This window comes from Artemia sp. Qi Xiang Cuo, chromosome 9, assembly GCF_049724085.1.
Source record: "Artemia sp. Qi Xiang Cuo chromosome 9, ASM4972408v1, whole genome shotgun sequence".
NCBI lineage: Eukaryota > Metazoa > Arthropoda > Branchiopoda > Anostraca > Artemiidae > Artemia > Artemia sp. Qi Xiang Cuo.
Window position 1 is genome coordinate 19,396,331 of NC_142802.1, and position 72,089 is coordinate 19,468,419.

Genomic DNA, 72,089 nt, shown 5'->3' on the forward strand with positions numbered 1-72,089 from the left:
CACGCCTTTTGATTGAGGGCCAAACATTTTATTATGATCAAGTCACAGGCAAGGTGGAAATGTTGGCTGCTAAACTTAGTACTGTGCCCAATTCGGAGACTCAGCAAGTTAACCCCAAAGCCCCGGAAATTCAAAATTCTCAAACTGTTAATTCCGGAGACAGCACTGACCAAGACGCGGCTTGGCCTTAACAAAAGCACAAAATGGTTGCTCGTGGGAAAGCAAAGAGGAGATTAGAAACCATCATTAGTCCCGAAGATGCCCATAAAATCGGAAGTCGATGTGTCCGTAAAAACAGTACGCCTGAGAGTTGCAGTGAAACTGCATCAGCCGACAAGTCGAATGGTTTGAATTCAACCCTAAAAGAAGGGGCTGGTGACTCCTCTGAGAATATGAATGACAAGAACGAAGATTAGGACCGGTGTGGCCATATAACTTTGTCTGTTTATCGCGAACTTAGGATTGGATGCTGGAACATTCAAGGTTTTAAAGAGAAAAAACATCATTAGCATTATTGAGGGACCTGGATATATTTTGTGTGGTTGAGTCTTGGCATAACTGTGAGGATGATCTGCAATGCCCCCCTTTACATAATTATTCCTTTTATGCAGTGAATAGAAAAGTTTCTAAGAATAATCGGTATTACGGTGGTGTGGTTATGTATTTTAGCCTAACGTCATTTCCTTCTGAAGTGAGACTCGCGACTCAATCAGAGAATATAGTGTGGGGTATATTTAAGTGTGGGAGTACTTTTTTAATTGTAGATTCTGTATATCTAGCACCACAAAATAGTTCTTACTGGTCTGAAGACACGTGGACTATACTACATGAAGAAACGCAATTGATTCAACTGAATTTTCCGGGGGACCGTCTGGTTGTAGTAGGGGATTTTAATGCCTATACTTCGAATGTATTAGAGATAACTCCTGAATTTTTTTTCAGATGATAATGCGGACGTTCTTTCTGAGGTCTTTGAGAAGCCACGGAGCAGTGACGATCGGTCTAGAAGAATTATTATTTGGGGAAGAAATTTATTGGCATACTGCGAGGAGAATGGTTTAGCAATTTGTAATGGAAGATTTGGTAAGGACAGAGGTGAGTACAAATACTTTTCCGGGCCAAATCCCAGTGTTATAGATTACGCGTTGGTGGGTGTGGAGTTCGCTGCCTGTGTTGTTGATTTTGAGGTTCTCCACGTGCTGGGTTCGGATCATTTTCCTATAAAACTTTCTCTCCAACTTTCTAGGATGTTTAATTTTCCTTCTCTTCCTCATTCTAGCCGTATATCCCAAGCTCAAGCTATAAGGTGGTTACGACAAGATTTGACTGATGAAGAAACAAAAACACTGAAAGATAGGTTTTACTTGGAAGAGATTTTGGATAAGTTAAAGGGTTTATGTGAGCTCTCTTTGGACCCTGAGATAATTACTGGCTGCCTGTCAAAACTCCTCCATGAAGAGGCTGCTTGGGTCCTCGTTTTAAGATCTATTTATTCATTTATATTATTAATTGTTGTATGTTTTTACTATGATTGTTTATTTAATTTCTGTTCGTTTTGGGTTTCATTTATTCTTTAATAGTAGTTTCTGGTAGTTTTGAGTTTGAATTATAAAAGGTATTTGTATCTGCTGAGCTTAAGTTTAAAATGGCCAACACTTTTTTTTTGAAAAACTCACTTTTCGGAAAGTTTTTTTTAATTAATTTATGTTCGGTTTTGATTGAAAAAATTTCAAGTTTTTAAAAATTGTTTATTTCAAAATCAAACTTAAAAAAAAAATCAAATATTCATCAAAGTATCAAAACTGATATCAAAGTAACATTATCAAAGTGAAAAATTAGGTTTGTGTCAACCTCGGAGTTTTTATTATCTGATGTTTGAACTATTTTTAACAAAATCGCTATCTTAAAATTTTTATCGGATTGTTTTGGGGAAAAAGGGTGGGGGGGGGGACTAGATCAAGCATCGGTCTCTTTTGACTCTTTAAAATTGAACTACAACTTTTTATTTTCAATCAAATGAGCCCAATCTGAAGTTTATACGAGTATCCCTTCTATAAGAACCATATGTATCCCCAGAGTATAACATACAATGCCTGTCCCTGGGCCCTGGGGGGTTATGTTGACCCTGGATTTTTAATATCTGATGGTTGAGCTATTTTTAACGAAATGGTCACCAAAAATTTCTATCGGATGGGTTTATCCATCCAATACACTCAAAGGCGTGGAGGGCGGGAGGGGCTAGTTGCCCTCTGATCTTTCTTCACTCCGAGAAAATGAATATAACTTTTAATTTCTATTCAAATGAACCCTCTCTGAAGTTTATACGAGCAAACCTTCCATAACAACCATCTATGCCCCCAGAGCAATAATTACAACGCCTGCCCCGGCCCGGGGGGGGGGCTATGTCGACACATGAGTTTTTATTATCTGACCTTTGAACTATTGTTAACAAAATGGCTACCTCAAAATTTCTTATCAGATGTATTTGGGGAAAAAGGGCTTGGGGGGCCAGTTGCCCTCTGATCACTTTTGACTCTTAAAAAGGGCACTAGAACTCTCTATTCCAATCAAATGAGCCCCCTTTGAAGTTTATACGACGACCCCTTCTATATGAAGCACCTCTGGGAAAACAATAAATGGAGAGTGGGGGAAGGCTAGCTGCCGTCCAATCACTTTGACTCATAAAAAGTGAATTACAACTTTCAATTTCCAATCAAATGAGCCCTCTAGGAAATTTATACGAGTATCCCTTCCATAACAACCATATATGCCCCCAGGGCATAACTTACAACGCCTACCCCTGGGCCTTGGGGTGCTGTGTCGACACCGAAGTTTTTTGTTATCAGAACTTTGGACTATTTTCTTAGAAATGTTTATCTCAAAATTTGTATCTGATGTATTTAGAGTGTGGCGGGAGGGGGGCTGGTTGCCCTCTGATTTCTTTTGACTCTTAAAAAGTGAACAAGCACTTTCAATTTCCAATCAAATGAGCCCTCTCCAAAGTTTATACGAGTATCCCTTCCATAAAAACTATATATGCCCCTAGACCATTACTCATAACGCCCACCTCCGGGCCCTGACAGGTTCTGTCGACATAGGAATATTTCTGATCTGACCTTTGAACTTTTTTTAATGAAATGGCTATTATAAAAAAATTATCGGATGAGCTTGGGGAAAAAGGGACGTGGGGGGGGGGCTAGTTGCCCTAGAATATTTTTCTCTCTTAAAAATTGAACTAGAACTTTTAATTTCCATTCAAACGAGCCATCTCTGAATTTTTACGAGCATCCCTTCAACAAGAACCATATTTATCCCCAGGGCATATCTTACAACACCTGCCCTCAGGCCCTGTAGGTCTGTGTTGACCCCTGAGTTTTCATTATATGGTCTTTGAACTATTTAAAAAAAACTATCTCAAAGTTCTTATTCGATGGGTTTGAGGAAAAATGACATGGAAGGGATGGGGGCTAGGTGCCCTCCAATCTCTTTTGACTCTTAAAAAGTGACCTAGAACTTTCAATTTCCAATCAAATGATCCCTCTTTGAAGTTAATGCGAGCATCCCTTCCATAAGACCCATATTTTTCCCCAGGGCATAACTTACAACGCCTGCTCCCGGTCCCTGGCTGGTTTTGTCGACACGGGAATTTTTTTTATATGATCTTTGAACTATTTGTAACAAAATAGCTATCTTAAAATTTTTATTGGATGCATTTGGGAAAAAAGCTTTTTTGAGGGGGGGGGGGCGGGGAAGCTGGTTATCCTCCAATATATTTTTACGCTTAAAATGTGAACTAGAAGTTTGACGCTTAAAAAGTGAACTAGAATCAAATGAGCCCTTTCTGAAGCTTATACGAGCATTCCTTCCGTAAGAACCATATATGCCCCCCGGGCATAACTTATAACCCTTGCCCCTGAAGACTGTGGGGGAGTGTCCTGCTCAAACATATAATTTCCACAACTTTCAAATACGTTGAACAAAATGGCCATACAAAAATTTTGATTGGATGTGTTTGGGGAAATGGTGGGCGTGAATGCGATGTCAGTTGCCTTAGAATCACTTTCGACTATTAAAAAGGAAACTAGCTATTTAAATTTCCAATCGAATGAGCCTGTTCTGAAGTTTTTACGACAACGTTGTCTATACAAAACCTTACATGCCTCCAGGGCATAAATTACAACCCTTGCCCTGAGGGCTGTGGGGGAGCTGTCATCCTCAAAGACCTAATTTCCAGAACTTAAAACTACGTTTAATAAAATGGTTATCTCAAAATGTTCACTGGATGTGTTTGGGGAAAAGGTGGGTGTGAGAGATGATTCAAAAGGCACTAGCCCTTTGAATTTCCAATCGAATGAGCCGTTTTTGAAGTTTCCACGACAACACCCTCTATAAAAAACCTTATATACCCCCAGGGCATAACTTAAAACCCTTGCCATGAGGTTTGTGGGGGAGTGTCCTCCTCAAAAACATATTTTCTATCTGTAAATTAAGTGCGCTGAACAAAATGACTAGCTCTAAATTTTGGTTGGTTGTGTTTGGGGGAATGATGGGCGTGGGGGGGGGGCTAGTTGCCCTCTAATCACTTTTGACTATTAAAGATGGTTCTAGCCCTTTGAATTTCCAATCGAATTAGCCTTTTTCAAGTTTCTATGACAACCCCTTCCATAAAAACCTTATATGCCCCCAGGGCATAACTTAAAACCCTTGCCCTGAGGGTTTGGGGGGAGTTTCCTCCTCAAGAACTTGTTTTTTATCCGGAAATCAACTACGATGAACAAAATGGTTATCTCAAAATTTTGATTAGCTGTGTTTGGGGGAATGATGGACGTTGGGGGGAGGGGGCTAATTGCCCCCAATCACTTTCGACTACTAAAAAGGGCAATAGCCCTTTGAATTTCCAATCGAATGAGCCTGTTTTGAAGTTTCTACGACAACAACTGCTATAAAAACCTTATATACCCCAGGGAATAACTTAAAACCCTTGCCCTGAGGGTTATGGGGGAGTGTCCTCCTCAAAAACATATTTTGTTTCTGGAAATCGACTACGCTGAACAAAATGGTTATCTCAAAATTTTGATTGGATGTGTTTGGGGGAATGAAGGCCATGAGGGGGGATAGCTGCCCTCCAATCACTTTCGACTATAAAAATGGCACTAGAACTCTAGATTTCCGATCGAATGAGCCCCCTTTGAAGTTTCTACGACGATCCCTTCCATATGAAGTGCCTCTGGGAAAAAAATAATAAATAATAATAAAACATTGGAACCGAGGGGCTTTTACTATAGGCAACGCTATACCGTTACCTCTGATAGATTTTGCTCCACGTCGGTGATCCAGCCTTTTTCTTCTTTACTGACTTTTAGAATTACAGAAATCTCCAGGGTGGGCGTAGGGAGGGGGGCTGGGGGGCCGCGGCCCCCCCGAGACCTTCAAATTTACATTAGATATGGCTGAAAAAGCAGATAGTTTGGAAAAAGCAGTTGATAAAACTCCATCACACTATCGACTTCCCCCCCTAGACAATATGCTGCCTAATGCTGCCTACGGATGACCAGATGAGGAGCTGAAAAATAATACCCTCAATCCAACTCAAATTCCTGATAGGTTTTACCTGTGTTTTTACACACAATATCAAACAACGCCAATACATTACTTGCCTGGTAAATTTTACAATAATCATCCCCATTTTATACCCTCCCTTTGCCCAAACCTTATTAACAGACTCATAGTCGGCAGTGGTGCATTGACGGTCGTGAAGTGAATCATAAAGCTATTCGATGGGCGATAATTTTTCCTCATGAAGCCTCGGGGTTGTAATATATGCCCTTACACATTAATAAATCATACATTTCATCATCTGGAAAGCGCTGTTTAAAGAGCTGGAAGCTATTAAAATTGTTGCATTTCTGTACTTGAATCAATTGACTTAGGGATTTGGGGAAGAAAACTATAGGAGTCTAAAAAAATGGATTTTATTCAAGCATATATTACCATTATTTATTGTTTTCCACAGGAGATCTAAGACTAGCAGCTTCTCAAATGATTTGGGTATAATATTATATGAAAAATAAACATCTACCCATGCGCCATCTACAACTTTACCTTTCTACACTCTTTTTAGTTACTTAGATTCATAGTCTGTTAGATTTATAGACAGGTATTAGATATATAACAATAGATCTAATATTCTATTAGATCTATCAGATATAATAGTCAATTAGATTTATAAGTTCGTTAGCTCTGCAAATGTGCTAGCTTGTGCTAGCTTGTGTCTGATTAGTGGATTTTTGCTAGTTGATCATAGCTTCGACCTGTAAAAAAGAGTTTTAGTCGTGGAGATAAGATTAACATCAGTCGTGGAGTTAGTCTGAGCAATTGAACTGATTGGAGCTTTAAAAATAGGCATTTTCTGCCCCTTGTTAACTGACACTGTTGGCTTATAAGTTTCTATTTGCTTGTGAAACAGAGAAGGTTGCAATCGAAAATGGCTGAGAGATACACTAATTGGTTGAGTATTTTTAAAAGGATGTGGACAGCTCGAAAATGGTTACGTTAAAAGAAGAAAAAACGTTATTTTTGTTAACTTTTAATAAATTTGACAGCACAGGTCTAGTAGTAGCTAGGTTTGGTTGGTTCAATTTAGCCCACTAGCCTAGCCTATCTCTGAAGATATTTTCAGGAAACTAACAAAACAATCTGTCTGAAAACATTTGCTTGAAACTAATAATAGAATTTACTGTAAAATACCTGTTCGTGGTATTTAGCCACCAGTGTTATACCGTTAGGCCACAACGCCACTGGCGTGGAAATATACGGGTGTTACCACTTATAGGAGGGGAAAGCCCCGGCCCCAAAATATAATGTGATGCCACCTCTACCACACCGGTTCTGCAAATATCGGGTTTGGTACTTCCTGATTTAGTATACCCTGTCCCAGGGTATGATAACGTGATCGAGTGGTCAAATGGCCACTTTCTAAAGCCAAGTGTACTCGCCTTGGGTTACGGCTAGAAAATCTCTAACTCTCTCCTTGTAGGTGACAAACCTCCCTGTCAATATAATAATGACGGTACCTCGTAGCAAGATTCCTACCCTGCCTGGGCTACGGAAACTAGTACACAGTTTGTAGAAAATACCTTACTTGTATTCTTCCAAAAGGGTCACAATAATCCTTCAAAAATATATCTCCCCGAAAGGGTCTAAACGCAGACTAAATCAAAATAATATTTTTTACACAACTGTTCATAGAGGTGGACCTTCGCTTGGCCCAGCCAATCATCTCCATCCCCATTCAAACCCAATTCTACCTCTTAGCTTTATCTTTCAGTGACTCCAAATCAGGAAGTACAAAAATAGAACTTACTTCAAAGCTCACTTATTGCGACGCCTCTAGCTTAGCAACGAGAATTTAACCTGTCTTTTTAAATTATATTATAAGCAAATGTAATTAAGAAAACGAAAACAGGTCATTTATCTGAAAGGAAAAGAAACAGGGGTGAAACCCCAACACCTCCCACCGTAAAATAAATGACCGCCCACGCGCTACCTTGGTCCACCTTTACAAACAAAAACACATAACTTCAACTTTACAAAATCCATTTGCCTTCTCTCTTCCACCTGTGTCTGTGCTACTACTTCCACCGCTTGGCTCTGGATCGTTCGTCATCGACACCTCTCTACTGTAGGACCACCATGGTCTAAATCGGATAACATTAGCATTAGGTTTTGAATGTTGAAGTCCCCAAGATTCGTTGATAATGATTGTGCGCAGCACAATCAAAAACAAAAAAATTTTCTCGCTCTCACGAATTTACATTTGAGAGGAGAAGAGAATCACTTTCTGGTACATATGAAGATACCAGCCATCGTGAAAGGTTTGCTGCACTAGACTTTTAATTTCCATCTGTGGAAACAACCCCAGATCTCAATAAAAAGTAAGTTGCCCCTGGGTATAATTTCAAATAATCTATGGCCAAATCTGCGAAGGCCTGTGAAAACGATAAGGGCACTGGGAATGAAGTAACATTTTGAGCGCACCATGAATCACCTTTTTTCTGGGTTCCCTCTCCTGGGATAATTAAATGCAGAATATGCGTTGATGCTAATTGCAGATGAAACTTAGATACATCTCCCACTGAATACAATTTCCCGGCAGTAATTGTCGGTTCCCATGAATAGTAAAAATTATGAATAGGGTTACTGGACAAAGGTTTGGGTGAAGTATGAAGTGACTGGGAGAGAGTATCCCCCAAGGACTCCAGATCAGAAAGGCAAGATCTCGGTAAAGGGATCACAACTTGTCCGCCAGTTGTGCATTGAGGAAAGGGGCTATCTTTCGCGACTTCCCGCATGGGATCTTCCCCAAGGGATTCCTCCCCCTCATAAAGGATCGATATATCTTTTGAGTTGATAATACCAATCTCAGATTCCTTTCTAAATTTTCCAATCCGAATCGACATTCAATATCTCCCAACTTTCCCCCAACCCGTTGTAGGTCATTCATGTTTATTTTGTAACCATCTTATTTTTTTCCCATGGGTCTTTGACCTCTTTTTCCCCCTTATTATCTATGTTATCAAGGCACAGCCCATCCAACATTTTATTTTTCTCCCTATTATTTATGTTTTCAAGGCACAGCCCATCCAACATTTTACTTTTCTCCCTATTATTTACATATCTCTTAATTCCAATCGAGACATGCCGTCAGCGTTCCCGTTATCTGTCCCCGGTCTTGATTTTATTTCAAAGTCATATTCTTGTTGGCACAGGGTCCATCGTGCCAATCTTCGGTTATATGGCTTCATTATATTTAGCCATCTCAATGGGTTGTGATCTGTCACTATTGTAAATTTTCGTTCATATACATAATAGTCGAGTTTTTTCACTGGGTTTATTATCGCAAGACATTCTTTTTCAATCGTGCTATAATTTATTTCTGCTTTTGACAATTTTCTGGATATAAATATGATTGGATGTTCCCCATCCTCGAAATCTTGAGATAAAATTGCCCCTAATCCATAATCTGAACTGTCAGTTTGTAGCACAAACGGCAAAGAAGAATATGGATTTCCCAGTATCCTTTCGCTACAAAGAGCATCTTTCAGTGTATCAAATGCATTTTGTTCAAATTCTGACCATTTAACGGGGTCTACAGCCCTCTTTCTTGTTAACTCTGTCAAAGGTGTAGCAATCGTTGCAAAATTCGGTATGAATTTTTGGTAATATCCTGCCAACCCCAAAAAAGACCGAACTTTTTTCTTTGTATTTGGGACTGCTGCGCTTTTAATTTTTTCTGTTTATTCTCTTATTGAGGTTATGGTTCCGTTTCCTATTTTGTGTCCCAGGTATTCTGTCTCTGACTGTACCAATTTACATTTTTCTGCATTCAGAGTTAATTCTGCTCTCCTCAGCTTGGTCAGTACTTGTTCCATATGAGTTATATGTTCATTGAACGAGTTTGAAAATACTATAATGTCATCCAAGTAGGCTTTTGTATATCGTAATGATTTTAAGATACAATCTACTAGTCTTTGGAATGTTGCTGGTGCCACTTTTAGTCCAAAAGGCATATACCTAAACTGGTATAACCCAAAAGGCTTAATAAAAGCTGTTTTTGCTGAATCTTCTGGGTGCATCTTTACTTGCCAATATCCACTTCTCAAGTCAAAAATTGATATAAATTATGCGAATCCTACTGACTCTGGAATTTAATCCATTTTTGGTATTGGGTACGCGTCTGATACGGAAATACTATTCACTTTTCTGTAGTCTACGCAAAACCGAATGGAGCCATCCTTCTTCGGGACTAATACGACAGGCGCTACATATTCTGACTTTAGTAGCTCTATAAACCCGAAATCGAGCGTTCAGTCTATTTCTTTTTTCATTTCTTTCCTTTCAGATTCTGGTATTCGGTACGAGTATTGTTTTATTCGTTTTTTATTCTTTTCTGGCATTTTAATTACCACAATTTTTGTTTTTCCGATTAGGTCTGTTAATACGTGTGCAAATTCTGTGAATAAATTTTTTAATTGTACTTTTTGAGCTTGGCTCAGATGTGTATCTTACGAAACTCTTTCAATGGCATTTATATGTGTTTCCGCCGGGTCTATTGTACCCAAAGGGGCACTTTCCTCGCCATTTTCTGAGGTTGAAATCATGAGACAGCGCTTCTGAGGATCTTTGTGGTTTCCCCTCTCATTCTCCCTGTTAAGTGTCCTTAGTATATTCACGTGATAAACTTCTTTCTCTTTTCCTTGTTCCATCTATTTCTATTACATAATTTACATTATCAATTTTATTTTTCATCTTAAATGGTCATTTCCATCCTACATCCAATTTATTATTTCCGTCTGGTAGCAATATGAGGACTTCATCCCCTTCCGTGAATTCGCGCATTCAGGCGGATTTATCATACCATATTTTCGTTTTTTCTGCATATTCCCCCTGTGCTTGCTTAGCAATTTCATGGTATTTATGCAGTTTTTCTCGTAGTGATAGCAAGTGGGTTATCGCTGTTTCTTCGTTTTTCTCCTCATTTTCCCATGATTCCTTTAAAATGTCTAACACCCCCCCCTCGGGTTTGTCCCATATAGTAATTCAAATGGCGAGAACCCTGTAGCTTGGTGTGGAGTTTCTCTGTATGCAAAAAGGACATAAGGAAGCATTTTATCCCATTAGTTTACATCATCTCTTACAAAACGTCTCAACATACTAATTAGGGTACCCTTAAATCTTTCTGTCACTCCATTTGTCTGAGGATGGAATGGAGTAGTTAATACTTGTTTAATGCCGAGAATTTCGTATAATTTTCGGATGTATGTCGATAAAAAAAAATTCGTTCCATTATCTGTTAAAATTTCCTTCGGGATTCCGTGACGTGAGACATATTTCGCTAATTTTTCTGCTATTTTTGGTGATTTTACTGTTTGCATTGGGATAGCTTCTGAGTATCTCGTAGCCAGATCATTAATAACTAGAATGAATCTGTTTCCCGTGCTAGATTTCATAATTGAACCTACAATGTCCATTGAAATTCTCTCAAATGGTTTACCGAAAATTGGCATTTTTTCATTGGAACTTTTTCATTTGGTTTTTTGTATGCGACTAATTGACAATCCTTGTATCTTTTACAAAAGTTGATAATACCCCTTCTTAATAATTTCCACCAAAAACGCTGCAAGAATCTATCTCTTGTTCTTTGGGATCCCATGTGTCCCCCCGTTGGGCTTGAGTGAGCCAACTTTATTACCGCTTTTCTTAGTTCTTGTGGTACCAAAAGTTCTAATTTTCTAGGGTTTCCCCCAGTCTCCATTGTTTTGTAAAGTAGATTTCCATTACTGGAAAACTGTTTAGATTGCGGATTTTTTTGCAATCTCTATCATTTGTTTGTAATTCTGCCAATTTTTCGGAGGTTATCCCGAGTATTTCGGTAGTTAACCTTTGGTTTCCTCTGGTTCTCTTTCTATGGTTAATAATTCCTCTTTTTTATGGTTATATTCCTTTTTGTCTGACCTTTTTTGGCATTTAAGTTTTCTTAGTTTCGTGTTTTTTATAAACATCTCGTCATTAAATTTAAATTGTTGTTGTATATTCTGGTCATCATTTTAATTACTGGGTGGCACAGCCTCCCTATTCTTTTTTTCTTGGTTTCGTGTCACCGCATTTACTTTTTTAATCATGGAGGTTGCTTTTAGTGCAAGATAGTTTTCGATATTGCCGAAATCTCCCAATAATAAAACGTCTACTGCAAGAGTAGGTACAACCCCTACTTTTAATTTCTTTTTAACCGTATTTCCCTCTTTATTGGCGATCTCTATTATGACTTGAGCTATCGGACATTTATATTCTGCTCCATAGTAGCATAGTGATGCCACATTATTTTTATAGTTTATGTCGGATATCTTTATCAATTCTTCCCGTACATAGGTTTGGTCACTGCAGGAATCAATAGCTATTTCTACCGATTTACCCTTTAGTTCGTCACATACTTTGTTTGATCTGCAAATGCACAAATTTTCATATACTCCGGGCTTTTAACGCATGCGGTTCTCTTATACGTTTGAGACTTTTTTCCATTCTCTCGGGATCGATCGTTTCTCGGATTGTCCTGTCTTCCGTTTGCCCCATCGTCCCTTGTTCTGTAATTATTGTCGTATTTTTTTTCGCGCTTCGGCAATCTTAGGCATAATGTCCTCGTTTATTACAGTTATAACAGGTGACGTCATACTGTTCCTGTTTTTGGCCGTTTTTTCTACCATCTTTATTCGGGCAATTGGTGCTATAGTGGCCACCCAAGTTACAGTGGTAGCATGTTACTTCTCCTTGTGTTTGCCATATTTGGCTAGCATTCTTTTTATTTTCTGAGTAAGGGTATACTTTCCTACCATTTCCTCCTAACCTTGTTCTTTGTGGGAATGTTTCCCTCCAAATTTCGGTGTGCCTGTCTGCTAATTCGGACATTTTTTCAATTGTTTGCGGGTTTTTCTCTTTTAAGTATACTTTCATAATTGAATGGGTATTTTCTAAGAATTTTTCTATTGCTATTTTATTTATCACTTCCTTCAATTTTTCTTTTATTTCTTCCGGCTCTTCATACGTTCTATAATTTTCTAACTCTAGCCGTTTTAAACACATATCTTCCAATTTGTACCCGAATTCTTTATAAGTTTTGTTGTCTCGTTTTCTTTTGCTTCTAAATCTCCTTTGAAAGCGCTGGAGGGAGAGTTGAAACTTTTCAAAAATGGCTTGTTTTAGTCTTTCAAAATCTTTTGAGTAGTGGATTGGTAATGCTTTATATGCAATTTGTGCTTTGTAGTTAAGGAGGGGCTGTATTCTTGTCACCCAATTTTCTCTCGGCAATCCGCTTGATTCCGCCGTTTTTTCAAAATTGTATATATATAAATGTACATCTTCATTTTCTTTCATTGGTTGAAGGTTTATTGCCTGCATTACCTTATTGTAGACGATTTCTGACGCTCCTGGGAATTTCTCCCTGCAATCATTTCCATTATGTATTTTCTTTCCTCTCTGTTTGCCACCTCCTTTTTTTCTTTGGCTACTCTATCTTCCTCCTCCTTTCGTTCTCTATCTATTCTATTCTAATCTTCTCTTCTCTCTGCTCTCTAGCTATCCTCTCTTTCTCTCTTTCTTGTCTATCTTTCTTTCTTTCTTGTCTATCTTTCTCTCTATCTCTCTCCATGAAATTTAATAGTTGTTGTGTCATATCTATTTGAGTGCTTTTTCGCGAGCTCCTGCTGGAAATTGAGCTTCTACTACTGGTGCTACTTGGCCTACTATGAATATCTCTGTTTCGAATTCCTCTTTGTTGGTTTTCCAATTCTGTTTGTTCCATAATTATATTTCTTTTACCCTAAAATCTCCTAACTTTTGTATTACCTCTGAAGGGTGAGTTGGTTTTGTTTTCTTTTCACTCTTAAGTACTGGGTTGTCTTCAGGTGTTTTTGAAACTGTTTCTTTTGTCTGGGTTTCTCTATCTGTAAATAATTCTTTATCAATCCGCCTTAGACTCTTTTCTTATTCCATGGTCTGTACCGGAGACCGCTCTATTACTGATTTTGTTTTGAAGATTTCCCCTTCACACGTCTCAGAAATCTCTTCTATTTCACCCCCTGAGTGATATATGGTTCTATCTGATGGTGTTTTTCCTAGGGTATTTCCAGCGGGAGTCGCATATAATTGCAATACGTCTGATTACGATTTTTGTTTTACCGCCGTAGATCTTGTCTGAATTCTCCGTTTTTCCGCCATTATTTCAAGGTTTACTTAACGTCTTCCGTCCAAATGAAAATCCTTTTACCAATGTCTCTTTTTATCCTTTCGTGAAAAATTGTTTCCTTTTAATTTGCCGATTCTACGTGGGCGGCGCAGCCTCCCTTGTCTCACAAGTTAATTATTCGCCTGATCTATTGATACTTAAATTGTATTACTTATTATTCTCTTTTTCTCTCTTTGCGATTTTTCTTTGCGATTTTTTCTCTTTGCGATTTTTTATATATGTAATCACAATAGGCTTCTCTTGTAGGCTAAATTACTTGTCTCTTCGAAAACACGGAATCCTTTTAATGTCAGATTTACTGATAGGACCTTTTGTCGCTACCACTAATGTTTGCGGTATTTAGCCACCACTGTTACACCAGTAGCCCACAACGCCACTGGCGTGGTAATATACGGGTGTCACCACTTATTGGAGGGGAAAGCCACGGCCCCAGAATACAATGTAATGCAGCGTCTACCACACCGGTTCTGCGAATATCGGGTTTGGTACTCCCCGATTTACAGTATACCCTGTCCCAGGGTATGATAACGCGATCGAGTGGTCAAATGACCACTTTCTAAAGCCAGGTGTACCCGCCTTGGGTTACGGCTAGAAAATCTCTAACTCTCTCCTTGGAGGTAACAAACCTCCCTGTCAATATTATAATGACGGTACCTCGTAGCTCTATTCCTACTCTGCCTGGGTTACGGAAACTAGTACACAATTTGTAGAAAGTACCTTACTTGTATTCTTCCAAAAGGGTCATAATAATCCCACAAAAATATATCTCCCCGAACGGGGTCTAAACGCAGACTAAATCAAAATAATATTTTTTACACAACTGTTCATAGGGGTGGACCTTCGCTTGGCCCAGCCAATCATCTTTATCCCCATTCAAACCGAATTCTACCTCTTAGCTTTATCTCTCAATGACTCCAGACCAGGAAGTACAAAAATAGAACTTGCTTCAAACTTACTTATTGCGTCGCCTCTAACTTAGCAACAAGAATTTAACCTGTCTTTTGAAATTATACTATAAGCAAATGTAATTAAGAAAACGAAAACAGGTCATTTATCTGAAAGGAAAAGAAACAGGGGTGGAACCCCAACAATACCTTTAAGATATATAAGTTAGTATTGGTTCTCTATCAGTGTGTATGGCGTGGAAACAACTTATCTTGTTTTGCCAAAAATTTGGGTTTGGTTCTCCTTTCCAGGGCTATAATGAAAGATAAAAGTATGACCTTGCCATATTTTACGGGTGAAGAGATTACTGATGGTTGAACTTTTTGGCCATCCATTTGAGGTCAAACGAAAAGGAGGCTGTCCTCAAATAGGATGGGAAGAGGTTGTAAAAAAAGGACCTAAGGGAAACTAGAACTGCGTGAAAGGAGGTTAAAGACTGAAGTTTTGCATATATTGGGATTGACAAGATGCGTATATATTGGCCTTATATGGCCCAGTCTCGTAGTGAGTTATTGTTTGTAGAATTGAGAAATCATTTGAAGATAATTCTCTTGGAAAAGACTATAAATAGTGAATTAGTACGTCTCATAGTATACTCTCTTTAACTAGAATGTACCATTATCTTATAACACAGGGTTTTCAAAGTATCAGTCTTAAATCTATTGCTAGCTAATGATCTGAAAAAGTACTTAAACAGCTCGTCTCAAACTTTGTTCTTTAAGTTCTAATCACCTCAGGCGCGTACACAGGATAATTACACGAGAAACACAATAAGTTATGGGTAAATTCTGAACATTCTTGATTTTGAGAGAGATCGGGCCTGAAAACCCCTGCTTGGTGTACATCCCTGCCTCCCGTTCAGCAAATTTTATAATATGTACATCAACACAAACATTCCACACGTTAATTCTTCAATTCGACTTCATGATTTAGCCAATTTTTTTTTGAATGCCAAACATTGCTGCTAAATCTTCCGTTGTCTACCCCCTCCCCTAATCATATGTACGCATGGATCTAAACTTTCTGGCACGACATTAGGGTATTTCTCCTAGGGCAAGGGAAGGGTTATACAACATGTATTTTAGATCCATGTGTTCCTTGGCGTAAGGTTCTTCTGGCCTAAATTTAGGATGGCTCTTTGTTCTCTATCTTTCTCACTCCCATGTGCACATAGTACCTTCAAAAAAAATATATTTTTAGCACGGTCATGATCTCTTGATCAAAACGAAATAAGACGGTAGTTCTAAAAATATTTCAGTAGAAAAGCAAATGATTGCTCTTTTATATTTAGAGCCTAGATTTTCACCTACTCGAGCCAATAAACGGATTAAAGAAGCGAAGAAATCTAGAAGAAAGCTGAAAAAGAAGCTATTCGGCCGAATTAAACGGATAAGGCCGAATTTTGTACCCTAGCCTTTCTTCATTAAAAAAAAATCTCCAACTTTCGTTTGAAAAGTTACTGTAAGAGTGTTGAAACAAGTCAGTGGGAGTAGCAAGTCCTGATCTTTGTTACTGAGGAAGATGAAATAACTTTTGCTAACACTTCAGTTACATCAGCTTAAAAAGTCGGTGAGTCACTATTAGCCAGAAGCTATTGATGAAGGAAACTAGGGACTTCTCAACTAGGGGGGGGTTGTATGCTTTTTTAAAACTCACATAAGTTTACTTTTAGAATAACATTTTTATATTATTACTAAGGAAAATAATAGTTACCATTTATGGATCAGCTACATATGGCGATTTTTTCACTAGACAGTTTTTTTTCAACACATTATTAAAATTTTGGTTACAACAGTCTTTCTTACCTTTTAGAGCCCCCTTAAGGGTTGGAAATGCAGATTATCCCAGGATCGATTATTTGATCATGAAAGACTATAAAAAAGACATCAAGTGTTGCATTCATTTTCATCCTGGCTAAATTATGTTCAAAACAGCAATTATCCCGGGAATTGACATAAATTTCTATGCACTATTTCTCCATGGCTTTTTTATAATACTTCCTGCATTCCCACTTCTTTGACTACCCTAAACGTATGCGGCAGTACCATGAGGTTCATTCGCTTCATTTCAATGCTCAGAAAAACCCAGTATGTGTCCACTTTATCGTTGTTTTTTCTTCGGTGGCTTTGCAATAAAAACTGCCCGCCATATTTTACTACCTGACCTAAAATTTTTCTCCTTTAACCTTTGAGACCTTTTATACAATTTTTTTTTGTTTGCTTTTAGTTTGCTCTACTGAGCCAGAATTTAAAATTGATTGTGCTTGACTGGAAATAAAGAGTCAAACACGCCCCTTGAATGCTCTGACAGCCTCATGGCTTTGAAATATAAATCCAAGCATGTTTTCAGGGTAAGGACCCAGCGTTGAAGGCCTAGCAGTAGCTATTAATCCTATTCCACACTAAACTCTTTTTACTACCACACTTGTTGCTCGCAATAGCAAAATGTTTTATGCCAAAGTTCCATTCAATGTCTGCTGAATCTAATATCTTTTACAGAACTCATTGATTGGACTGATTGCATCAACCAGCACAAGGTCTTTTGATCTCCTGTCATGGGCTGCCCAGCTCAGATGTAAATCTACTCGACGCCAAATTCCAGCGTGATTTTCGTCCTGTTAAGCATTACGAGTACCTTGACACATCAGTTAGTCAGGTAGTTTTCTGCTTTTGATGGAAGCCCCTTATGGAAAATGAGAAACTAATTTGTAATGGAAGTGACATTACGATATATTCTCATAAAATATTGAATGGTGAATCAAATAAAATTTTTCTTTTTATTTTTCTTGCTTGATTGATACAGGTTTTTACAAAACAACTTATTTCTTACTGTTGATTATTTAGCATGTTGGACTGAATAGTTGCATAGGTGCTGCTTAATAGAAGTAGGACAACCTACACGATAACTTATTTCTTATCATAGCTGCATTTCCAATAAACAGCAGGGTCACCAAACTTGGGACCAATTCATTTCTCGGTTTTTTCTGACTTGGAGATTTGTCAGTTGCCAATTTCTTATTTCATGTTCTTAGAAAAACTGGTGGTAATTGTGGAGATTAGCTACCCCTAATAAAAACAATTAATTTATCATTGTATATTATTCAGTCAAGTTGGCTATAAAATTACACACATACTCTCCAATAAAAAAACTAAATATAAACTAATCACTTCGTATTGTATATCCTGGTTCCATTAGATGGTGAGCTATAAGTGAATATACGTAGATTGTACTATGTTAATTCAAATAAAGCATGAATTATGAGAGTCCCTGCTCCTTAAACTGTAGGGGATTGTTAATTCAAAAATTTACCAAACTATTCAGCGTGGTTTCAAGGTTTTTGGTCAGTATCCTGTGAATGGAATTTTGGAAAATAGCTGATTTTAAACATTAGTATTAAGCACGTCAAAAACTGAGGATGTTAGCAAAAAGCGCAAAAACGAATGAAAGATAATCAAAAGTCCATAATGGACGAGTAAATTTAAAACATTTTGAGGTGAATCGCTTTGGCATGTACCAGTAAATACTAAATTCAGCCTTATTGTTGTCGCTTAGTTTAACAAATTAGCTTCAATTTATTTCGGCACCAGAAATTTTCGAATGTCCGCAGCCGAAGCCAAACGCATGGCGTGCCAGGACGCCAAAGTGTCTGCGGCCGAAAGTCACTGAAACATTTTCGGTGGCACACCGGCAGTTATCGGCGTGGCTTCGGGAACTGCGGAAATTTGAAAACTGGAGTGCCGGTTGCCTGAAAATTCCCATTTGCTTTTTTTGTGACTGATTAACGATTAATAAGGATTTTTTTATTGATGATAAACTACCCACAGAAAAGCGCAAGTGTTTATTACTAATATCCTTATTTTTGTGCATAGAAATACATTTTTGCCTGTTCTGTGAGTGACCATTCACACGGGGCTTAGTCGAAGCCGTAGTCATGACTAAGACTTGGCAAAAGCTTCCTGTTCACATGGGTCTTAGTGTCTCAGTCCCAGGCATAATAATAATCTAATTTGAATCAACTCACCAGCAACTAAAACTAGGTTTCAACCAATTACATCGAATATTAGTGGCAAGAAATTAGACACGAATGGAGAATGAGCAAGTTGCACAAATATGGGATGGCACAAGGGTTCATTTTCTTGAAGAACTTATTGTGCATGCGGGGAACGAAAGGTTTTAGATAGAGAAAATTATAAGAATTCTTCGATGAAGCAAAATACATGGGATGTGATTGGGAGGTCATTTGCTCAAGGGTAACATCCGTGCCTTTTTAAGCTGCATTTTCAGATACCACTTGGAATGCTTGCTCAGTAAAGGGGCAGATTAGTTTCCCCTAATAAAAACAAATTATATCTTACTGTATATTATTAAGTCAATTAATTTGTATATTATTCAGTCAATATTTTTCAACTTTCTATTCTTACGCCAAATTGCTAAGCCATGATCGGTCAGTCTTGTAGAACCAGGTTCAAGAAAGACCGCTCCGTGTGAATGGAGAAGCTTGGAAACAACTACGCGTAAGAACCGTCTGAATGGCCACTGACACAGAAAAATTTGAGGTGACACCTAAAGCAGTTTAAGGACCGAAATTTTTATTCATTAAAGTTGGAAACAGTTAAATTCGGCAAATGCGCAAAATGACTTCGCGGAAATTTCGAATAAGAAAAAAAGTGGTTTTAGAACCTTGGTTACAAGGTCCTTGAAATTGAGTGGTGGCCTGAGAACAAGAGGGCGATACTGTCCCAACATTTTATGGTAAAATAGAAAATAAGAAGCTTTTGTTTTTTTTGAAAAGGAATGAAACTTTCAAAAAAGAAGAAAAATAATTGTGTTGGAGAATTTGAAAATTTTGTGATAACAGGACCATCAAGTGAAGTTTTCTTGATTTTTCTTTTATTTAGATAAAGTTGGGAATTTATCTCAACCATGATCCCAATGAAATTACCCCCTAAGAAGGGAGATACCAATAACCAAATGCTAGGCCCCATCTCCTCATTACCAAGTGACCTTTCTGAGGACTCAGACTCCAATGAAACCATGATCACTGTCCACTCTGAGGACTCAAATCATGATGATGATGGCTTCAAAACTGTCACTCCTAAAAGATCCAAGAGAAAATGGTACACAAGTTTCTCCCCATTAAAAACAGTTTCTACTCCACCCTCATCTTTTTTGGAAGAAGAGCACTTCATCCACATTCTGCCTATCTCTTCTGAAACCATGTTCCAAATAAAAAACATCCAAACAATTAGACTTGAGCTCTTCAAAATTCTGAAAATTAATTTCAACCTCAACATCAATAGAGATGGTTCAATATTAATATCTAGCCTATTCAAGCAGGCTGTGAAGATACAAAAAACAACTCTGTTGTCACTGGACTCCCTGGGAGGCATTAAAGTTCATTCAAAGAAATGGACTCCCCCTGCCCAAACAAAAATTGTCATATACAATATCCACAATGATATTCCTAAAACTGATTTAAAGGAAGGTCTTATGAACTGCAAAGGCCATAAAATATCAGTATCCAAAATTGCCAGACTTAGAAAACCCAACAATGATGGCATATACATATCTAAATCCTACCTGTTTATCCTGAACTCCAATCTAGAGAATTTTAGTGAACCTATATCCTTATTTGGCCAGATAAAGCCTTACAAAGAGCATAAGGCTAAGCCAATACAGAGTGAAACATGTCTCATAATGGGTCACACAAAACAAACCTGAAAAGGTATAATCTATGCCAAAATATCCATCCTCCAAACACAGCAAACTGTGCAAACAAGAAATTAACATGCATTAATTGCAAAGACCCCCATTCTTCAGACAACAGATCTGTATTTCCAAAATACAAGTCAAGATTAATGGCTCTAAGGTTGTCTGGAAAATGAAAAACTCCCTTTCAGTTTGCAAAAATCAAACTCATGTCACAAAATGCGGATACAAATAAACTCTGTAAATCAAACCCACAACCCAATCAAAAAACCTTACAGCATAAAGCTACAAGGACCCAACCACAAAAAAGAATTCCCTGGAATCAAGACCTTAGACTTCCCCCCCTTCCAACCAGAGACCAAGACCAAGAATCTTCCAAAAGTAAACCTGCAAAACTGACCTCATCAAAATCACCAAAGGAAACATCAGAAGAAAATCCAAATCTACTTACAAACTTATGCCTCTACATATTCAACTTCAACTCACTCTCCAGAACATCCCTCACAGAAGATCAAAAATCCTCAATTCTAGAAAAGATGGCTAATACCTACTTCCCAAAAAATCTCAAGGAGACAGCCAGCACTATACTCAATAAACTAAATTTATCTATGAATGGCTAACCCTCTGTTATCTCTATCCACCACAATTTTGCAATGGAATGTGAGATCCTTAAATGATTTTAAACTTACCGACCTTTTAAGTATATTTCTTCTCATAACGTAGACATAATATGCCTCCAAGAAACCCATTAAAACTCATCAGTTAATCTCAAAGTTACTGGTTATGATGTCTTAAGGAAAGACAGATCTTCCAATAGAATTGGTGGTGGAGTTGCCATCCTTGTACAATCACACCTCAAATCCTGTGGTATAAGCCTCCCTGATTTCAGTCATGACATTGATGCAATTGATGTAAAGCTGTGGCTGGCAAACATGGAGGTTACGGTAATTAATTTAGATAATCCACATGGTAATAACAATGAACAAGATTCTTTCAATTTTATTTCTAATAGCTTCTCAAAATCAAATTTAGTGGTTGTTTAAGACTTCAATGCCCATAGTACTATCTGGGGTTATTCACCTCAAAATAATGCTGGAAAATACATTCCTTACCATACAGGAATACAGGAATTCCTCACCAATTTACCAATATAGTACTAGTGACTCCTAGACACCTAAATACCTACTTCATTAAAAGGAGTGGGAGTTATTCAACTATTGATCTTCAATTAGTCTCATCAAATTTAATAAATAAAACTACTGTCAACAGAATAGAGAACCTCCTAAGTGACCATTTTGCCATATGCACAAAAATTGGTGACCCAAGCATCATTGATAATTTCATTTCACACTATGTATGGCAAAAAGCAGACTGGACAAACTTCTCCCACATTCTCTTAAACCATGACTACTCTTCACTGTCCACTGACCCAAACCAACTCTCCAAAAATCTCACATTACTGCTTCTTGATACTGCAAAACTTACCATACCCCAGTCCCAATGCTCAAAAACACTAAAGAATAACAAACTCCCTAAGCCATGGTGAACATCCTCTTTCCAAGAGGCTTGGCACAATAAAAGGAATGCCATCAGATCCTTCAAGAGAAATCCATCCACTGGAAAATATATCCCCTCATAATCCACCTCAGATCAGCCTAACACTCCATTTTGACTTGCCTGGGTCCCAGTATCTACTCCAAAATTTTACAATGATTGAGCTGAATAAAGCAATCAATTCAATTAAACCCAAAACATCTTGTAGCCACAACCAGATCCATCCATCTTTGCTCCAACACCTTCCAATAGACTTTAAAAAAGTACTCTTATCTCTCTTCAACAATGCCAGGAGCAATTCCTTCTTCCCATCTGCTTGGAAAACATCACTCATCATCCCTATATTAAAACAAAATAAACCCAAAGAAGACCCCAACTCCTTCAGACCTATTATGATTACCTCAGTTCTGGGAAAATTATATGAGAAAATAATTCATTCCCAATTGTATTGGTTTGCTGAGTCTAACCACCTCATCGCACATACCCAAACAGCATTTAGGGAATACCATTCTTCCATTGACGCATTTGTTTGCTTAACCAATGCCATATCTGAGTGTCTGTAAGATAACCAAATCCTGGTTGCAGCCTTTTTGGACTTCCAAAATGCATATGTTAATATCCAACATCAACTCCTACTGCAAAAATAATCAAAAATGGGTTTCCCACTACCTGTAGTGAATTTCTTTAAAAGTTATCTATCCAAACGCTCTTTCGTTCTCCAAGTAAATTCCTGCATCATTTCTAAAAAGTCAGTCTCAAAAGTCTGTCCTCAAGGTGCTGTCTCCTGTTCTTGTTATATTTATGGGATCTGAACCTACCACATACAAATATTCAGTTTGCAGATGATATAGTCCTATGGTCTACCTCAAATAAATTTGAACTGGCCCAATCTAAGTTACAAAAGTTGCTTTATGCCTTTGAATGTTTCTCCAACAATTCATGCCTACCCACCACCCCATCAAAATCAGCTATAGTACAGTTTCATAATAAGAGAAACCCCCAATCTGCCCTACTAACCTTAATGGTGTTGTCATCCAAGAGCAACAACGCATCAAATATTCTTGGCTTCACCCTTGACCAAAAACTAACTTTCAGGCTCCACATTGAAAATGTGAGAATAAAATGCCTCAGAAAAATGCGCATCTTACAAAGGCTACTCAATATGCATTGGGGTTGCCATGAAAAAACTAATAAATTTTTTTCAGACTTATATCAGATCTCAGATTGATTATGGACTAATTTTCTATGGCTCATGCTCAAAAACCCTACTATGCAGTCTGGAGACTGTCCAGAAAACTATGATCTGTGCTATAATTGGCCTCAGAAATCACACCAAAACCAACTTCCTCCTCAGCAAAAGTGGTCTCACCTCTATTGCCATGCGCAGAGACATCCTACTTGCCTACTTTACAAAAATTGAAGGTAACAGTTCCCATAGATTACATAACTGGCTAAGAAATCCTGGTGTCTAGGGGCCTTGCATGGGAATTTGCAACCACCCAAATGACCTTCCCCATACCTTCATCTTCTTTATTTCAAATATACCCCTGGATACCTTCCTGGGCTAACCACTACCCAGAAGTGAACCTTTTGTTTGCGCCAGCTATTAAAGCAGATCTTTCCCTTGCCTATGTAAAATCATTGTTCCCTGAATTTGAGTCTCAGAGATATATCCACCACTTCCCAATTTTTGTGGATGGCTCAAAAACAGAATCCAGGACTGCTTGTGGAGTTCACTTCCTATATTCTGGTATAGCAGCTGCAGAAAGGCTCCAAAATGATGTGAGTATCATGACAGCTGAAATAGCTGCCATCATCATTGCATTGGAAACCATTATAAAGATGTCAAACCCTCCAAGAAACACCCCTCTTATAATTTATTCAGCCTCAAAGTAAGCCATTGCCTCTATATCACCAGAACATTCAGACTACCCAGACAATGATACCTCCACCACTCTTGTACTATTGAACCAACTACTTAAACAAGATATATCCACAAAATTCCAGTACATCCCAAGTCATATGGGTATTAAAGGGAACCACAAGGCAGATGAAATAGTTAAATCTAGCCTTCAGTTTGAAATAATTTCTGGAAGACCTATCCCAGTAAGAGATGTAAACCATTGGCGCCTAAAAATTCATCTAGCAAACCAACGCCCACCAAACCTTTCCCCATTTACATCCCGGAAAGACTCAAAGATGTACCACAGAATACAATCAAATGCTACTGGCCTTAATGGACAAACTTATCACTATCAAAACACAACCATTCCAACAGTAATGAGCCCTCTTTGCCACCTATGATGAGACCATCGACCATGTCCTTTTTGGTTGCCCTGTGGCAACTCTCAACCATAAAAAAGAATTGCTAACTTTATCTGCTATATGTTGTTGTTGTTGTTTGGGGTTTGACGCGTTCAACCAATTGGTCATATGCGTTTGTATCACTTGATTATTCTGTGCCTTCTGTAATCACTAGCTTGCTTGGGTGTCACTTTAGTCAATATTCATTGAGCCATGTCAGGTATCACTTATTGTGCTATTGGTAGGGGGTCATTCACCTGCAGCAAATGCCTGCATTGAAAAACAAGAATCAGAGTAATTCAGCTCTGCTTTGTCATAAAACAATTAAAATACAATTGCAACACAATTAAATAAATAATGCCAATATACATCATTCCTGTCACATACGCCAACTATAAAAAAAGCTGATAAAACATAGATAAAAGGAAAAAATATACTAAGTGTGATGACTCTAAAATGAACTAATATAAGGGTGTAAAAAAAAAAAAAAAAAAAAAAAAAAAAAAAAAAAAAAATTAAAGGGAATGAACCAAACCAGTAGCCTAGTCTTAACAAATTTACCTAAGAGGTTTGTGCTTAGTTGTCTAGCCCAAGGAGGAGAAGTGTGATGTCCCAGAACAGAGTGCATTGTCAATGCCTTAAATACCCTCTCACAGCAAGTTCTAAGTGTTTCTCTCTCCTTTTCATATTTTCTACAGTTGAAGATGATGTGATTCATATTTTCATATACTTCACTTGCGTCGCAGTTGGGGGTAGGGGGCATTTTCCAATGGAATAGTGTTGATTTTGTCTTGGCATAGCCACATCTAAGACGAAAGAGACAAATTGAAAGAATGCAAGATGAGAGGTACATTTCTTTTGATGGCTGCTTGTAATTATGCAGATCCAGGACCTGGGTATGGAAAGAATGGAGCCAAGCCTCTTCTACCTCCAAAATTTTAAATCTGATTGAAGACAGGAATTCAGGACCAGTAATAGGCGTTTGAGTGATCAGACCCAGATGGGAGGCTTGTTTTGCAGCCTGGTCTGCTAATTCATTTCGTTTTATACCACAGTGTGGGGGGACCCTAATAAATAGGACTGATATACCCTTTCTTGCAAGTTGTGTAGTCAGATTTACAATCTCCATGGCGACATTTCTTGCTTGGTGTTGCTGGTGTGAAAGGTAGTCCAGAGCTGACAGTGAATCGGTGCAGACAATATACTTCTGATGTATGGTCTCTGTTTGGCTTTCTCTGGCTTGAATAGAAAACTTGATTGCCATAAGTTCTGCCGAGAAAATTGTCAGGTAGGGGGGTAAATGGTAGGAAAGAAACAGGCCCTGGGAGGGTATAACTGCTGCACAGCTGCAATTTGTTTCTGTCTTTGAGCCATCTGTGTAAACTTAGATGTAGTCCTGGTATTCTGCCAACTTTCCCAGGAATATGATTTTCATCACTGCTTGGGGGAGCTCGTCCTTTTTTTCAATGCTGATCTTAGGAATAATCAGTTCCCCAATTGCTTTGGAGGCGCTGGGAGAATCATCATCCAAGTTTACAATCAGCCTGCCATTCTCTACGAACTCTTCCATGCCAGGAAGGCAAAGGAATCTCTGAAAAGAGGGCATCTCTGTTGGTTTGTAGCGGACATCAGGGTTGTGGTGGCTAATGATTCCTTTGTAGATAATGTGGTTCTTGAGTCTTATCTTCTTTGCAAAATATCTTGCAAGGAGATATTTTCTTCTGGAGTGGAGGGACTGGATCCCCACTTCACAGTACATAGCTGCAATAGGAGTTGATTTTAGGCAGCCGAGGGCTCTTCGTAAGATTGCATGGAGGGTAGTGTCAAGTTTCATGAGGAGATATTTCTTGGCAGATCCATATATAAATGATAGTCTATATCCTGGATATCACCACTGACTTGACAATAGTTGAAGCAAAGACTGTGGGGGCTCCTCTTCTTCCAAGACAGAGAGCATTAATGAAGTTTTGTCTTTGTTTGAGACTGCCAATCAGCTCATCCAGATGGGGTTTCCATGTCAGTTTTTGGTCAAATACAATTCCCAGAAAGCGTGCATGTTCTGCAACCGCAATCCCAGTGTCCATTCAGTTTCACCAGTGGTTTGAAAGCATCCAGGTTATGCATTTTGTGGTAAAACACACTAACTGACTTATGGCTTGAGAAGACCATATTATTACTTTTTGCCCAAATTGATAGCATATCTACAGCTTTTTGAGAGGCAGACTGTAAGCATACAGGGTCTCTTCCCACAACTGCAACAGCAATATCATCAGCATACAGAAAGAGCTCTGCTCCAAGAACATTTTCCAGGCTTATATCATGACAATAAACTGAGAAGAGAAGTGGGCTTAGAACAGCCCCTTGAGGGAGTCCAACGTCAAAGGCTTTCCTCTTAAACTCTGAGAAGGAGCCCCCCAGGGAGGCCTGGACCTCCCTGCCCATCAAAAATTGGTGGATCCTATTTACCAGTAGGTCTGGTAAGCCCATTACAGATAGCTATCTTATTAGTTGCCTCATATCTACTCTATCAAATGCTGATTCCATTTCTAAGAATATTACATGGGCTGCTTTCCCTTTTTAGAAGCTTTGTTTGATCAGATTCTCTAGTCTAACTAAGGCATCTGTGGTGCTCCTTCCAGGGAGAAATCCGAGCTGTTCAATTTGGATGTAGTCTGATAATGGGGTTAAAATTCTTTGTTTTATTACCCTCTCAATTAGTTTTGCAACACAAGAGGTGAGTGATATGGGGCGGTATGAATCAACCAGCTTAGGGTCTTTTCCTGCCTTGAGAAGTGGGATCACTGTTGCTTTATTCCATTCAAATGGTATTGATGACTCTATGACAGATTTATTGAATAACTCTGTCAGTAGCTCAACAAATATATCGGGCAAATTTTACAGCATTAAATTGTGAATTCCATCAGGGCCAGTTGCACCAGACTGGAGCTTTGAAATGGTTTCTTTAACTTCCTGAAAGCTGCAATGAGAAAATGGAAAAGTACCATTTTTGAGACCGAGTTGATGGTGTTTGAGCTGTGATGGTGTATATACTTTCAAAAACTTTTCTAAGAAGAGATTAAGTTTCCCATTGCTTGAAAATCTTGTAGTCCTTCCCATCTGTATCTCTGCAGGGATGGGTGTTCTTCTTTTTTTACCTGAAAAAAACCTGAAAATTTCTCCATAGCTCTCAAATGGGGGTGTTGTGGCCAAATTTGTCTTCAATGAGCCTTCTCCATCCATCTTGTGTCTCAGTTTTTTGTTTCTTTTTGAAACCTCATGCCCCTTGCTTGAAAATTATTTTATTCTCAATTGAGGGGTATCTTAGAGAAGTTATTTTTGTCTTTTTTATTCTCTAGGTAGGCTTTCTGGCATTTATTGTTCCATCCAGGAGTGCAATTTTGTCTCTTTGGGTGAGGTTGTTTGTAACCAAATATTCTTTCTGAAGAAGCTATGATAGCTGAAGTAATCTTATTAGAAAATGATTCCACTGACTCGTCACTTGTCTTAATGTCTGAAGCCTTTTGGTCTAAGTTGTGTTTCCAGGAGTTCCAGAGTTTGTCTCGGAATCTCCAGAATTTCAGTGGTTGGTACCTTGAACCTTACTGGGTTTATCTCTAGTGATAATGATAGAACCTCGTAGTCTGAATCGAAGTCACAGGGTTTCTGAATTTCTACACTATTTATAATATCTGATGATGTGAAAGTGAGGTCAATGGTTGAGTACTTGCCTATCTGAGGGTTCAGCCGTGTATTTAGGTCTTTTGGGCCTTGGGCTTTGGGTCTTAGGGCCTTTGGGGGTGACAAGGGACAACGTATTTATGGGTTCCAGGATGTAATTGGTTAGAGGGGTTGCAATTGGATCTTCTGGTGATACAGTATCCCACATTCTGTGGTGCAGGTTAAAATCACCACTAATTATTTCCACAGAGCCACACGCACTCACAATCAGTTTGAATTGATTCAGGGAGAATTTATTTGTCTTTGGGGCATAACAGTTAGCAATACTAATCCACTTATTGCTTCCCAGTAGTTTTATGTCAATTATACCTACCTCCATTTCCCCTTGTGGACTGGGGTCATGTATTCTAAAAGCTAGGGCATTTTTCACAAGTGACAGTACGCCACCACCTGTTTTGAGGACTCTGTTCCAGCAGGCAATATTGTACCCCTTGAAATCATGGACAATATTCTCCTGTTTTAAGAAAGTTCCTTGAAGTAGGAAAATATCAGGAGCATGCCTGACTAAAATATTTTGGAGTTCTTTTCTTTTGGCTTGGTTGAATCCCCGGATAATTAGTCGGAACACTGAAAGGGAGCTAGTCATTTGTGTGTGAGAGAGCTAACCTGGGTCTTTGTAGCTTATTACTACTACCTTCTGGGCTAGGTGTAGCCTCTTTCCCTTTACGTTTTCTTTCAGGAGCCCTTGGGCTGATGGTTTGGGGTGGGTTGTTACTGGTTGTAGGGCTTGATTCAAATCTGTTTAGGTTTTCAGCAATGTTGGACAGGCTAAGGACTGCATTTTGAAGATTAGCTGGCATCATCTGAGATACTAGTTTGCAAAGTGATGTTATTGTCTCAGCCAGATAAGAGATCTGCTTTGTAGCACTTTCAAACATGGTCATATATTTCTTGTTCAGGTCCTCAACTGGATGGTGGTTAGGTGTCAAAGGGGAAGGAGTCTTTATGGGCCATAGGGACGTGTTTGGTTTGTGTTGGAAGTCCCTTCTTCAGGACCTCGGCAGCAGTCCTCATGGGGACATTATTAGTGAAGGAATGGGTTACATTTGCTTTCTTACCTCCATGAATACTGGGCATTCTCTTCTCTAGGATTAGCAGCATGGTTACCCCTGCAGTTAGGGCACTTGAGTACCTGATCTTGCTTAGTTGTTTCAAATTGGGGGCATTCATTATGAGTGTGTTGCCTACTACATAGTATACATTTTTTGCCTCTGTAGCAATTTGAAGCCATACGGCGAAAATATTCGGAATTGTAGAGGTGTAATGATTAGGATATAAACTGCTTAACTGTATACACTCCGCGCCCCACAAAGATTTCCAGAGGGAACTGAATTCCAATAAAAGGTGCATATCAGGGGGCTAACAGAACGGTTTGGGTTTTTATAGGTTAATGTTACATGTTCTATTCTATTATCAACTTGGACCTCCTTGACAAAGTCATCCAGATGAGTGATCTCTTCCGATGAGATAAATACAATTCCTTTTCTATTTCTTAGTAAAGCAGGGTTAGAACTAGAACCAAGCACAAAATTTACTTTACAACCATTTACTGCTATATCTGAAATTGAAAGTATAACAGTAGCTACTGATTGGTTTGCAGCTATTATTATAATGGAGCCATCTGGTCCAAGTCTTTCTAACATTGAACCATAATGGCCCCTGCACTCATGATTCTGAAGATGTTCAAAAAGTTTTTTGGCAATGACTGTTCTACTACCTAATGTCAACAACCTGGTGGTTTCATTTGGACCTTCAACACCTAAAGCCAAAATCCTAACACTAGAATTATTTGGGTCAGAGGTGACAGGACTATTAATTGTCCTGTCAGTCATCCCAAAAAAAAAGAAAAAAACCAATGGGTTAAAAATAATCAGGTAAAACAACAATATAAAATCACAAAAGAAGTAAATGTCAAATAAATAAAACAAATAGGCGCCCTCAGTCAATAATAAAATAAGCAAGCAATATAAATCAAAAGCAGGCACAGCAATAAGTCCAAAAGCAGGGTAAAAATGGGTTGCTAAGCACTCTCAGCACTTATAGTTGAAGTATGCAGGAATCTGGGTAAATTTGCACAAAGCACAATAACAGTCAAAGCAAGCCAAAGGCCAAAATGCACAACAAAACGAGTGTACAGGCGTCAGGTACCCCAAGGGCAGAGCCCCTTGTGATTTAATCAGCAAACCGTGGCACAGAGCTAACCCTACTTGGGAAATAGCAATTTTGAATATATTTGGTTTATTTCAATTTTAATTCGTCTTTTCTTTTCCTTTCAAAAGCATAAAATTTGCTTTTCTGCTGTCAGATTTAATTTCTATTTCTTTCCATCTGCTATATTCAAGCGCCTTAAGCTAACCCCTAATATTGACCAACTGACACAAAGGAGACACTCTTCAACGGATGATGCCGAATTGTTCAAAGCTGTCTTTAACTGCCTAAATATAGGTGGTTTCATCAACGATGTATAAATTCTATTATTAAAGAATAATAGTCTAATCTCTATATTTGATTTCCCAGGAAACCCCTGACATAATCAGACAATACCAAAAAGGTTAAATGGATTCATCCGAAACCTATAATTGAAGAAGAAGAAGAAGAACTATTAAATGTCAAATTACAGCAACCGTACAAGAAAATCGAAATATATTTTCTTGATTATTATCGCTTCTAATCAGTAGTTGTACCAAACCTATCCTGCTCAAGTCATCCTCAGGGCTATACTGTGGTGTTTATCCTTCCCATAGTATAGTGCAGACGTTTTGATATCATCTATTTTCCCTTCTTATTTTAGTTTTATATTTGTTTTTAAAGCTTTTTCCAATAGGAAATGTTCATAAGTCCTCCAAAAAAAACGTCCCCCCAGATCCCAAATCAAATTCCATAGTGAAAGATACCCATCCTGGCTGGTCAATCACATTATCTGAAAGTTCTAATGATGGCTCCGATTCGGAGAATAGGACAATGATAACTGTAGGTCCTAATGCAACCATAAATGATGATAATGGGTTTCAAGAGGTCCTCTCTAGAAGCTCTAAAAAAGGAAAAAAATCTCCCCAATTAAAAGCATTTCCCCTCTCCCTGCCCAAGATCCTTCCTCCAAAAACTTACGAATTTACCTTAAAATTACTCCCAGTACCCCCTTTGAAATAAAAATGATCACTGCAATAAGAGTTGCAATTTTTAAATTGCTAAAATCAATGTTCTCTCTTAACATTAACCGTGATGGATCTCTGCTTATAGCTGTAGAAGATCAGAAATCAGCAGATACAATAATTAACCTTAAATCCCTTCTGAATATCCCAATTATTGCATCTAATTGGAACCCAAAACAATCACCAACAAAAATTGTAGTTTACAATGCTCCCCCAGAGATATCTACTCAGGAGTTAAAAGAAGGCCTCTCAGATAGGGCTGGAAACACAATCCCAGTTGAGGATGTTACCCAACTTGGAAAACCTAACTCTACTGGCCTAAAAACTAGTAGATCCTTCTTATTCACACTAAAGGATAAAATTGATATCCCAGAAAAATTATTCCTATTTGGGCAAATCAAACCACACAAGGAATACAAACCTAAGCCTATTCAGTGTCAGAAGTGTTTCAAACTGGGACACACGACAAACAAATGCAATGAAATTCTCCAAGAGTGTAGTAATTGTAAATCTTTCCATCCTAAAGAGCTGACAACTTGCAAAAACACCCAGCCTACATGCATCAATTGCAAAGGTCCACATGAATCTACAAATAAATCATTATGCCCTGCATACAAGAAAAGAGCTCTAACACTCCAAATATCAACAGAGAAGGCCATCCCATACCCCTTTGCAGCAATGGAAGCAAATGCTGCCCAACAATACCAAATAAAGCCTGTAATGAAACCAACCAAAACCCCCAAGTCAAATGCCCCAAATGCATCAAGCACCCCATATAAAACAACATCTTCTAAGCCCCTAGCTCAAATCCCTATCAGAAGGAATCACCAAGCCAGCAAGACTTGTTTTCCGGTGAGATGAGGCCAGCCTGGCCCTCCCTCCCAAGAAGAAACAAACCAGAAACACTACCTGGAATCAATCCCTTAACCAACAAACAGGATGCACTACCAAAAATGCAATCCCCAAATATATGCTTATTCATTCTAAACTGTAACGCAGTTCAGGCCATGAACATACATCAACTACAGAAAATAAAAATTATTGCAGAATTGGCAAAAATCTACATCCCAGATGATATGCTCATTCAAGCAAAAAAAGATCTTGCTTTACTTTTAACAAAGATGAACATTGATACACAGTCATATGAAGAATAAATCAACAACACAACATTTATCAATACTCCAATGGAATGTAAGATCACTCACAGAAAATAAGCTAAATGAACTAATATCATTTATGAATAATAATGCCATTAATATTGCTTGCCTCCAGGAAACTCATTTAACCCAAAATCAACAAATTAAGTCTCTGGGATACACTATCCTGAGAAAGGATAGATCTTCAGAGAAAAATGGAGGTGGTGTAGCTTTATTAGTTAATAATAATATAAAATTTTGTGGCATCAATTTTCCAGATTTTGAAAATGATGTTGATGTAATTGGTATAAGTGTTTGGCTGAATAATTTAAAAACCTACATAATAAGCTTTTATAACCCTAATGGCCAAACTTCAGATGCCAAGGATTTCTTTAATTATATAAATAATTCTAATATGATAAAAAACATCATTATTTGTGGTGATTTCAATGCCCACAGCCTTTTGTGAGGGAATAAACCAGCAAATAAAGCTGGTAAATTTATTGAGCATATGATTTCAAATAATAATGAATTAGCTGTTGCTACCCCTCCAAACCTAAATACATATTTTAACCCCAAAAGTGCCAAATTCTCCACAATTGACCTACAAATTGTGTCTTTAAATTTTTTGAACAAAATTTACATAAATAAAATTGATAGTCTGTGTACAGACCACTTTGCTATAGTTTGCTCCCTAAATGAACCTGCTGAAACTTCTTCTCATACTTCCAAATATATCAACACTAAAGCAAATTGGTCTATTTTCCAAAATAAGCTAAATGATGAAATTACAAGTTTCACCCAAAGTTCATGCATTTCTAACACAACAGTTGACACACATGCTGAAGCCTTGACATCTTTACTAATAAATACAGCTAATCATACTATCCCCAGGACAACACCTAAGAAAACATTCCCTAAACAAATTCCTAAAGCATGGTGGACAAATGAGTGCCTAAATAAATGGAAGATAAAAAAGGCAGGTAGGACAGAATTCATAAAAAAACCAACACCTACTACATATTTAAAAAAATTACAAGCAGAATCTAATCTAAAAGGACTATAATAGATGCTAAATATAAATACTGGAATAATTTTGCAAATAAGCTCTCCAGAGAAACACATGAGCCAATTATACATAAAGTTATAAGCCACATATGTGGGAAAAAGACTTCCCCCAACCCACTCCTGTATGAGCTTATACATAATAATACCCATTTTGACAATAATATTGAAAAGGCTAACCTATTTGCAACTTTTTTTGTTAATAAGCTAACATCAAACAATCAAAGCAATCTGTCCACAATTCCTATGAACCCTAGTTACCAACCACGCCCAGGATCCGAGTACATAACTAATCCATTTACAATCCAGGAATTGAATAATGCAATACATCATATTAGGTCCAAAACTAGCAGCAGCTATGACAATATACACCCTACATTGATAAAGAATCTCACACCTTCATACAAACAAGAACTGCTAAATTGTTATAATCACGCTTGGGCATCCTCTAGGTTCCCCAATATATGGAAATGTTCGTCCCTCCTACCAATCCTAAAGAAAAATAAACCGAAAGATAACCCTGAGTCTTATAGGCCCATAATGATTACACCTGTGATGGGGAAAATAATGGAGAAAATGATTTATCACAGACTCCTCTGGTTTGTTGAGAAAAATAACATGATCCCACACACTCAAACTGGATTCAGGAAATACCACTCCTCAACAGATGCTTTCATTTTGCTAACAAATGCAATAAATGAATCTTTCTCAAAAAATATCCTAGTGGCAGCTTTCCTTGATTTTGAAGGAGCATATGACAATGTGAACCACCAAATCCTTTTAAATAAACTTGCAAACCTTGGAGTACCTCCCAAGCTAGTATCCTTTATTAAATCCTTCATAGAAGTGCGAAGTTTCATTGTCTGTGTTGGTTCAGCCTCTTCACCCCAAACGACAATATCCAAAGGCCTACCTCAGGGAGCAGTCCTCAGTTGCCTCCCATTTGCCCTATATCTCTGGGACATGAACCTACTCCACACGAATCTACAATATGCTGATGATCTGGTGCTATGGTCATCTGGCAACACCTCTCAGATAGCACAGTCAAATCTGCAAAAGTCACTTTTCCAGTTTGAAAAATTCTCTCAACATTAAGATTTACCCATTGCACCCACAAAGTCAAAAATAATCAAATTTCAAATGAAGCGAAACCATGTTATTGCAAAACTAAATCTAAATAAAACAACTATTCCAGAAGATAATAATATTAATTACCTTGGTCTCATGCTTGACCAAAAACTTAATTTCCACCTCCACATTTCAAACACAATAAAAAAATGTTATAGAAAAGCAAATATACTAAAAAGGCTTCTTTCCCTGGGGATGTAAGGAGAAAACCTTACTCCAGTTTTATAAATCACATTTAAGACCCCATATTGACTATGGGTTCATTGTATATGGTGCAAGTGCAAAGACCCAGATGCAAAAAATTGAAACAACACAAAATGATATAATACGTCTCATATTTGGACTTAGGAAACCCACAAGCACCAAGTTTCTGCTTATGGAGAGTGGATTAACAACAATAAGGGAGAGACCTAGCTTTCTCTTGATAAAACATCTTACAAAAATTGAATCAAATAGCTCACACACATTACATAATTGGTTAAGAAATCCAGCCATGTATAGAGGTATTGCAGATGAGTATGCCAATATTCAAAAGAAGTTCCCTGTACCAGCAAAGTCTATTGCACCTACTTTCCCCCAATCCCCTCCATGGAATTGGTCATTTCCCATAATAAATACTGAATTTTCAAAATGGAATAAAGATTTAACCCCCATTGCTTTTGTTCAGAAAAAATTTGCAGAACTTAATACAATTACCTATAAAAATCACTTCCAAATATTTGTTGATGGGTCAAAAATGAATGAGAAGGTTGCAAGTGGTGTTTTCCTTCCTCACCTGAACATTGCAATGGGTGAGAGATTATATAATAATTTATCTATAATGTCTGCTGAGTTAAATGCCATAATCATGGCATTAGAACACCTTAAGCAAAACCAATCTTTGATTGAAAATTCGAATAATATTATCATTTATTCCGATTCTTTATCAAGCCTTGAGTTGCTGGCCTCAGCTCCTCAATATAAGTTGGACATTGACACTTATCATTGTCTCAGTATTATTGATAATCTTGCTTCAAGTGGCATAAAAACTTACTTTCAGTACATTCCTAGCCACTCTGGCATAAGTGGTAATCATCAGGTTGATGAAATAGCAAAAAATGCTATAAATATTGACCAGCCAAGTGGGAGACCAATCCCAATTAGAGATATTTACCGATGGAGGCTATCAGATATTAATTTTAATAAGATTAATCCTATCCTTTCCCCCTTTCCCAATAAGTATCTTTCTAAAATTTATCATAGAATTCGTTCTGGAACAAATGGACTAAATTTCCTTGCATTCTCATATAAGCTTTCTAATTCAAGTGGTTCAATTCCCCTGTCCCCTCTTTGCAGGCATTGTAATATGAATAATGAAACAATTGACCATTGCCTATTTGAATGTAATATGCTGACGTCTGCACAACATACCTTGCTTTCTAAACTGTTAAAATACTTCAAACACCACAAAATCCCACTATCAGCCAAGAGCCTAGCCAACTATACCTGCACACAGAGTATAGAAATCGACATCTATCATCTTATATTTGAACTCCTAGAGTCGAAAGATCTGCTGAAAGATATCTGAATATATCTAATAAATATGAGGCAATCAAGCCAGTAGCTCTGTAGCCCACAGAGTGAAGCAAAAGGAAAAGGGCTAAATAGTGTTACTGAAAAGCCCGCCTGCTGTTAAATAGAAGAAGAAGATTCTCAACACTTTAAGAAATTTTAAAAATAAGTTTCTTGTGAATTATTGTCTCGATTAATCAGTTGCTGTACTGAACCCCTTGTGCTCAAAATCCTCCTCAGGGCCATACTGTGGTGTTTCTTTTGCGGAAGTTTTCCCCACTGTAGAGTGCAGACGGTCTGGTATCATACTATTATCCTTTCCTTTTTAGCTTAAAGCTTATTCAAAAAGGCAATGCAAAGAACTCCCCTAAAAAAAGGTCCCTCCGGATCCCACCCCAAATACTAATGAAATTGATCCATTTGTACCCCATCCTGGCTGGTCAAGCTCCCTATCACAAAGCTCACATGAAAACTCAAGTTCTGAGAATAGGACAATGATCAGTGTTGGAGCAAATGTCACTATAGATGATAATGGCTTTCAAGAGGTCCTTTCTAGGAGCTCCAAAAAAAAAGGAAAAAACATCCCCAATCAAAAGTATTTCCCCTCCTCCTTTTCCTTCCCCTTTTCCTTTTCCTTTCCCTTCTCATTATCCTTCCCAAAACTTAGGAATTTACCTCAAAATTTCTCCAAATACCCCATTTCAAATAACAAAGATTACTACAATAAGGGTTGCAATTTTCAAAATGTTAAAATCAATGTTTTCTCTTAACATTCACTGGGATGGATCTTTGCTAATAGCTGTCCAAGATCAGAAATCAGCTGATATAATACTTAATCTAAAATCTCTTCTGAATACCCCAATTAACTCATCTAGATGGAACCCAAAACAATCCAAACAAAAATAGTAGTATATAATGTTCCCCTAGAAATACCAATTCAGGAGTTAAAAGAAGGGCTCTCAGATAGGGCTGGTAACATAATCACTGTAGAAGATGTCACCCAACTGGGTAAACCCAACTCTAATGGATTAAAAACAAGTAGATCTTTCCTATTTACACTGAAGGAAAAAATTAATATCCCAGAAAAGTTATTCCTATTTGGGCGAATCAAACCGCACAAGGAATGCAAGCCAAAGCCTATCCAGTGTCAGAAGTGTCTGAAACTGGGACACACAACAAATAAATATAATGAAATTCTCCTAGCTTGTAGTAATTGTAAAGGGTCCCATCCTAAAGAGTTGACAACTTGCAAAAACAATCAGCCTACATGTATCAATTGTTAAGGCCCACATGAATCCACCAATAAATCACAATGCCCTACATATAAGAAAAGTGTACTAACACTCCAAATAGCAACAGAGAAGGCCATTCCATACCCTTTTGCAGCTATGGAAGCAAATGCTGCCCAATCACACCAAATAAAACCTATATTGAAATCAAATAAAACTCCCAAGTCAAACTCTCCCAATGCATCAAGTACTCCTTACAAAACACCATCCTTTAAGCCCCCCCAGCTCACATCTCTATCAGAAAGAATCACCAAGCCAACAAGCCTCCTTGCCTAGTGAGATGAGGTCGGCCTGGCACCCCCTCCCAACGAAAAAAAAACCAGAAACACTACCAAGAATTAGTCCCTTAGCTGACAAACTGGATGCACAGCAAAACATGCAAACCCCAAATATATACTTATTCATTCTAAACTGCAATGCAGTTCAGGACATGAATATACAACAAAAACAGAAATCATTGCTGAATTGGCAAAAATCTACATCCCTAATCATATGCTGATTCAAGCAAAAAAAGATCTTGCTTTACTATTAACAAAGCTTAATATTGATACACAGACATATGAAAAACAAATCAACAAAACAACACATTTCAATCAAAACTCCAGTGGAATGTAAGATCACTTGCAGAAAATAAGTTGAATGAACTAATATCTTTTATGGATAATAAATCCATTAATATTGCTTGCCTCCAGGAAACTCATTTAACCCAAAATCAACAAACTAAGTCTCTGGGATACACTATCCTGAGAAAGGATAGATTATCAGAGGGAAAAGGAGGTGGAGTAGCTTTAATTGTTAGTAATTATATAAAATTCTGTGGTATAAACTTTCCAGATTCTGTAAATGATGTTGATTCAATTGGTATCAGTGTTTGGCTGAAAAACACAAAAACTTACATAATAAGCTTTTATAACCCTAATGGCCAAATTACAGATACCATGGATTTCTTGATCTATAAAAAAAATTCTAAGATGGTTAAAAAAATTATTATTTCAGGAGACTTCAATGCCCACCACCTTTTGTGGGGGAATAAACTAGCAAATAAACCTGCTAAGTTCATTGAGCATATGACTTCAAATAATAATGAATTACCTGTTGCTACCACTGCAAACCTGAATACATATTTCAACCCCAAAAGTGGCAGTTTCTCTACAATTGACCTACAAATCGTGTCTTTAAATATTTTGAATAAAATTTATATAAATAAAATTGATAGTCTATGTACTGACCACTTTGCCATAGTTTGCTCCCTAAACAAACCTGCTGAAACTCTATCACATACCTCCAAATATATCAACACTAAAGCAAATTGGCCTATGTTCCAAAATAAGCTAAATGATGAAATTACAACCCAAAATTCATGCATTTCAAACGCAACAGCTGACACACATGCTGAAGTTTTGGCATCTTTACTAATAAGTACAGCTAATCATGCTATCCCCAGGACAACGCCCAGGAAAACCTTCCCTAAACATATTCCCAAAGCATGGTGGACAAATGAGTACCAAAATAAATGGAGACCAAAAAGACAGCTTGGAGAACATTCCTTAATAAAACATTTTCTACTATATATTTAAAAAAATTACAAGCAAAATTTAATCTAAAAAGGACAATAATAAATGCTAAATATAACTACTGGAATAATTTTGCAAAAAATCTCTCCAGAGAAACACATGAGCCAATTATACATAAAGTCATAAGCCACATCTTTGGGGAAAAAACTTGCCCCAACCCACTCCTGTATGAGCTTATGCATAATAATACCCATTATGACAATGATAATGAAAAGCTAAGCTATTTGCCACTCTTTTTGTTAATAAGCTAAGATCAAACAATTGTGACAAAATACCCCCAATTCCTATGAACCCAAGTTACCAACCTCGCCCAGGATCCGAGTATATAACCAGCCCATTTTCAATCCAGGAAAAGAACAATGCAATACATCATATTAGGACCAAGATTAGCGGCAGCTATGACAATATACATCCTACATGGATAAAGAATCTCACCCCTTCATTCAAACAGGAACTTCTAAATTGTTATAATCATGCTTGGACTTCATCTATGTTCCCCAATATATGGAATTTTTCATCCCTCTAACCAATCCTAAAGAAATAAAAACCCAAAAAAAAATCTGAGTCCTTTTGGCCCATAATGATTACTCTTGTAATGGGAAAATAATGGGTAAAATGATCCATTACCGACTCCTCTGGTTTGTTGAAAAAAATACTATGATCCCTCACACTCAAACTGGCTTCAGGAAACACCATTCCTCAACAGATGCTTTCATATTGTTAACAAATGCAATAAATGAATCATTCCCAAAAAATAATGTCCTAGTTGCAGCTTTCCTAGATTTTGAAGGGGCATATGACAATGTGAACCACCAGATACTTTTAATTAAACTTGCAAAACCTGGACTTCGACCCAAACTAACATCTCTTATGAAGTCTTTGATAGAATTGCAAAGTTTCATTGTTTGTGTAGGTTCAGCCTCTTCTCCCAAAAAAACACTAATCAAAGGCCTTCCTAAGGGAGCAGTCGTCAGCTGCCTCCTTTTTGCCCTGTATCTCTGGGACATGATCCTCCCCAATACAGATCTGCAATATGCTAAGTATTTGGTACTACTGACATCACAAAGTACCTCTGAGACAGGACTGTAAGAGCTACAAATGTCCATTTTCCAGATTGAAAAATTTTCTCAGTATTGAGATCTACCCATTGCGCTTATCAAGTCAAAAATAGTTCAATTTTAACGAAAGCAAATCAATTTTAATGCAAGACTAACTCTAAATGGAACAACTATTCCAGAAGATAATCATATTAATTACCAAGGTCTCATTCTTGACCAAAAACTTAATTTCCAGCTCCACATTTCAAACACAATAAAAAAAACGCTATAGAAAAACAATTATACTAAAAAGACTTCTTTCTACACCCTGGGGCTGTAAGGAGAAAACCTTACTCCAGTTTTATAAATCACATATCTTCTATATATATATAGAAGCCTATTATATATAGCCTATTGGGTGACCCTCAGTATTTGGACAGTGCTAATTTTAAACAAATATTTTGATTAAAAGTAGGCTTTCTTTACTAAGCATCAACAAACTGCTCCTAATTTTGGACATGATGCATATAGGTTTAGATAGGTGAGATTAACGGTAAATATTTACCAAATCATATTATTGAATTACGACTAAAGTGAATATACCACTTGATGCCTTTTTTATGCTCTTTACAAATATAATAATCATTTTTGTCGGAAATGAATTTTAGCCCCCACCAATATATATACCAATTCAGGGTATATATTTGCATATTAGGGGGGTGTGGGTAATTTTGTTTCAGATGTAAATGGGAGGTAAGTTTAAACTTGACCCCCCCCCCCCTAATGTAGAAATATATACCCTGAATTGGCATATATAGGGGGGGGGGGCTGAAATTCATTTCCGATAGAAATGATTATTATATTTGTAATCAGCATAAAAAAAGGCATTGAATGGTGTATTCACTTTATTCCTAACTCAATAATATGAGTTGGTATATATTTACCCACCATTCGATGCCTTTTTTTATGCTGATTTCAAATATAATAATCATTTCTATTTGAAATGAATTTCATCCCCCCCCCTCTAACCTAACCTAACCCCCACCCACATATTTGCAAATATATATCCTGAATTGACTATAGGGGGGGGGCTAAAATTCATTTACGATAGAAATGATTGTTATATTCGTAATCAGCATAAAAAAGGCATCGAATGATATATTCACTTTATTTGAAACTCAGTAATATGATTTGGTAAAAATTTACCAATGATTATTATATTTGTAAAGAGCATAAAAAAAGGCATTGAGTGGTATATTCACTTTAGTTGTAACTCAGTAATATGATTTGGTAAATATTTACCAGATTAACTGACTACAATCTTGGAAAAAAATTCAATGTTTAAATTTGATCTATAGGTAGCCTCTTGTCTTTACTTTGTCCTGATTTATACAGTTTTTAAGAATTTAAAATATCTTTCTTATATTTGGGAAAAAAATTAATATCAATAAAATCCAGTAAATATTTGTATGATTCCAGAAATGTTGTAGAAAAAATGTAAACACACTAGCCTACTTAATGACTTTATTAGCCTCTTTCCATATATTACGTTAAATAATTATTATTTTACATCTAAATCCAATTCAAAACCCTTAAATGAACTGTAAAGGGATACCTAATTCCTTATTCCTAATTCATATCTCCAAAGATGCCTAACTGCATTCCAAGGGTATGTTTTCCTTTTTCTATTTAATTTATTCATTTTTTTTCACTTTTGTAATTTTATTTATCAAAGAAACCTAGTGTATAACTTAATTTAATTTCCATCACTTTTGTTGAAAAGAATCACTGTGATTTTTCACTTGCTTTTACAATTTGCTCATAATGTTCTGTTTGTTTGCAAAGATTATCATTTAGAAAATGCATCCTTTGTATGAGGAAAAGGATCAATTGATAATACTAAAATATTTATTAACTGTTAAGTTTATCATATTTGATTGAAAACAGCCAATGGCTGCTGAATTTATGACTTGGAAATTATAGGTAGGCCTATGTCACACTCAAAAAGGGAAAAAAGAAATTTTTTCTGCCAAGTTTTTTTAACCTGTTTGTATTATTTTTTGGGATGAATGTTTATTTTTTATTCCAAATATGAAATCGGTTTTTCTGTATTAGCTATACTTTTTGAAATATAGTACTATTATCCACAATAAATACCTCAATGCTTCTAGGAACTGTTTTGGTACCTACAATTTCCAATATCTACATTAACAATGCTCCAAAAAACATGACTAATGAACTTAGCATATATGGTGATGACTTGAAACTTATTGTTCCCATTGACACACAGCAGGATGTAGCCTCAATAATATCAGACCTAGGTTGCTTCTGCAAATGGGCCAATATATGGAGACTCAAGTTTAATGTTGAAAAGTGCAGGGTCCTACATTTTGGAAGAAATAACCCTCAGTGGCAATATTCAATGCTATCAAATTTCAGCAAGAGACAACCAATTTCCAAGAGTACCTTACATAGATATTTGGGAGTTGTTGTGGATGAAGACCTCAAATTCAACTGCCACACCCATGCTGCAGTAGCAGGGGCTAACCAAACTCTTGGTATCATCAAGTATACAATCACTAGTAGATCCCAGCAATATTGACTAAACTCTATGAAAGCCTGATGAGACCTAGATTGGAGTATGGAATGTGCATTCCCACATCAATTAATAAAACAGACCAGATGGCTCTTGAATCTGTTCAGAGATGGGCAGCTAAATGTGTAAAGTGTCTCAAAGATAAAGAGTGTGGATGTTGACTGCAGAGCCTGAAGCTACCAACTTTGCCCTACCATCAACACAGAGGCAATATGATAATGACCAACAAGTGGCTCCAGTCTGATGACAATGATATGTTTGAACCTGCCCAGTTGTGAAGTACTAGAGGTCATTCAACAAAGCTGTTCTGGAAGCATGCCAAGACAAGAAAAAGAGTTTTTCTTCTACAATCAAATCATAAGTCTGTGAAACAGCCTAAGCTAGACAACAGTGAGATCTACACCAATTGGTAGCTTCAAATCAAATCTTGACAAGGACTGAGCAACAAAACCATGGCTCTCTCAATGGGATGCAGCAGATGTCCTGCAGCCCCATCATCATTAACTGGCCTACACTGGATTTGTCCATGTTCCTAGCAAGTGCAATTTAAGGTAATCAAGTTAGTTTTAAATCAATTTGTACATCAGTCCGGAGAACTCATCCGAACAGAAGAAGGACGCATGGAACGCTGGCAAGAGCATTTTTCTGAGCTACTGAACCCTGTCAAATCCCCGTGCAATCTACCTGCCTTCTCGAGTGCAGCTAGAGAGCCCTACGCAATAAACCTCGATCCGCCCAGTATTGTGGACGTACAAAAAGCGCTGAAGTGCATGAAAAACATTAAAACTCCAGAAGAGGATGGAATCCCTTCTGAAATGTTCAAGTCCTCACCAACTCTACTATGCCGCCTAACCGACCTGTTTGTACAGGTGTGGACGACGAAGACCTTCGCAAAAGACTGGAAAGTATCAGTCCTCGTTCCGCTATACAAAAACAGGAGATAAGGCCATTTGCGGAAACTATAAAGGTATCTCCCTGATCGACCATGCCATGAAGATCTTCTGCGCCATTCTTTTGAATCGATTCAAAGACGCACGTGACAAGTTAACCCGTCCTGAAAAAGAAGGCTTCAGACCAGGCAGAGGCTGTCCAGAACAGATATTTACGATTCGTCTCATCCTTCTGCAGGTCAGCAGGTTTCATCTACCCCTTCTCATCGTCTTTATTGACTTTGCAGCTGCCTTCGACTCTCTCATCAGAGAGGAGCTATGGAGAATTATGGCTGAAGACGGTGCGCCACAGGAGATCATTGAGATACTCCGAAGTACGTATAAGGACACTGAGACTCGCGTCCGTGTTTCCGGCAATGACACCCCTAAGTTTCCAGTGGAGTTTGGGGTAAAGCAGGGATGCCCCCTTTCGCCTATATTATTCAACTACGCGATAGACTGGATCATGTATAATGCAATGAGAAACCACAGCGGAATAGTCTTCGGACAAATAGCTGGTTTCCTCCAGCCCCTGACAGATCTGGACTTCGCAGACGACGTTGCTGAGCTGGAAACTACCGCCGACAGCTTACAAGACATGATCGACGATACCTATGAGGTCTCAAAGCGCATCGAACTGGCCATCAGCTGCGCAAAGACTAAAGTATTGGCTCTCAACCAACCTGCTCCTTGCCAAGTTACCCTCAACGGTGAACCAATAGAAATCGTTTAGGAATTCATGTATCTTGGCTCTATCATAAAACCAGAGGTCGGAGCTGAAAGGGATATCTCTGCCCTCATAGCAAAAGCCTGGGTAGTCTTTACTAGTCTGAAAAAAATATTATGGACCAGATGGGAGATCTCATCCAAAACAAAAGTCAGAATCTATGGTGCAACTGTTCGAGTAGTACTACTGTATGCTTGCGAGATATGGCCGATGAAGACTGAAGATGCGAGAACTTTAGACGTTTTTGACTACCACTGCCTCCGTTACATCCTCTGCATTAAGAGATGGGACAGAATTTCCGATAGTGAAGTAATGAGTCGCTTTGGCCAATCAGAAGAGCTATCGCTTATCATTAAAAGACGTCACCTGAAGCTCCTCGGCCACACATTGCGCCGTCCCGAAGGCACGATATGTCGAGACGTCCTTGTCTGCGAACCAGCCCCCTACTGGAAACGTAAACCAGGAGGACAATAGAAGGACCTGTGGTAAAAATTCAAGGAGGACCTGGAACCGTGGGGAGGATTCAGGAGACACAGTCGGAGAAGGGACAAAGACTGGCTGAAGATCGCCGGAGAAGCTGCAGCCGACAGGTCCAAGTGGTCGTCGGAAGTCATCCCAAGATCCTTTGGTGCCGGGCAGGACAGTTCATCGTCTGGTTCCCGCCGAAAGTAAAGTAAAGTAAGTAAGTATCTATTTGTAATATGTTTTGCAACAAATTATAAACTAATTCTTATAGAAATTTGTCCATCTTAATTAAGCAAATACAGCACCAGTGGTAGTTCATACCTCTCTTGCATCATGGGCAAAATCTTGACTAGAGCCCCCCCCCCCCCTTTGTTTGTCAAAAATTTCCAGGCCAAATTTTAGTAACATTTTCATTGATTGACAAAATTTTTCATTTATATAAATGTAACTTATATTACTTTATAAGTGTAAAGATATGGGAAAAACAAAAATTTTGGATACAATTTGCTTATACTTATTGCCAATTGTGCCCTCTAATTTATTTTAATAAAAAAAAAAAAATTACAAAGTTAGATTATTTATCTGAAATTTCATGCCTCTAAAGCTTCTATGCCTGCGGTAAGTGCCCCATCTGCCCCACCTAAAACCACCACTGTACAACACAAACCCAACAACACTGCATTAAAATATGAAATAAGGAGGTGTGAAGTGGAGGCCATGGATAAAGTTGCCGAGGATCTGGAAGATGCAGCTAGACGGCATAATACTAAAATATTGTACTGGCATGTTAATAAATTGAGAGGGAGTACTCAATCCAGACTTGGCCCAGTTAAAGATAGGAATGGTGCAACAATTAGTCTAGCGATAAGGAAAGAATTAAAGAGAGATGGGCCGAAACATTTTGAGAATTTGATAAAGCGAGATGGAGTTGCAGGAAAAGATATAGAGGAAAATGAAAAAGTTTGTTATACCTCGGATGTGAAGGAAGATTTGTTTTGTGAGGAAGAATTAGTGACAGTACTAAAAAGATTAAAAAATAAAAAGGCTCCAGGTGCGGATAGGGTGGCATATGAGTTTCTTAAATATTGTAGCTCTGAGGTTAGAAATAAGTTACTGAAGATTATGAATATGATTTTTGGAAAAGGGGAAGTACCTAACGATTTTAGGAAAACCTTAATTAAACCACTTCATAAGAAAGGTGATAAGAGTGAGTGTGGTAATTATCAAGGCATTAGTCTGGTCTCTGTAGGTAGTAAATTACTTAGTAATATGATACGTTTTAGACTGAGAGATGCTGTAGACAAAGTTTTAAGAGAATAACAGTGTGGTTTTAGAAAAGGTGGAGGATGCGTCGATCAAATTTTCACTCTTAGGTTAATAATTGAGAAGTGCCTTAGTTGTGAAACACCTTTGGTCCTCAATTTTATAGATTATGAGCAAGCTTTCGGTTCTGTTGATAGAAGAGCTTTAGTAAAGGTTTTATCCTTGTATGGTAAACCAGAAAAATACATTAAAGTAATTAGTGCCATGTACGAGAATAACACTGTTGTAGTTTAGATAGGAAATGAGGTTAGCAGCTGGTTTTGTATTAAATCAGGAGTTAAACAGGGCTGTGTTCTATCCCCCTTTATATGGATTATTTGGATGGACTTTGTCTTAAGGAGCACAGAAAAGGCAATGGGAGACCACGGAACCAATCGGAGAGGAAAAAGTCTCCTGGACATAGATTATGCTGTTGATTTAAGCATCCTAGAGGAAAGTGTGAGCAAAATGAATGAACTTTTAGAAGTTTTGTGAGTTCAAGGTGCTAGAATAGATTTGAAAATTAATGTTAAGAAGACTAAGTCACTAAGGATAGGAACAAGTGAAAATGAAAAGGTGACGTTGGGTAACGAAAAGATTGATCAGGTGGGCAGCTTCACTTACCTTGATAGTATTATTAGTAAAGATGGTGGGAGCAGTGAAGATGTTAAAAGCAGAATAGCCAAGGCTCAGGGTGTTTTTTCACAGTTAAAAAAAGTTTGGAAGAATAGGAAGATAAGTCTGCAAACCAAGATTAGAATATTAAAAGCTACAGTGATGACAGTAGTCAAATATGGCTCTGAAGCATGGGCGCTTCGAAAAGCGGATGAAGATTTGCTAGATGTTTTCCAGAAACATTGCTTAAGGATTATTCTGGGTACCCGGCTGACTGACCATATTTCAAACAATAGGTTGACGAAAAATGTGGTTCAATACCGCTCTCTAGGGCTATAGTGAAAGAAGGGTTGAGGTGGCTAGGGCACGTTGTGCCGATGAAAGATGAAAGATTGCCGAAGATAGTTCTTTTCGGCCAACCGTTTAGGGCTGAACGGAAAGCATGTCGTCCTTGTCTGGGGTTGGAGGATGTCATAAAGAAAGATTGAAAGGAAATGGGAACTTCGTGGGAGGGTGTAAAAAGGGAGGCTTTGAATAGATTGGGATGGAGGAGAAGCGTGTGTAGCTGTATTGGCCTTATGCGGCTTGGTGCTGTGGTGAGTTATTAGTAATAGTAGTAGTAGGGGGGCCGCCAGACCCTCCCATCTCGATGCTGAAGAGAGTTCTTGTCTCTGGACTTCAAGAATGAATGTCCGTACACAGGAGCAATAAAAGGGTACAAGTTTTTTTAATCACTCTGTTTTTAGAATGAAAGATCTTATTTATTTGCTTTTTCTTTAAACAATAAAGGTTCTTTGAATTTCGTGTTGGAAGCAGGGGAGATTTTATCTCCAGTCCTGTCAAATGAGTGTATGTATGCTATGGAAAGTTTAAATTTCCATAGTGGTGGTATTTTTGTCTCCTTTTGAGTTAAAATTTCAATTGGAGGTAACCTCTCAAAGGAAATATCTGTGCCCTTCCTTCTCCAAAAAAATGAAGTAAGTTTTGTTTGGGAAAAATAGACAAAAACTTGCCCCTTTTTTACTTCTGCATATATCCATTAGGTTTCTATTAAAATTGAAATGAATTCTATGTAATTTTTGGTTGGCTACCCTGTTGTTGTTTTTTAATTACTTTTACATCAGGGGTGGAAGGGTTTATGAGTTAGTGATTGTCTGTACAGATTTGCTGATATTTATTATAAAACTAGCTAAGGAATGTTTTTTTATGGATTTAGCTGGCAACTCCATAGAGGGGTGACTTAATTGTCATATTTACATTCAAAATGTCCTATTATTGAAAGGTAAAAGTCGCAAAAACTTTATTGTCTTTAAGTGTAAGGGGTCAAAAATAATAATTACTCAATTTCTACTGTTTCAGGAACAATACAACTAGTTCGAAGGACAACTGAAGCACTTAAAGAATGTCACAAAATGCTGAAAAAAAGCGCAGACGTGCAGAATATATGAGGAAATATCGAGAAAACATGAGTGAAGAGCGGAGAGCTCAAATTCGAGAATATGATGCAAGACGACGTAGAAGTAATTATATGCGCCGTGCAATTGAAGTAATTATTCATTATCTTTCTTTAAAGTTTATTAATGATTGGGGGCTATTGACGTCCTAATCTAGAGTTGATTCAGCGAAGGCCCACTGCAAGGGCCAGAGGGAAATGAGGAACATATCCGCAGGCTAAAGGTCCAAGCAGAGTTGAGGGATGAAAAAAATCTGGCTATTTGTCAACTAAAATCCCCGCGAGGTAGACTATTTTTGGTAGCAATAAGTAAAGTCAGTAAGCAGTTTGAACCTGAATGCTCAGAAAAAGGGAACTTTGACAGTAATGGACATTGTTGGAGGTAAGCTTTTGGCCTTATGGTAGCTTTCAGCCAGTACCCAAAAATACGCCACTTTTCGTGCACCTATGGTCATAGATGTCTCCAAGATATGAAAAAAAGTTCAATGTGGCCAGTTTGAAGAACTGGCATTAAAGCTCATTTGTGGGAAAGGGCTCACATACTGAATTTTGCAGACATTCCCTGGTATGTTTTTGTATTTTCTTGCATTCAGAGGCGTCAGCGGCTAACATATTTAGAGATGGGGATGCAACAGATTTTGCTGATCAGTCAATCATTTTTACCAGCGGAGATCAAGATTTTAATAAAGTTAAGATAAATTTGAAGTGATTTTGCCTGTCACTTTGTGTGGTCATTCTAATTATTGGCTTGCCAAATCTATTGGGGGATGGGGGTGTGACCGAAAACATGTATAAGAGGTGACCAAAGACTCCGCACATGTTTGACGCCTCTCCTTGCAATTATCTCAAGTTGTGTATTTATAATTTTTCCTCACTTTTTTTGTAGCTGGAGGAGGATAATAAAACTGGCCTCTATCCTGGTAGTTAAACATTCTCAAGTTCACTGCAGCCAGAGTTTCTGATCGGGAAAAGTTTAGAAATTTCAAATGTATCAAATACACATATGATGTATTTATCTTAATAGGCCTATCTCTTGTTACTGTAATCTTGCGTTTCTGATCTTGCCTCATTCTGCTCAAGTTTTTGTTCAATGTTCAATGTTCTTTCAGTTAAAATCAATTTGTTCTACCAAGCAGTGCATTCAGCGTTAGATTGGAGCTGAACTTCGATTTTCTGAAAAATGTCCTGAGGAGTATGATTGGAGTCCTAGCAGAAAACGGGCCTAATGTATTTCATTAATTAAAAGAAACATTTAAAACAGGTATTTAAAGTAAAGAGCAATATTAAAGCCTAAACCGAACAGAAATAAAGTTCTTCAAACTTTTGAAAAAAAAGGAAGTGCAACAGATTATAGTAGGCTACAATAGTAGGCTATTGGTCTCCTCCTCTTGCTTCACCGCTTTTTGCTGAAAACGATCTGTATTTTTAAAAGTATGTATTTAATTTGACATAACATCAACAGCGGCACAACAATAAAGTAATATCACAAAGCTTACAAATAAAAGTGTGAATAACCGCTCTTCCCTCTCCGGGAATAAAGGCTTGAGTGTCATATTTTAAAAAAAAAAAAAAAAAAAAAAAGATCCTCCAGAAACATAGCTGGTGCAGAGGGCGTCAAATCAACGTTTTGTTGCTGGGCAAGTTGTCGAGCTAATCTTTCGTGTTTTTACTGAAAATGTTATGTACTTTGAACAGTGAGGTTTTTTTCCAAATGTCAAAAAAAGTAAATTAGAAAATCATAATAATAATCTGGATTACAAGAAAGAAAAATTTTTCTTACAAAAATTACATTTGTAACTTCAAATTTAGTTTTTTAAATGTTTTTTTTTGTCAAAACCTTTCCTTTTGATTCTATTCTATCTATCTATGTAGAAAATTGATACACAAAAAACTTTCTGTAGGAATACTGGTCATTTCTAAGCAACATCTCTAGTTTGTTGAAGCAATATTTTGAACTGACTGATCAATAAATGATTTGACAATGGGTTTTCTACACATTTAAAGGAATGTGATAAATTAAAGAGAACATGGGTAAAAATTTAATGCATATGAAGTTAATGAATTTAATGAATTTATGAATTTAATGCATAAAAAAGTTAATGAAATTAGACTGATTGTCTAAAATATAATAAAATTCATTCCAGGAAGTCTGAGCCACTTATGATTTTTCAATGCTACTATTATCGAAGAAAAACCGAGCAAAAATGTTTTTGTTTTCAAGAAAGCGCAAATTGGCCATCGGAGGGTTTAGAGCCTAAGCCCTCTTATGTTTTTTCATGTAGGTTTTAACTTATAATTTGTTTTCATTCTGTTCATTTTAGGGTAACAACAGGAGGCTGACAGCAGAAGAGAACGCTGAAAGAAAACGGAGGCAAGCAGAATATATGAAAAAATATCGGCAAAATATGAGGGAAGAGCAAAAATCACAAATTCGAAAGTATGATGCTATGTGGCATAGAAGTGCAAGGTGGCCTGCAGTTGAAGTAAGTATTAGTAATTTTTTGTTCAACACCTATTAGCAATAATCTCGAATTACATCGATGAGTGGCGAAGGCCAGAGCACTGCATTAACTAAGTGATGGTGAATTCAAGGACAAAAAGTGAGGGTTGACGGCCCAAAGTAATGGAGATAGGTGACAAATCAGTCGATGAAGCCTCCTATTTATTAGCTAAAAGGCACGTAAAGCAGGAAAAGTTAGGTAGTAATAAATAAGCTGAGTAGCAGGCTGGCCATGTCTTTTCCAAAATACTACCCTGTGGATTAATTCGCAACAATTAAAAAAAAAGCTTAAACTAACTCCCCAGGGTCTATAAATATATACTTTGGGTATGGGCTATATCAGGATTTTCTTAGATTCAAATGGACTAGTCTCAGTTCTGTCAAATAAATACAAGCCGGAGAACATGATTAAGCTCACAGTTATATTATCTTTTCTTTAGATCCTAAACTCTAGTTCCATTGATAACTCAGATAAAAGGGAACTCTGACAGCAATAGACATTGCTGCTGGCAAGGATCTCACCTTTTGTTAGGTTTTACCTGGCGCCCCGAACAAAATCGTAAGTCCGATGCTCATGGACATATCTTAGATGTAAAAAAGTTATATTTGGCCTCCTTCGTCTAGCCCTAGAACTGTGTAGTTAGATGGCATATTACAGTGTATTGCCCGTGCCCCGAACTAAAAATTTATTTTCGGAATTACTGTCCCTTTGACCCAGGGACTGAAGGATTTAGTATGCGAGCCGTTTGGGAAAAAAAGCTTTTTTTGGCAATTGTTAAGACCTGTTTCTAGGCAAACCTTCGTTTGTTTACTCTCACTTTTATCGCATCGGGGTCCCCTGCCTATTGTCTTATGGACGGCATTTCGAAACCAATAAAAAAAAACTTTTCGGCCCATATAAAAGGGTCTGTGAACCCAAAATATTTTTTTTTTTGCATCAGCATCCTTTTATCCCATGTTTCAAGCTGTTTGTGGGAAAAAAAATTCATCCTCTCTTGTTTTAAGGTAAACCGAATGTTTTTTTTTCTTACTTGGGCTCCCTTTTGCCCTAGGACTTACTAAAAAAAAAAGTTTCAAACTAATCAGAATTTATTTTTTCGTCCATTCTTGGTTCCTATTTCTTAGGTGTCTCATATCCCGTAATATTTTTGTTTTTAGTGAATTTGTGTATACTTGGTCCAGGCATTGACCGGTTTATGTTTCAATCCGCTTGAAAAAAAATTTCGGGCCCCGTTTTCGGGATACGTAAATTTCCTTCAATTATTTTCTGGTGTATTGGGATTCCCATGGCCGAAGGACTTGAGAATACAAGTTTCAAGCTGACCGAAAAAAAAATTCTTGAGTCTCTTGGGCCCAAGGACAGTTGTAAGTATCAAGCTATTCAAAATAAATGTTTTGGACCTTTAGGCCCTATTTTCAAGCAAGCCAACTTTTTTAATTTTTCGTTTCGTATACTGGAGCTCTTTTGCCCAATGGACCTTTAGACATAACTTTCAAGCTAATCGAAAGGATTGTCTGTGCCCCCAATCTAGATTTTTTAAGTTTTCATTTTGCCCATGGACTTACGGCCGTAAGTTTCAAACTGATCTGCAGCAAAAAACTGTTTATTCCCCAATTCCAACAAAATATGTAGTCCCCTTTGGTCAGGAAGCAATCTCTGCGACGTTTAAGCCAATTGGACAGCTGGGATGTAAAACGCTCGTTTTTTCCTCTTTAAATCCCTGTTGGTTTAAGCAAAGCCTCATCTATGGAGAGTCATGAGAAAGATGACAGAAATTGCTGGGTGGTTGAATTGTGAACTGGTGTGGAACTTGAAGAAGTAGACATGATAGTTCTAACGCTTCCAAGTACCTCAGCAGCAACTAAGAGGAGTTTCAGCTCCTTTGCCAACATTCATCAGATAAACACAATTGGCTTGAAGCTGGGCTAGATGGATAGTGGTCTATGTTCCCTACAACTTCAAGCTTCTTGAACCAAAAATGGAAAGGAGATTAGTTCCAGAAACCAGAATTTAGGCTAAATGACAGTAACCGGAATCAGAAAAAGAGGAGCTGGATTTGCGAATAGTTGCGAATATTTGCGAATATGTTGATTAAAATTTTACAAAATTGTTACATATATGATGCATAGTAAAGTCCATGTATATATGCAAATTGCATGGTTACATTAATGACATGTTTATTCTGCTTCTGTAGCGCTAAAGACAATGTGTACCTTCCTTTTCCAGAAAAAGCTGTTAGCTGCCTTGATTTGGAAAAAATTTGGAAATCCGTAGGAACTGGAGAAATCCTTCAAAAAAATTCTGCGCTGATTGAAAGCTATTAGAAAATGAGAATTAAAACTCTCAACGACAATAGAATTAAATTAAGGGCTAAAATCTTTTCGTCTTAACGCTCATTCATTCTGAATTGAACAATAATTGAAGAAGCAAAAAAGAATACCAAAAAATAAAACTACAAAGAACTAAAAAGAATTGAAAGTACAAAAGTGTATGTCAAAAAGACGGGCTTCAGGTTTGGGAATGGAGTCACTTCGGTGTACAGTTATATTAGCAAAAAAATGTAAGTTTTACCAGACCTTTGCGAATTGGAAAGTTTGCAAGGAAGGTGTGACCTGTAATAACTCTAATCTCAAAGTTTAACAACCGCTGTTAAAAGTCCACTTAATAAACGACTACCTATTGATATACTTAATTTTAGTTTCGATTGTATAACATCAGTATTAAAGTGAGAAATTTATTTATTTTGACCCCTTTTATTTTTCAGGCAGCTACACCTCTTAAAGCAAAACATTATTTGCAACCAAAAGTTGAAATTAAAGAAGAGCCTGTTGATCTAAATGAAGGTAATACAGTTATTCACCCAACTGCGGAAAGTGCTACCAACTTTTGTCAAATTTTCATCAAAGCTGAACAAGAGGATGTTGTAGATGTTAAGCCCTCGTTTGAGCGAATCTCCCTACCTACGGAACAAGCAAAGGTCAAACAGAGAATTAAGACCATTATGGATAATCTACAAGTGAGGGAGGAACCTCGCCCAGTCATCAATAATGTTGTATCTAATCATGTACCTGCGCTTTTATCTGCACCTGTGTTATTCCTGCTTTTACCAGCACCTTCGTCTGTGGCTGTGCCTACATCTGCACCGGAGTTACAACGTAAGTGTTTGTTTTACTTTTGTCTACTTTTACATAAAAGCAGATTAAGGGGCTAATCCCCCAACCAAGGTCTGTGAACTTTTTCATCTTGGTAAATATTAACAGAACCCGGTACGACACATGATAATTGTCGTTATGCCCACGCACTCTAATAGCCCCGAATGTTGAGCTTAAGGGCTCATACTGATCGCCCTTATTGGAGGGAGGGGATTAAGGTAGATGTACAAGCAGAAGTCAAACCTAGAGGGAAATGTCCCTCCTGATCTCCAATTTGAAAACCTTTCGATACTCTTTAATAGAGAATACCCCACCTCAGGGGTTCTTATCTAAGATTTCGAGGTTCACTCAGCCCTGTTTATATGCCTTGAAATTTCAAGCGAATCGTATTGAGAGGGACGGGTGTTACTGGGCTGTCAGCCCCCTTCCCCCACCCAAAGGTTCAATTCGACTAGCAAAAAAGCTGTAAAACTGCATATATGCCGTAATGACAGAAATAATTTTTTTCCTACACGTAATAGGAAGACTTGTACTTTTGTTGAAGACAACTTCTCAGAGACTTGTTTAGAACTAATTGAAAAACTAGCCGAAACTACAAAGTCAAAGAATAATTGTTAAGGATATTTCCCTTAGTATCAGCGCCACTAAAACCATCCACTAGGCGTGGTTTGTTTCGTCAGGGTAATGAACAGTTGGCTGAAAGACGCCCAATGGTGATTCCGGATATTTGGGTTTATAAGCGGAAGCGCTACAGAAGCAGAATGAATATGTCATTAATGTAACCATGCAATTTGCATATATAGATGGACTTTGCTATGCATCATATATGTAAGAATTTTCAGAAGCCAATATGACTAAGTCCGCTTTTTTGTCTTTCTTTTTTATGTTTTAGAGTCTCTAAAAGGATAACCTTTTGAATTGAAAGGATAAACCTTTCAATGGAAGGTTTGTGTGTGGTTGGTTTTTAGCAAAGAAATTATGAAAAAGAGCGGTAATATGCTGCTCAGACTGGAATCAAATTTTAGGCACCGGTAGCAAGTTGGCTACCGGACACAGTTGACACATCTGTGATCAAAGAGGTTTATTATCTCTTTGTCTGAGGTACAGATCCCAGAAAACATTATTTAGGGTAAATTATTCGTTCGGCAAAAGATCCAAACTATTAAACATAGTCAAGTGTTGTTGTGTTTTTGAATGCACCGGTAAATCCTAGAAATAAACACATTCCATCAGTAAATAAGGTAGTTCTATTATCATAAGCTTGTGTAGGGAATCATGTTTTTCTTCCTAATTTTGTCCTAGCAAATTGCGATTCCCGAGAAGTTGTCATTATTGACTGCACACTGGCAGTCTTACAGGGGAGGGGACATGGTGCAACCTCTAACCCCGAATAATGAGAATTTTATGTAAATATTCCACAACATTTCTCTAGATATTCATAAATATCATCCGCGTATAATTTGTTTGTTTTGTAATATTCATGCCCCCCCCCCCTTCCAAAACGAATTCCCTCTCTAAAAAAATGATTTTGTATTAATATACAACCTACTTCTAGGTTTAAAATTGTTTCTCAATTTTTTTTTAGTACAAACAGAACTGTTAAACGAGGTCTTTGTTGGTATGCACGATTTTAACTGTTTTACCCAACGTTTAAAATGTTTTATATGTAAATTAACCATTTGTTGTTCTTTTTTATTTTGCACATCTTTCCAGCTTGCAGCAAATCAAGGAATAAGCAAATTAATGCTAGACTGATTGTAGTTAGTTGACGGAGAATCAGTTTGAGCAAAAAAAAACGTCACGTTAAAGTTTTTATATTTTATAAGTTAAGCGCATTATATACTGATAAAATTATGGCATTACTTTGGTCTTTGACTCGACGCACCGATAGGTCGGTGCCCGCATTTGTCAGATCTCCCTGCCGTTCAAATCTGCATTGCATAACTCCAATCGTATATATATCTCCCCACCCCACAATTCTTTATTAGTCAAAATTATGGATAATTTCTAGTTTGTATTTAAGTAAAAATTCTCGATTTTTAGCTACGAGGCTAAAATTGGGATAGTAAAGCAAAACCCAGCCTGTAGCCTAAATTGTTAATAAATGGCTCTTTAAGTGACTTCTGGACTTGTTAAACACTGGCCTTATTTTGCAGTATAGAAATCTAAAATCAAAAGACGGCAAGATGATATCCCATAAATGTTGCTTGATTTTCGCTCAAGTTGATACATACGAGTTTTTGAAGTAACTAACTAGCAATATGAGAAAGGGGGCAAGAAAAATCTGTGGGGAATAGATGTGTTTTGGGAATATTAAATTCCGAATAAAAATAAAATGGTTTTTATATTTAGCTTAAAGCACTTACACAAATTACCCCAAAATCAGATTTTTTGTCATAAATACTGCTAATGTATTTGACCTACCTAGATTTTTTTTTCCCTAAAATCTTGCCTTGAAAAGTAGTTCTAAGTTTGTAATTAAACTACAAAATCCATGCTAAAAATTCAATTATAGTGTTTAGTTTAGTGATATATCTTAGATGAGTTTTCAAAATATGCCCCAAAGCGGGTCCACCTGAAGCTGTTCAAATATTAAAAATTTGGAATAGTAAAATATTTCATATTCCGGTTGGATGTGTGGCTGAGAGCTCGGTGCAGGCATCAAGTGAGCTTCAAATGGACCCGATTGCCACATACAATCCAAACCTGATTGACTGAGAGATCGGCGCAGGCATCAAGTTAGCTTCAGATGGACCCGATTGTAACATACAGTCCAAACCTGATTGGCTCAGAGCTCAGCGCAGGCATCAAATGAGTTTCAAATGGACCTGATTGTCACATACAATCCAGCAAACTGAATAGATCGCCTGAATTTTCTGAATTTTGAATTGTCAACTGAATTTTCAAGCAAACTGAATAGCTCAATCAGCCACATTTAAACATTATTACGGTAGAACCACTGGTAAGCAACAGCAAATTAGTGTTAAATTAGACCAAGTGTAGCTACAGCTGACGCCCGTTTAAGCCACATTGAAAATCACTCAAAGAGAGGCTAAACTGTCTAACATAGCTATAAGTGTAGTTTATCCTACTACATTTCAAAGGTGCTGCTTACTTCAATGTTGCAATTGTTATATTTTATGCTGTAAATAGCAAAAATTGAAGCTACGACTTGAAATAATCACCGGTTTCGATAGCAAAATTTAATCTTTTTTCCAGAAATTTCCCCGACTTTTGGAGGCTTGCTCCCGAATTTTAAAATCTGTGAGTAAAAGCACTACTTACATAAGATGCGTTTTTGCGCTTTAGTCCTGTTGAAGCCGTCTTTCTTTATTTTGCAGAAATCTAAATTGAAAAAAAAATACCCGAATGATGGTCTTCGTATATTTTTTCAACTTAAGTGCAGTTTATAAAAAATTCATTGTAAAAAAACGCTATTATGATAAACGAGCAATGTTATTCTCTTTTTATTAAGAATAAAAAAGAAAATGATAATAATAAAAAAAAATCGATTTACGACTCTATGAAAGTCGGCCGTCCAAACCCATAGCGCATTTTTTTGTGATGGTAATCTGTTTAAGAGGAAGTGTTTTGATTGCGAACGATCGAGGTGGATACCCCAAAAAAAATTTTACTGGGGAGGGGGTGGATAGTACCTCTGGACTTGCAAGGCCCCATGTATAGGCCTATAATTCTCAAACTGGCCTGAAGGAAAATCTTTAGGAATGATCTTAATTGGAACCCCCCCCTCCTCTTTGTGTTTGCAGTACTTATAGTTTCGGTAGTCTGTATCTTGACGTGTCAAATTCTTAGGGAATGTTTTCTAGAAGTAGTAGGATTCTGCAGTAACTTATCAATTATTTTATTACCCAGGCTCTGAAAATTTGTGTCTCAGTCTTTTATGGGGGTTTCACATTGCCATTCCATAATGTAAACCACTTCAACGTAAGAATGTAAAACGGTCTATGATTGGTCAGCTAAAATTGACTCGCCAATTAGGGTCAAGTTTATATTTCTACGAAGCTTACGTAAACCATTGTGATGGGCCTTTTTGTCAATGGTTAGTAATATCTTCTTTTTTTTAGATCTTTTGAGGTGATAGCAGAGTCGAAAAGATGGAGATAGTTTAGAATATTTGAAGGTAAAAAGTGATTTTAAAAAATACGTCCCGTTTGAATTTTACAATAATTTTGCCAATTTATACGGTAGTACTTAGTATACAGCCAATTAATCTTACTCACGAGTGAAATTTTTTTTGAGGATTTAAAGTGTTGTTCTCTCTTTTCAAAATACTATATTCAGATGATAAACCTAGTGAATTCGTGAGTAAGAAATATGTTGATAGATCAGGGCTTGTGCTATATGACAAATGTATTATGTAGCGAATTTGTATTTTCTCTTTCTGTGAGTCTCGCTTTGTGATCTACCTTGCTTTTGTTGTTCTGAGTATTTAGAGTTCCAACTTGTTATGTATTTTGAATAAATTAGAATTTTTTTTTATGCAAATATTAATGGAAATCGACGAGTGAAAATTATATTTCAAAATTATAAAATAATAATCTATAATTATAATCCGTAATGTATTAAATATAATCTGTAATTATGTGTTTGAAAATTATATATCAAACTGATGATGCACACAAAAGAAAACACGCAGAGAATGGTGTGGAAAGTATCGTGGACCTTCCAGTATGGATTCCAAATTTCAATTATTTTTTGGGGGAGGGGGTATTATAATAATAATCTGTATTTAAAAACCTTTTAAAGCCATATACGAAAAAGACAAATATTAAAGAAAAATTACACTCCATTTGACATCCTTCCCTTCAATACAAAATTTCCTATTGCCACAAAATAACGGGAGACCCAGACCTCATTAACCCACGAAGCAGCATATCTTCCCCATCTTGGATAATTGATCCTCTTAAATGAGAAATCTGCTTACACCGGAGGAGGAACTGGCCCAACCCATAATCATTTTCTCCACATCTCAAGCAACTATACCCGGCCTCCGGACCTTCCTTCATTTTCCTTACAACCTTACCATAAATTGGAAGACAATTAGCTCGAATCTGAATCCAAATCCTCAGATAATTAATGGAAAATCCCAGCTTAAAATAAAACTCCTGTCCAAAATTCTCTTTTATTTCTCTATACAAAGTAAGACTCGGAGATTTATCCACAGCTGATTGTCATAGTTGCACCTCTTGGTCTTCAAGTCTTGGCACTAAATTCCTTGAAGAACTTTTCATGATCTTCTGGCCTTTTTCCTTTCTCCCACGAACTTGAAAACCCATTCTCATCTAATATCCTTTTGATTTGTTCTGTTTATGATGTTTTGTTACACTTAAGGATAAGATCTTCGTATGCTGCTCGAGCAAATCTAGTCTGAGGAAGTTTAAGGAGTCTTAACCAAAATTTGATGATTTGTGTATATCTTTTCAATTTCAGGTTAAATATACCAAGATCACCTTTTAATACTAACGTATGTGTTATATTCTGTAAGCCAAAAATTCGGTTATAATATTGAAGTTGAAGGGTTTCTACTTGCTTTGCCGGCTGATACCCCCATATTTCTGATCCGTAATGTAGGATAGGCATAATTTTAGCATTCATTATAAATTTGTGGAGGCTTGATTCACTTATTTCTGATGTTAATGTGCTTCTATATATTCCAAATAATGCATTTCTACCATTCTGTGCAATTGTTGTAATATGCCTCGTCCATTTTCCATTTCGACAAAAGATGAAACCTAAGTATTTGGCCTTTTCCACCACTTCCAGCATTTTTCCATTCAATAAAAATTGTGGTACTGATTCCTAGGTTTTTTTGCTAAAAATCATGATTTGGGATTTCGTCACATTCGCCTCTAGTTTTCAATATTTTTCAAGGAGATTCAAGAGAGTCTGTAAGCCATTATTTGTCTTTGCCAGTAATATAATATCGTCTGCAAATAGTAGCACTGACATATTCAGCTTTCCCAGTCGGAGAGTAGGTGCCCATCTTTGTCAGAAATAAAGAACAATATCATTAATAAACATAGCAAATAATTTTGGTGAAAGTGTACTTCCTTGGCGTACGCCCTTTTTCGAGAAAAATGGCAGAGATATTCCCTTCCTAACAACTTTCACAAAACTTTTAATCAATGAATACATAGATAATAGAATTTGTATAAAAAGGGATTGGTAGGTCTAGATTTAACAAAACATTATACAATAAAACACGATCTACATTGTCAAATACTGATTTCAATCAATCAAAGCCACATATAACTTGTCTTTACCTTTACAATATTTTTCTACAAGAGCATTAATAACAAAATCTCTTATCAACTGTAGAATAGCCTGGTCTGAACCCACCTTGTTCTTCTTGCAAGATTTTTTTCTCTTCTATCCACATTCCCAGTCTTTTATCTGTAATTTTTTCTAGACGTTTTCCGGCACTGTTTAGGAGGCTTATTGGTCTATAGCTATTATGTGCAGCGGGATTACCTTTCTTATAAAGTGGGAAAGTAAGCGAGGTTTTCCAGTCATTGGCCACTCCTTCTTTAAAATTATGAGGTTAAATAATGAGGCCAAAAAAGGTAAAAGAACAGTTCTAAATGCTTTGAAGATCTTCATAGGAATTCCATCGGGCCCGGGAGCTGAATTACCTCGTATTTTGTTAAGTAAATCTTCAATTTCTTCTGGGCTGATTGGGTTGCATAACACGTAATCTTCCTGGTTCAGAAGGAATGATCCTCCTTCACAGTTATCTAGACCTAATGCCTCTCAGAGATGTATGTTGCTAACCTGGGTATCTTCTTGTAGTTGTTTGAAGTAATCGGGCCAAGTTTCGGGGGCGGGCATCTCTGACTGTAGGTCTTTTAGCCTATCTCCTTTTAACATTTTCCAGAACTCCCTACTGTTATTCTCTTTAAAGCACTTTAAAAGAGTGGCTTTTTCTTTTCTTTTTATATCTTTTCCTTTTTATTAATTTTTTGTGCTCTTTACGTGTTAAACGGTATCTTGTTAGTGCCTCGATTTTTGATTAATCATCCAGTGTATTCTTTACATTGTGTAATCTTTTATCAAGATTAACGCTGCTGAATTTACATTCTTCGTCATAAAAACTATCTTTCTTTTTCTGAGCTGGTTTGACTGATGCCAGAGATTCGCTTAATATTTGTGAAAACCTGCTCGCTATTGTTTCCTGGTCGGCATTCGGTATCTCGGCCTCATACTTTAGATGGTCAATTTCTTTCGCTATGGGGTATTCAGGGATTCAGTTTCGAGCCCAGTATCAACCAATATATAATGAATTAAACTAAATCAAGGTCCAGAAACACAAGTGTACTCACGCAAGCTTTCATCCTCACCAAATCTCCCATTACCAATTGCCAATCCAGAACCTCCACACAGTGCAAGCAGCTTCCTCCCACATGAGTTAACTCTCCTTTTTCGATCTTGGCTCTTTCGCGGTATAAAATACATTGATGGAATAATCTCCGCTACAGGGTTATCCTCATCATCTGATACAAAATTCATATTTAGCTCTGATTACTCAGCAGTGTAAGCGTTTAAATCACCTATTAATAACACTGAATCGCCATTATACCGCGATTTAATAAAAATCATTTCTTCCTCTAGTGTTGACCAAGTATCCTCTTCACAATATGAATCATTCTCTGGTGAAATATAAACACACCCCAATATAAATCACTTCCCCAATAAATTCAAACGTAACCAGATTAAATTCTCAGACTTGCTTGCCAGACGACATAAACTGAAAAATTTCTGTTGCTTAACTAGCACTATTATTCCTCCATAGTTCCTGGAATTCCTTGGTGTCTTCTATCTACACGAAAAGCAACATAACCAAACACTGATATTTCCTCTTCTGGCCGTAACCATGTTTCAACTAAGCAAGTTATATGTGAATCCAAAAATGAACTATTTAAACACACATCATTTTTACTACTTAGACCCTGTACATCCCACGTAATAGCTGATAGTTTCTGTATATGGCTATTTCCCTATCCTACGACAAATGGTTGTCGCTCTGCTGGAGTTTTGTTCCTTTATTTGGTCTTACATTTCTTCGATCCTGCTTACGATCATCGCTTGAGCTTATAATCATATCCAGACCCCTTTTCCCTTTCGGTTTATCACTTTTTGCGTGACTTACAATAGGAATGTTAGGGTCTAGTACCACAACCGGCTTCTCTATGACCGTTGTATCTGAATCGCTGTTTGAGATGCTGTCAATTTCGAGATCTGAATCGCAAGAGGGGGATCGCATATAAGACTTTCTCGGGATACGGTTTTTCGTGCTGCTATCTTTGCTATGAGCTTGGTTCTCCATAGTTGGCTCCGCTATTTCCACCACTGTTTTTCTTTCAACGTCATAAACGAACATCTGTTTGTCTATGCATAATTTAGTTCCGCGCAGTTTCACAATAAACGAATATCTGTTTGTCTATGCATAATCTAGTTCCATGTAGTATCACAATTCTCTTTTCGCTTATAGCTTGGGATAATATAGGTCTTAGGGCCATTCGAGCTTCGCGTTCTTCTGGCTTATAATCTGGCGCTACTGATATTCTCTTTCGCTTGAAAAGTTTCGCATTTCTCGACAAATTTTCTCGTGTAACTTCGGAATTGAACTTAGTGTAACTTTGGAAAAATAGGGCGTGGTTTTTAACAATATCACAGAACAGTGCAATTATATCATCTCATGGGCTTGTATTCGACATAAGGGGCTGGGGAAAATTATAAAACGTCAAATTTGTCTGCTTCATTTCTTTCTCCAGCCGCATATTTCTCTTACGGGATACTTCCAGCTCTGCTCGAATGGTTGTCAATTCTTGAGCTGGGTCCGTTGTTTAACATTAAACTTTTTCATTTTAGCTTCAATACTAATTAGGCTTAGTTTAATGTCATCGATACTCTTCGACAGGCTAGGGATTTCGAACACTGCCTTTTTTATCTCTTCAAGCGCAGATGCTATAGACTGTCCTTCTATCCTTTTTCTATTATTAATTAAAAAAAAACTTTCCGAAAAATAAGTTTTTCAAAGAAAAGTAAAGGCCATTTTAAACTTAAGCTCAGGAGATACAAATACCTGTTAAAATTCAAACTTAAAAAGACCAGAAATTACTATTAAAAAATAAATGAAACCCAAAACGAACAGAAATGAAATAAAAAATCATAGGATAAAATATACAACAAGTAATAATATAAATAAATAAATAGATCTTAGAGTGAGTAAGTCTTAGATTTAATATGAAAATCAAGCTTAAAATTGAGAAAAATATTTTGCTATTTAAGTATAAATGAAACTTAAAACGAACAGAAATTAAATAAACAATCAATGCGAACAAACATACAATATATATTAATGTAAATGAATAAATAAATTCGTATGAAGCTCTTTTAGTTGCACATTATTGTCACCACTGAACAAAATGGCTATCTCAAAAGTTTGATTGGATATGTTTGGGGGAATGATGGGCGTAGGGGGGGGCTAGTTGCCCTCCAATCACTTTTGAATTTCCAATCGAATGAGCCTTTTTTGAATTTTCTAAGACAACGCCTTCAAAAAAAACCTTATACGCTCCCCGGGCATATCTTACAACCCGTGCCCTAAGGATTCTGAGGGAGTGCCCTCCTAGAAAACATCTTTTCTGTCTGTAAATCAACAAAACTGACCAAAATGGTTATCTCAAAATTTTGATTGGATGTGTTTGGGGAAATGATGGGCGTGGGGGGCGGCTAGTTGCATTCCAATCACTTTCGACTATTAAAAAGGGCACTAGCCCTTTAATTTCCAATCGAATGAGCCTGTTTTGAAGTTTCTACGACAACGCCTTCTATAAAAACCTTATATGCCCCTAGGGCATAACTTAAAACCCTTGCCCTGAAGGTTTTTGGGGAGTTTCCTCCTCAAAAACATAGTTTCTATATGGAAATCAATTACGCTGAACCACAGGGCTATCTGAAAATTTTGATTGGATGTGTTTGGGGAATTGACGGACGTGGGGGGGAGAGGGCTAGTTACACTCCAATCACTTTTGACTATTAAAAATGGCACTAGCCCTTTAATTTCCAATCAATTGAGCCTGTTTTGAAGTTTCTACGACAACGCCTTCTATAAAAACCTTATATGTCCGCAGGGCATAACATAAAACCCTTGCCCTGAGGGTTGTGGGGGAGTGTCCTCCTCAAAAATATATTTTCAATCTGGAAATCAACTAAGCTGAACAAACTGGCTATTTCAAAATTTGAGGGGTTGGATGGGGGGGACTGATGGGCGTGAGGGGGGGCTAGTTGACCTCCAATCATTTTTGAATCTCAAAAAGAGCAGTAGCACTCTCAATTCACAATCAAATGAGTCCCGTTTGAATTTTCTACGACGACCCCTTCCATATGAAGTGCCTCTGGGAAAAAAAAATAATAAAACATTGGAGCCGTATGGCCTTTACTATAGGCAACGCTATAGTATAAAAATAGACAATTTTTAGCTCAACTATCTACAAAACATGAAACGAAGACTTACTCGCAAGGGGGTCTACTTTGTAAACTTGTACGGCCCCTCGGTTTCAAACAGCACAGGTGGTAGATTAATATTCGTCAATCTTCTTTTCAATACAATACCACAATCAATAGGAATCTCTATAGGAGTATCAATAGTAATTTTATTTCACCTCCGCATGGAATGAATGCCAAATCGCAACTGAAAAGGTAAACTATTAATTACCTTGATGAACGAAGAAAATTAATAGGCAATTAAGGGTTTTGACATCAATCTCTTATGAAACAAACAAGTAAATTGACCATAAGCAATTTGGCTTTTTACCGCCCATTTGATAGCCAAAAATTTACGATTATATTTTTTATTCCTTAATTAAGAATAAAATACTTCGTTCCTCTACAGAGGCTGGTTTTGAACCCCCTCCTCTCCTCACACTCCAAAAAAAGTTGTCCGACTCGTAAAAACGTAACCTACCACAGTGGGTATAAACAAAATTTTTATGTATTTTCTTAAGTTTTTGGTGTACCCCCCCCCCACCGGAACAAAAATCCTGGACACGCCCTTGTATTGTACTAATTGTATATGTTATTTTACTTAGCATTCATAAAGAAAAATGTATTAGCTTAGAATGGCGTTATTTGGTGCCTATAGTTTAATGTCTTTGGGTTATTCTCATTCGGGCAAAATAATGGGCAAACCTATCTTATTGAACTAGAAGTTACGGGGAAGACGGAAAGGTCAATTTAATAACGAAAAAACATGTGCTCGCATTTTACTGTTTTAAATTAAAAGCTGGTCAGTTTATGAATATTTATGTATTTTCATGCTCATTTCCTATTTTGTTTGATTTTCGTATGAAGCTCTTCTAGTTGCACATTATTGTCACCCTAAAAGTTTTGACTCATCTAATTCACTCTTGAAATTGTAATCCTCGATTGAAAATATGAAAAGTTGCTTAGTTCCAGTGCATCTTCTTTCCCAATGATCATCCCACCGGAGCAAACCATAAACATATGTTTTGACCTATCTAAACCATGTTTTGAAGAGCCCTCTGTCTTAGCTGCAGAAATGAAAATCCTTTGGATACTTAACTTGCGCCAGGTAAATCAATACTGGTGTCTCACTCATGTCGCTTATTTTCAATAATTCACTACACATTTTTCAATGAAACTCCATATCGATAAGTGGTAATAAGCTACAGAAGCTATCATTTTAGGTTTATCGCAATAGGATAAATGTCGTTTGCCTTTAACTTATTTTTTTTTCAAAAATTTCCTTGCTCGGCTTCAGGTATTATGAACAAGCAGGACTTTAAATAGTGAGGATAGTGGTGTTTTCATTCTCATCAGTGCCATAATTCCTCATTTTCCTCTTCCAGATTATGAGAATGGTGCAAACATGGTAGACGTCTACCAACAGTTGGGAAATTAACCTCAATCTTTTTTATAACCCAGAGGGGACTGTAATATCTTTAGTATTTTATTGACGAGACAAGAGATGTATTTAGTTTTAGTTTCTGAGATTCAAATACCCGTATCCCCTTCTGGAAGATTTGGAACAAAGTAGGAAATAACCTAGAAAGAATCCTAATGAAGTATTCCTCTAATCGTGCTATCACTTCTTATAATTTTCAAACTTGATATAATGTTCGGAATAATTGGATGTCTTCAATCAACCTTCAAATTGTCCCATCACTTTTTTTTTAACCAAAACTTCAGTATTTACTTAACTTTTAATAGATCATCCAACAGTCTGTACTGTTATTGACAGTATCTGTTTGATTCTTGCTTATTTTAAAGTAAAGTATCTCAGTCTCGTAACTACAGTAAAGCATCTTCGCCACGTTTTCAAGATCATGGATCCACAATTATCCTGGATATGAGCATCAATGATGCAACAAAGGCTGCTAATTGCTCATCATCAAATAATTCTGTTTTTGTACGGAACAATTCTCCCATGCCATCTCCAGAAATCTCCAACCTTCTTTAGGGTTCTCATATGTTTTTCAGTTTTACTGCATAATTTCCATGTAGACCGCACCTCTTTAGGGGCGCTCAATTCCAATTTATACGATTATGCATATTTTCATGTCCTATTAGCTTTTTAAGAGCAACTTCAAAATTAATACGTCTTAAACATATTTAGAATCAACATAAACAATAGATTTTATTGTTGCATATATTTGAGTCAAAACATCGTTTTCTAGAGTTTCAGTTTTTATTGACAGTGGTTGCTCTTCGCTTATATTTTTTTGCTCCAAAACATTTGATCTAAGGCTCTCTTAAATACGGGAGAGGCTATTACTTTCTCTTTCGATCCTGTCGAAAGACGTTACTTTCTCTTTTGTGCAAACTAATTTATTGCGTTTATTTTTGTAATTAATCTTTACCTTTTCAAATCAAATAACTGTTATTTTAAATCAAATAAATTGTTATTTCATTTAAAAAGGTAAAGAATAATTACAAAAATAAACGCAATAAATTAGTTTGCACTTAATGCAAAGATGTTCAGTAAAGTAAAAAAATACATTAGTGATTTGAGAACCAAGAAAGCTTAGAGACACTTTTGGATGGAAAAATGTGATAAATTTGAAAAAAAACACTAAACGAATAGCTAACCCCCTCCCCCCTGAAATATTGACCGAATGTCCTTTAAATAGATAGACAGATATGAATACGAATTTAAGCAAAGACCGCTTTCGCTAAAGCACGGTGTATAAAAGGGAAAAAAATACGAAGACAAGGAAGAAAAAAACTTGGAGTAAGGCCACCTTTTTGACAAGGAAAAGGGCCCAAGAAAAGACTGTGGCCACATATAAAGAGTGTGTCTATACATAACTAGTTATTCTGTACAGGTTCATAACAGTCCTTTCAGCTGTAGCCGATGGCAAGAGAACTTAGAAACGTTATATTGAGCTACTGAAAAGAGCCCGTGGTAAGCGAATCTCCAAGTACAAGCAAAATTCATTGGTAGTATAATAGCAGGTAAAAAGTTGAATAGCTAAACTTGGAACCTTATCAAATCTAAGATGTAAGCTGAGCCTTGTCACGTAAGGGCATAAAAGCTAGAAAAAAAAGAAATGGCAGCCAAATATTCTATTAGATTATATCAGTTGCAGAAAAAATTGAAGATAACTGAAAAGCTCAAAAGTTGGTATAAACAAACTAACATAAAAGTGAGCTAAAAGCAATTTCTGAGAAAAGTGTGTTCCATATATGACAAGAAGGTAAAAAAAAATTAAAAAATTCCATCTCAAGCTTTTTCAAAGCAAATTCTCAAGCTACACGTTTAGTTATTGTTGAATTAAATTGAAAAAAAAGATAACACTTAAATTGAAAAAAATCGTTTAGAAAACGATAACACTTGAATCTGGAATTATAACTGTTAAACCTAATATTATGGAAAAAAAAAACTTTTCCTCAGGCTTTTGACGGCCCCTGAGCACACGTAACACATAGCGCACAGACGTAGTGTGAGTTTTTGAGTGCATAATAGCACATAGAATTGAAATTGTAAACGTAAACTTGTGTGACTAAGACATGAACAATTAAAGCGCTCTCTAGAAAAGAGACTTATCTAGACCGGAATAAAAAAAAACTATGGCTTTATATGCAATGATTTATGCAAAGTTAGATCAGTTAGATTAAAATTGTTGATTGGCTTTATTAAATCTGGAAAAACATAACACACATTGCAGCGATTAATTAAATTGTAAGGATACATAATTATTGTTTGTTTTTAAACAAGTAAGTGATGTATAAACATAACTTATGTCAGTATAAATCATCAATATAAACATATTGAATTGGTATTTCAAGTGTTTTTGTTTAAAAAGAATCTTACTTATTGTGTTTGTTCACGATATAATCTGTCTTACTAGTTACTAAAGTAAAAATTGGAACTAATTCCAATGCTTATTTAAATATTGTGTTTTATTGTTCATAAGTAACTTTTAAGTTTTAACCAGTGTTTTTTGTTGTTGTTCTAGCTAAGTTTCGTGACTTCTGGTCAATATATAAATCTTTTTAAATATTAATGCTAACTTTAGTGTGCAAAGAATAATATACGACTAAAAGCCAGCCAGAAACGGAATGTTTCTATTTAAGCGGCACATTGTGTTTAAAAAACGAGTAAGAAAATAATTAAACTCTTAATTAACAAAAAAGAACTATTTGTATGTCTTAGTGTGTGCTTTTACCCCTTATGTATCAAAGTTTATGCTTTATTTGTATATTAATATCAAGAATGTTTCTTTAGGCCACAGACCTAGTTTAAAAAAAATCAACTTTTGGTTCATTTATTTTGCCGATATTAACCAAATTTTGATGCAACTTCAACCAAGTTTTGGTTCATTTATTTTGGCCAATATCAACCAATTTCTGATAATTAATAAAATGGAGATCTTTATTACATAACTAATATATTAAAAAAAGCACGAAGCGCAATATTCTGGGCTTAAATGGCTACTCCTAGAATACTCTACAGTACACATATGCATCGGGTTACCACACCTTCCATCTACCAACATACCAACACAGTATTATAATTCTGCTCGAGAAAAAAGAAATCAAAACTCATATTCACAAAGGCAATGAGTTACAGTTTCTGACGGTGTACTTTTCTTAAAACATCATTTTCAAGAAATCTTGGGATATTTTAAAAAATAACCATAAAAGTTATTCTGTAACTAACTTTTACTAACCCTTTTTCTGTATATCATTCCGTCTCCAATCAAAATTTGTCTGCAGCGGTCAGTCTTGCCTCTTAATGGCCCTTTTTAAGGCCTCATTTGACTTCTGTCAAATTTTAGTAAACTGTAACTGAGTTCTACATCTTAGAACATTATAATCAATTAATTAACACCATAATTCTAATCCCATATAGTCTAGAGGATAGGATAGCTAGCGTTGAGCGAGCAGACCCGGGTCCGATTCCAGCTATGGGAAATGTTAAAATTATGTTGTTTTTTTTCTTCGGCTAAATATGCCTTTAGAAATCGGACTTACTTGATTAATCAAATATCTTTGATAACACAGCAGTATGACAATACATTAGAAATACATTAATTCTTTACTTAATTTCCACTATATCCCATGAAACTTACATAGCCCCCACTTATGATAAACTATATTGATCCATTATGTATTTATTATATCATCTTGTCAAAAGATAAGCGTGTATAAATATTACATTCACTTATTACCTCCTACATGGTTATAACCTACAAATGTGGCGTCATTCATCAAGCTTGTACAGTTTTGCTTCTTAATGGCCCTTTTTTAAGGCCTTATTTGACTTCTGTCAAATTTTCAGAAACTGTAACTAATTTCTACATTTTAGAATACCATAAACAATTAATTAACAACATAATTCTAATTCCATATAGTTTAGTGAATAGGATAGCCGAAAGAAAGCGAGAAGGCCCTTGTTCGATTCCCAGTATGCGAAGTTTTAAAGTTAATTTTATTTTTTCTTTGAAAAATATGTCTTTAGATGATGCCAATTCGGACGGTGCACTTTTCTTAAAACACCATTTTCATGGGATCTCGGGGTATTAAAAAAATAGCATAAAAGTTATCCTATAACTAACTTTTACTAACCCGTTTTCTGTATACCATTCCGTCTATAATCGAATTTTGTCTACAACAGTCAGACTTGCCTTTTAATGGCCCTTTTTAAGGCCTTATTACGGTTCTGTCAAATTTTCGTAATTTGAAACTGAGATCTACATTTCAGAACATGATAAAAAATTAATTAACACCATAATTCTAATCCCATATAATCAAGTGGATAGGACAGTTAGCGTTGAGTGAGCAGGCCCGGGTTCGAAACCCGGTATGGGAAATGTTAAAGTTGTGTTTTTTTTCTTTGGCTGAATATGCCTTTAGAAATTGGACTTGCTTGATTAATCAAATATTTTTGAAAACACCTCAGTATGAAAATACATTAAAAAACACATTAATTCGTTACTAGGTTTAAGGTATATCCCATGGAACTTACCTAATCCCTATTTATGATAAACTATATGGATCCATTATGTATTTATTATATTATCTTTTCGAAAGATAAGGGTGTATAAATATTACATTCACTTATTACGGAATATATGGTTACAACCTACAAATGTGGCGTCATTCATCAAGCTTGTTCAGTTTTGCTTCTTAACGGCCCTTTTTAAGGCTTTATTTGACTTCTGTCGAATTTTCGTAAACTGCAACTCAGTTCTACATTTTAGAATATCATAAACAATTTATTAACAAAATAATTCCAATCCCGTATAGTCTAGTGAAAAGGATAGCTGAAGAAAGCGAGAAGGCCCTGGTTCGATTCCCGGTATGAGAAGTTTTAAAGTTATAATTTTTTTTTCTTAGTCCCTAAGAAAGAAATACAGGGACATACATAGTCCCTGTTTATAATGAACTATTTCGATCCTTTGTGTAACTAGTTTGAACAAAAAAATTAAAATTATTTTTCAGACACCAGAATATTTTTGCAGTTTACGTAATAATCTTAAAAATTTTGAACTGAGAACTAAAATATATTTTTTTTTTTTTGCTACGAAGATATAACATAACGCTATAAAGATGCGTGCTTTAGGAGTTAAGTCAGCAAAATTTGGTTCCAGGAAACAATTTCGATTGCATTTACAATTATAATTTACAATATTTTTAAGATAGCTAGCATCATAATATTGCAATCAGTGTTTACGTCATATATGATTACAACCTACTCAATCTTGTACAATCTACTCTACTTTCAATCTACTCAGTCATTGCCATGCTGATGTATATAAAAATGACGTCATTCACATAACTTTTTTTTTCTTCTAAAATTAAGGCTCTTAACGAATTACTTGCAATTGGTTGTGTTCACTGGTCGTGTTCCACGTAGCGAGTTAATTTTATCTAACAAAAACAAAACTTCTATTGATAACCACTACATGAAATCCTCTTGACTGAAACCATTTATGATCGATCCTTTATGTAATTAAAAATAAAAATATAACATTTGCTATGCAGTGTTATAGAGAAAGGCAGTTTCTCGTAAAAAATTGATTCTTGTAATTATGTACTTCTTATATTATATTCTTGTCGAAAGATAAGCGTGTATAGATATTGCAATAACGTTTTACGTTATATATGGTTATAATCTATACGATTATAACGCTATTCATCAAGCTTGTACACGAAAATGCAGTTATTTTGTCAAAATTGATTCTATTTAAAAAACTATTTTATCTTTAATTACAAAAGGCACTGGATGTAGCAATTTCCTTTAAAATGAACCGTTATACAGTTCTTTATGATTTTCCAGTGCCCAGCTAGCCAAAAGGGAAAAACAGAAATAAAAAAAGATTCCATATATGCAGAATATTGTGGTTGTAGCCATTTTTTTGGATTTTCAAGCCAATATACTTTCCTTGTTGTTCAAGCCTAGAGACAGTAAAATTTCTATACAGGGGTTTCGGATAAGGCGGTTCTAATAGTGTAATTCTTGTTTTGATCTGACTCTATTTTTAGAAATTATCAACTATTTTAGTTATTACTATGGGCGTGATTGTCTCTTACTAGGTTGCTAGCTACCGCTGCAACCCAGATTATTTATTATAATCTACCGCTAATTATACTGTGGTCTAGAGTTCCTTCTTTATTATAAAAAAAAGGCAAAAAAAAGAAAAAGTAAAAACAACACATGAAGGGGGACTTTAATATGCTTGTGGTTTTAGTGATTACTCCTCTTGCTTAGTGGTATTTAGCCGATGCGGTCAGAGAACTCTCTTATAAGTCAGTGACCACGCTGCGCAGAATTATTGAGGCAAACTCGACTTAGGCGTCCCTTCTAGACTTCCTATTTAT

At 36.8% G+C, this 72,089-nt stretch overlaps 2 protein-coding genes across 5 annotated transcripts; one reads left to right on the top strand and one right to left on the bottom strand.

Moving 5' to 3' along the window:
* The first annotated feature begins 19,406 nt into the window (after positions 1-19,406).
* On the top strand, positions 19,407-59,774 carry LOC148948407 (uncharacterized). 4 transcript variants are annotated; one of them, XM_089093915.1, is made up of 5 exons: positions 19,407-19,495; positions 47,974-48,160; positions 50,389-50,550; positions 53,333-53,723; positions 57,806-59,773. In XM_089093915.1, the coding sequence occupies exons 2-5, from the start codon at positions 48,017-48,019 to the stop codon at positions 57,817-57,819; spliced, it is 711 nt and encodes a 236-aa protein (XP_088950041.1). In that variant the 5' UTR covers positions 19,407-19,495; positions 47,974-48,016; the 3' UTR covers positions 57,820-59,773. The 4 variants fall into 4 exon arrangements, with proteins under 4 accessions (XP_088950041.1, XP_088950044.1, XP_088950042.1 ...); XM_089093918.1 differs by lacking the exon at positions 19,407-19,495 and adding an exon at positions 40,383-40,451 and having other exon boundaries at positions 57,806-59,774; XM_089093916.1 differs by lacking the exon at positions 19,407-19,495 and adding an exon at positions 40,397-40,521 and having other exon boundaries at positions 57,806-59,774.
* On the bottom strand, positions 20,476-25,574 carry LOC148948408 (uncharacterized). The gene is made up of 2 exons (XM_089094918.1): positions 24,872-25,574; positions 20,476-20,510 (listed from the first exon to the last, which is right to left on the bottom strand). Exons 1-2 carry the CDS (start codon positions 25,572-25,574, stop codon positions 20,476-20,478), a joined length of 738 nt encoding a protein of 245 aa, XP_088951044.1.
* Positions 59,775-72,089: the final 12,315 nt, after the last annotated feature.

Bases quoted from the DNA above. Each gene is read 5' to 3' on its own strand.
- LOC148948407 (XM_089093915.1), top strand. From the start codon at position 48,017: ATGTCACAAAATGCTGAAAAAAAGCGCAGACGTGCAGAATATATGAGG. The intron at 48,161-50,388 runs GTAATTATTCAT...TGTTCATTTTAG, and splicing joins ATATGCGCCGTGCAATTGAA to GGTAACAACAGGAGGCTGAC. The intron at 50,551-53,332 runs GTAAGTATTAGT...TTTATTTTTCAG, and splicing joins CAAGGTGGCCTGCAGTTGAA to GCAGCTACACCTCTTAAAGC.
- LOC148948408 (XM_089094918.1), bottom strand. From the start codon at position 25,574: ATGGCAATCAAGTTTTCTATTCAAGCCAGAGAAAGCCAAACAGAGACC. The intron at 20,511-24,871 runs GTAAATTTGTTA...TTGTTTGCACAG, and splicing joins ACTAAGCACAAACCTCTTAG to TTTGCTGTGTTTGGAGGATG.